At 41.2% G+C, this 72,089-nt stretch overlaps 1 protein-coding gene and 1 non-coding gene across 2 annotated transcripts; both read left to right on the forward strand.

The window, feature by feature from the left end:
- Positions 1-13,457: 13,457 nt before the first annotated feature.
- Positions 13,458-55,537, forward strand: HSD17B3 (hydroxysteroid 17-beta dehydrogenase 3). The gene is made up of 11 exons (XM_057723735.1): positions 13,458-13,655; positions 17,943-17,989; positions 34,298-34,373; positions 36,121-36,228; positions 37,248-37,315; positions 38,593-38,628; positions 41,506-41,540; positions 42,635-42,716; positions 43,355-43,420; positions 46,443-46,592; positions 54,775-55,537. The coding sequence occupies exons 1-11, from the start codon at positions 13,502-13,504 to the stop codon at positions 54,883-54,885; spliced, it is 933 nt and encodes a 310-aa protein (XP_057579718.1). The 5' UTR covers positions 13,458-13,501; the 3' UTR covers positions 54,886-55,537.
- On the forward strand, positions 33,274-33,376 carry LOC130847308 (U6 spliceosomal RNA). Its single transcript, XR_009052080.1, has one exon. It is a non-coding gene; the product is annotated as a U6 spliceosomal RNA (small nuclear RNA).
- Positions 55,538-72,089: the final 16,552 nt, after the last annotated feature.

A 72,089-nucleotide genomic window follows, 5' to 3' on the forward strand; every position in this document is an offset into this window, starting at 1 on the left:
ATAGAGAATGGACTTGAGGACACCAGAGGGAGGGCAAGCTGGGACATAGTGAGAGAGTAGCATTGACATATACACACTACCAAATGTAAAATAGATGGCTAGTGGGAAGCTACTACAGAGCACAGGGAGATCAGCTTGATGCTTTGGGAAGACCTAAAGGAGTGGGATAGAGAGGCTGGGAGGGAGGCTCAAGAGGGAGGGGATGCAGGGATATATGTATACATATAGCTGATTCACTGTGTTGTACAGCAGAAACTAACACAATACTCTAAAGCAATTGTACTCCAATAAAGATTTTAAAAAAAGAAAAAAAAAGCATTCTGGGTAGAACAAAGACAATTAGTTTAATATCCTTCACATTTGGCTTACTTCTGGCTACTTTACTATTAATAATAGTGACATTTGTTAACTTGGACTTTTTCCTGTTGTTTTAATATTTTTCTATATGTTAAAAACGTAAGTACAAGTATAGGGGCACTGGAGTTTTGTGACAGCTGAGTTTGCCTGAAGAAAAAAACCTCATTTAGAGAAGAGTTATATATTTTATATATTATTATCGTGTATTTATATGTTACATTATTTTTATGTATATATTTATTTTCTGTGCTCTCAGGAAAATGGCGATGGTACATATGTCAATACTTTCCGAGACTTTAGTGACTTTTTTCCCTTTGCGTGATCACTTCAACTTTTCAGTCTTGGTGAATCACGTTTATGACTTGTGAGTAATTTTTGTTTTCTGTGAATGGATATGCGTACTTGTGCATACTTTTCGAGTGCTGGGACTTGCCAAGGGTCAGCGATTTCGCTGACCAGTAGCTGCTACTCTGTGGTAGCTTTGGGAAAGTGATGGTGCCCAGCCACTCAGAATGTCCAAGTTCCCTTTCTGTCATTAGATACTGAAGCACATGGTAAAACAAAGCATGCCCATTTAGGATGAAGCCAGAAACCCCAGGTCTGTCCTGGGGACTCTCAGGGTCAGAGAATACCATCTGTGTGCCTCTGACTCTCACCTCCGCTCCAGGTTGAGGTCTCCCATGATATGCCTCAGAACCTTTTCTCTGCAATGTGTGGTACCTGGACCAGAACGTTAGCATTACCTGGGGCTTGTTAGAAATGCAGAATATCAGGGTGCGCAAGCTAAATAGGAACCTGCATTTTAATGCAGGTGATTTGAGAAGCCCTACCTGAGACTTTTGGCCCAGATCATATTTTTAGTATCAAGGTTTCATAACCTGAGGTTCACAGAGTTTAGAGGGCCAGTGAACTTGGATGGTGAAAGAATACATCTTGATTTTCCCTAACCAAAACTTAGCATTTCTTTTCATTTGAATGAAGGCAAGACCACAGTAATATTGGCTGTACTTGTGACTTTGTTATCAATAGAAGTTGAAATATTTTCATATCACCTTACAGTTTTTGTAGAAAGTCATTTATGCACTGCTCAGTATTCTTTAGTTATCAGTGTCTTCACCAGTTCTCGTTATTTAATATGTTCATAGAGGAGAATATTTTTAGTCCATCGTATTTAGAAAATATTGCAGTAAATTTTTATGCTAATTGCTTTTCTTTATACTTTTATGTATTTTATTTCATGCATTTAAAAACGTTATTTGGAGAAGGAGGCTGTAGCCATCCCTAGACTGCCGTTGCAGTTCATGGCAATGAAAAAAAGTAAGGACCCCTGTCTTAGAGGGAAATTAGATTAATATGTTTCCTCAAGAAAACATTTTTGGCCTTAGTACCAGTGGAGGCTTGCTCCTAGGTGGGTGTAGATGAGCCCAGGGGCAATTTTTACATCTGCTACCTGGTGGGAAGGCATTGTCCTCCAGCCAGTGTGGCCAGCTGTCTGCAGCTGGAGGGAGGGAGAGGGAGAGGGAAATGAAGGGGGGGAGAGGGGAGGGGAAGGGAAGGGGAGGGGAGAAAAAGGGAAAAGAGGGGGAAAGGGAAGAGAAGGGGCAGGAGGGACAACGGGACAGGATAGCTAGGCTTCACTGCCACATCCTCCTCATTCGAAGATCAGAACAGAGATGTGTCTCGTCAATTGTGTCCCAGTACTCGAAACTTATTCTTCAACTTCTGCTTACCTGAAGGGTGATGTGAAGTCTCTGGAAAGATGGGGTGGCAGCATGAGATGCTCCGTGGGCCCACTCTCCAGTGAGACAGGGGAAAGTAGAGAAAATCATAAAAACCATTTACGGCCTCTGGAAATTGTCCTAAGAGCAATTATGTATTAGAGATGTGTTTTATTTAGTCTATGCAGTGTTAGAATGTTTTTTTGAGTTTGTTACTTTATATTCCAGCTCTGTCATTTAAACAAATTTTAAAAAAAGAATTGGGAAATTTCACATTAGAAACTGGATTTCTAGCATCAGTTGAAAGAAATCACAACTTGCCAGCTGGGCCAGAATTTCCACAGGACAAGAGTCAGCTGGAGCTGAGGTCGAGGGGGCAGTTTTAATTTTGCCATGGTCTCCACCATTCTCCATGTGTCTCCAACGTTGTGGCTCTGTCAGCCTTTCGTCAGTGTGCTTGTAGTGTGGTTTTCCTTAAAACAGAGTTGAGAGGATAGGAGGAAAATAAAAGCTGAATCAAGAGAGCCAAAGTTTCAAGTGTGTATTTGTTGGTGGAAATAAAATTTATACCTACTATGTGCCTGTGTTGAAAGAATACAGATGAAGGTGCTGGCTTACTTCATTAATCTGTATTACGTGTCTGCCTTGACTGCAGGCATTTGAGGTTTTGATTCTAGTTCTAGAGGTCCAAGTCTCAAAGTGTTTTGTTTTTATACCATGTAGAATTGCTCGACATGTATGGCAAGGGAAATTTTTTGTTACTATTTATTGAACTATAAAAACAATATACTTACAGACAACATATTGGTGGTTGCCAAAGGGGTGGGGTGGGGGTAGGTGAAATGGATGAAGGAGGTCAAAAGGTAAAAACAGCTAATTATAAAATAAATAAGTTATGAGGATGTAATGCACAGCATGGTGACTACAGTTAATAATACTGTACTGCCTATTTGAAAGTTGCTAAGAGAGTAGATCTCACCATAAGAACAAGTTTTTAAAAAATTTTGTGACTTATGTATGGTGATGGATGTTAACTAGACTTACTATGGTGATTATTTCACAATGCGTACAAGTGTTGAATCATTATGTCGTATACCTGAAACTAATATAATGTTATATGTCAATTATACCTCAATAAAAAAAAATCAAGCATTTAAAAAATTTGCTGATGTAAGTATACTTGCGATAGCTTTCTAGCTTATACAGTTATTTTTAAAATAAAAAAATGTATATTTTAAAAGACAAAAAAGTATTTAAAAGCTTTACATTGGAGTTAATGCTTATTGCAATAATAACATAACTCAGTTGCATTTCTTCAGTGGGAAGAAAAGAACAGCTAATAAACTGGAAAAAATAACATGTCTCCACATTGAAGAATTTAATTTTCAAATGCACTGAGTAATAAAATACAAATTTATTTTAAATCTTTTCTGAATTCATAGTCAGATATTGATAGGTAATTTCTCAATCTATTAATCAGAGTTGAATACATTTTTTGATGTTGAAAAGTAAAGATAGGGGAATTCCCTGGCAGTCCAGTGGTTAGGACTCTGTGCTTCCATTGCAGGGGGCACCAGTTCGATCCCTGGTCAGGGAACTAAGATCCCGCTCAGCACAGTCAAAACAAAAGGTAAAGGTGGGAACTTTGGTTTAAAAGCAAGCACGCAAGTGAACTGCTACATACGTCCATTTCTGGTAATATGGAAGACTAAGTTACCCACCCTTTAGAAAATAACTGTAGGATAAAATTTGTTTAAAATTGAGGTATAATTTACATTCAATAAATTATACAGACCTTAAGTATACAGTACGTGAGTTTTGATAAAGGCATGCTCACATGAACACACATACTTATCAATATATAGAACATGCTCATCACCGTGGAAAAGTTCCATATGACCCTAACTAGTCAATCACTGCACCTCTGCCAAGAAACCAGTGTTCTGATTTATTTTGCTGAAGATTAGTTTTGCCTCTAAATGGAAACATATAGTCTGTACATGTAGTGGGTAGCTTCTGACATGTATCGCAAGGCCTGCCTCTCTGTATTCACTTCCTTGGGTAATCTCCCCCCTTTGAATGTGGGCTGGACTTAGAATGTGAACTAGCGTCTCATGTATAGGTTACAGCAAAAGGAATGGGTGGGTCCTTCCAAGATTATGTTGCAAAAGAGTGTGGCTTCTCTCTTTGTCTGTCTCTCTGACTCTTCTCATTTGCCAGATCTTGTGGGAAGACATTCTGGAACCTTTTCGAAGCATTGAAAGTGTTGAAGAATGTGGGCCGAGCGATGGGATTCAGAATGTCCTGCTTGAGCAGTGGAGGAGCTGAGGGTGCGGGGCATGGAGACTAATATCACCCTGTTTGGTCCTGAGGGATGGCTGGTTAGCCAAAGACGGGTAAGATTCCTCAGAGGAGGAACAACCTAAGACAGGCACAGCCGCAGAGGGGCCAACAGGGGTGGTGCATAGAACCTTCCTTATATCACCGTGTTTGGCCCTAGAGGATGACTGGTTAGCCAGAGACGGGTAAGATTCCTCAAGGGAGGAACAACCTAAGACAGGCACAGTCGCAGAGGGGCCAACACGGGTGGGGCACAGACCCCCAATATCTGAGAGAGGTCTCCTGCCCCCAGGGCTGTTTTGCTCTCCACCCCCAGCTCAGATCCACACCTGCTCAACTCGGACCCAGGAAGTAAACAAAGATAATTGCCTCAGTCATGTGAGGCCTTTGATTGTTTATGAGTGTAACCTGAGAATGTTAGCCCACGAACTCAATAAAAGCAGCCTGGGATGAGTCAGCAGGGCTCTTGATCCGAGAGGTCTTGAGCCCCCCGGTCCCACTTTTCTCTTCAGTCTGTGTCTGTGTCTTCTTCAAGCTTGCGGCACCCGTCACTCGCCTCGAGTCGCCGAGCTGGTCTCGGCAAGATCTGATGAAGCAAGCTACCATTCTGTGAGCTGCTTTATGAAGAGTCAAGCCCACATGTCAAGGCCCACATGTCAAGGAACAGCTCTGTGTGTGTGTGTGTGTGGGGGGGGGGGGGGCGGAATTAATCCTGGCAACAAACACGTGCGTGAGCTTGGAATGCATTTTCCTAGCTAAGCCCCGATTCTGCCAATGGAAAGGTCTGGAAAGTTTTAATGAAAGAATTATCATCTCAGCTGGTCCTTCAAGTTTTGGTGGGTTTTAATTCATATTTATGACTTTTAGTGACAAAAGTAATACACGTTCATTGTGGAAATTTTAAAAATATAGAAGCCACAAAGATACAAGTTTAAAAAAAACAAGCTCATAAATCCCACCACCTCAGTATAAAAACATTGTTCACATTTTGGTGCACATTCTTATAAACTTTTTTCTTCTAATCATCACATCTAAAAGAAAAATTGGGACCGTACTCTTTAGTCATCTGCACTTTTATAAATGTTATTTCGTTTGATCTTCACAATAGCCATACAAAGTAAGAAGTATTATCAATCCCGTTTTATAAGAATAACCTGAGGGACAGAAAGTTTAGCTTGTCCAAGTCACCGGACAAAGCCAACATGCACATCCAGGATGTCTTTCTCCAGAGCCCATGCTCACCTTCCTCCCAGCTGCGCTCCCAGGGGATGGGCAGTGCTTGGAGATGGCAGGGCTTGAAGAGGAAAGGAACCACTCCAAGGGGTTGTTTGTAATGCTGGATTTGTTCTACGGCATAAAGGAAGGGGAGAAATTTTAAAATAAGTAATTTTTCCAACCTGGGTAGCTGGCAGAAGGATGATGCCACAAATGATAGGAATTTCATACTCTGCTCAATAGTACATGTGACTTCTACTAGTCAGTTCAGCCTTGCTTCAAACCCAGACACAGGGCTCTACGCACTGTGTGATGCGGTGAGGTCTTGTCGACTCTGCAATCCAGTCGCTCTGTGCTAAGGAGATCTGGCCCTGGCTGAAAATCTCCTGGCTGATGTGGGAGCCAGCGTGGGAGCTGGAGCACCTTGTTTGTGGAAGCCCGGGCCTACGCACATTGCTTTCCCACGGTGGTGGTGCGGCGTCTCTGCAACCAGAGGGGCCTCTGGAACAGGCACCAGGCTAAAGGGCCGTCAAAGCAGGATGGCCCCTTTCTGCTCCACACTAAGAGTACTTTATATCTGCCCTGGCAGGGATGGAAACAAGTTTTTGCCAAAAGGAAAGAAGAAATCAAAACATAAAATACACTTCTCTGGGTTGCATGTTCCTGGCTTGACTGATGCCACTTACACAACAGTAGTTATTGTTAGAACAGCACAGAGGGTCTTAGGCAAGACCGGAAATGCTAGCCCAGGATTTGGTCCCCCAGGGTTCTGACACCGAAAGAAGAGGAAGGAACAGCCGGTGTGTGGGGTCAGGAACGTCTCTCCTGATTCCAGCCTTCAGCTGCCTGAACCTCCCAAGCTGCACCCTGCCCCACAGACAAGGAAATGTAGCCACATACAACAGTGGAAAAGGGGCTCTGAGACAAAGAAGGAAGAGTGGGCACCCGTTTCCTGGGACTCTCGGGATCCTCGAACTCTTTGAAGGTCTGTCTGACAAGTTCAGCTTTGATGGGGAAAACTGATTCATTGGACAACCATTGGCTGAATACACAGCACCCTGCTCCACGGTGCATAGCCTCCAAGCCCAAGATAACTTATTTTCTTTCTTTATTTCCCTCGGGTTTTCTAAATCTTGCCACTTTCAAGAAATCCACCCTCAGGGAGCTAATTTTTACATAATTGTTAGCTCTGCGTTTCCTTTGCGAAAGCTGCTCTCCAATTCTGGATGACATGTGATGACCCGCATCAGGAGAAAACATTAGTTTTGTTCTCTTTTATGGCAAACTTGACAACAAAGTCGAATTCTCTTCAGGTGTCTCTCGTCTGAAACGTCTTATAACCCTTTCCTCTAACACATACCACAGCTCGCTTACACAGATGCTGCAGGGAGAAGGCCAGGTGTTTACGGACGTCTTAGAGGGAGCCTTCTTCACGCCTTTCCTCCCTCTGAATTTCTCCGGTTTCCCACCCCCTCTGTTCCCTCCTCTGCATCTTACCGCACTGTGTCCAACCATTGTGTCCTCTGTTGTGTGCTAGGACCGATAAACGCCAAACAAACATTCGATAAATGAGGCAATTGTGAAGGAAACCCTTCCCAGCTTTGCTTTTTTCTTTTTCTTTCTTTTTTTTGGGGGGGCATTTCCTCTTCACTAACTCCACATGCTGTGGGCTTCAAATCAAGATCTATCCCCGCTCCCTGAGACTCTGCAACTTGCCTCTTACATGTACCAGTGTCTATCACCTCTTTACCAAAAACTTCTTTAACAGGAGGTTAACTTCATTGCACCTACACCAATGAAGGGTCATTTTCCCTTTTTCATCAAAGAGTGAATATTTATTGACTACTTACTTGTGCTCTAACAAAACAAAGTCCCAACCCAAAGGAGTCTGCATTGTAGTGGTGAGAGACCCAACACAGCAATAAATAAGCCAATAAATAATATGCTCAGAAAAAAAATAAAGCAAAGTCACAGGACAGCATGCTGGGCATTGGCCTGGGCTTTTCCAGTTCTTAGTGAAAGCGGTAATTGTGTTTTTCGTATTTATCAAGGGCCTCAGCCTCTCCTTTGGGGACAGATGTGGATGCGCTGAGATGACTGACCCACGATATCTGCTTTTGCCAACCAGCCCTCAATGGGAAGAGTAATAATTAAACAAGACAGGTAATAATCCTTGTAAAGTGCTTAATGCAGAGTCTGGTACACAAAACATACTAAATAAGGGGCAGTCGGATAAAATGCGAAGGAGCGGGGTGCCACCATTGGCAAAGGCCATCTCATTTGCCCTAATATCAGTTTAATCTCCACATTACTTGTACTTTCTTCAGGCAGCCCATAGCTTTATGAGCAATTGGCCCTTGGAATTGAGAAGCTGCTCCAGATAAAGACCTTAGTTGAAAGTGCCCTAGTAAATAAGTGGCATGGTTTAGAAGGGAATGCAGGCTGAACTTGACAATAGCTGGTATCTCTCACTTTCCTCCCTGGGGCTCCTCTTCACCCACAGGAACTTGCTCATTACCTGACATATGGGCAAACCTGGAACTGAGGGACGTAATACCCCCTGGGGCAACCTTGATCACCAAGCTGGGAGCCGATAGATAAACTACTCTCCTTTTTTACTTAAAGCAGAAGAATCTGAGGTGTATTCCACAGTTTCTCAGAGGCTTTTCCAGCAGATGGAGCTTCAGTCAACTCACAGCAGTGACCAGCTCAGTGATACATTCGTGTCTTTCTGTCTTTTTCTGTTCAATCTCCTGGTCCCAACCCAACTCCTGCTCATGGGAATTAATTCCCAAAATAACTATTTTTACAAGGTCCTCATAGCAGAAAGAACCCAGGCTAAGACAGTCACACTGTGCTTTGGTCTTTCCTTTTAGATTCTAACTCCCAATATTATATATTCCATATATATATGAAATTAGCTATAACCTCTTCTCTTTTTCATAGCTCCTTCAAGTTAGGAAGTTTCATTCATCAGGTAACTCCACAGTTTCTCTACCAAAGATCTCTCAGATTGTTCTTCCAGCATATAGTTGGCTTGGCAAGTTGATCATTACTGTCTCTATATATGCAAACAAAACCCAGGAATCACATCACTTGGTACAGAAATTCTCTTTGACCCACAATGTTTACATTGGCTCCTCTGTAGCTCGTGGAGACAAGATCTTAAATTTTTCCAAGTTGAAAACCTATCATTTGGAGGGTTGCAAACGAACTTCTGTATTTTAGCGAGCAGGCTGTCCTTTAATTTTGGAGGCAATGTTTTAATGACCCTTTTAGTGATGCAAATACACCTATCATATCCCCTCTCCATCATATATTTGAAAATGCTTTAGGCTGAGACAGTACCTATTCTATTTGGGCATACAAATTGAGTATAACCAACAGAATTATTGACCTGCAATATTAGATTTTCCCCCCTAAATTTAGATTAAGTTGTCTTATAACTAAAAGTTTTTATTTGCCCTTGGAAAGAAGCAGAAAGATAGCAATCGGGAAAAGCAGCAAGATGACAAGGGATGCCCAGCAGAAATGGAGCATTGTCCCCGAGCCAGAGACTAGATTTGCTCAGCTGGAATGGGAGGATTTGGGCAGCAGTTTCCTTAATAGTTCCTTAAAATTACATGAGGAGGAAAACCTAATACAATAGTGAACACTTTGACGGCAGCAGAATAGAGACTTAGACTATTGTCATTTGGGCATTAATTATCTCTGCAGACTGGAGAAGTTGAGAACATTTTAATTACCCATGTTTCCCAATACTCCTGTACATATTTCTCCCTAACCCCCTCCCTTTAAAAAAATTCAATCTATTTAAACGAAAAACAAAAAGACAAACACAAACAGTACATCACTTCTCCCACACCAGTCCCCTGCTCCTGGCAACCACCAACCTGTTCTCTGTATCTATGAGCATATTTATAATTACATATCATATAGATTTTTTTTTTTAGATATATTTTTAAGACTCCACATGTAAGAGAGATCACATAGTATTTGTGTTTCTCGTCTGACTTACTTCACTTAGCATAATGCTCTTGAGGTCCATCTTATCCATATAATTATCATTTAAGTACTTCTGACTGCTTCTGTACTACAATGATCAGGGTCTGTATTGCAACACAGACCATATGGCCCACTAAGCCTTAAGTAAAATAAAATCTTTACTATCTGGCCCTTTAAAGTGAAAGTTTGCTGACCCCTGCTCTAGAATGATAGTTTAGAAGAAGTACAGGGGCCCAAGGAACATGTTAAGCAACACCATGGAGATGCAGCCACGAAAATTCACAATGTGGAAAATTCTGTGAGATCAACAACTTAATTTCTTAAACAAATAAATGATAGTAAGCAATTTTTAAAGGGTGGGAGAGACAACCCATAAGACCTATGAGACATAACTTAATTCGATGTGTAGTCCGTTAAGAAAAATAAAAATGACTCAAAAGTCAACTTAAAAATATGTATGTAACAATCAGGGAAATTTGTATACTGACTGGATATTTGATCGAATTACTACTAATTGTTAAACTGTAAGAACAGCATTGTTTTTACGTTAGTCTTTATAGAGTCCTTCCCATTACGGGGGTTTGGGAGTAAGGAAAGTGGGTATATACAAGTAAAATTGGACATGGAATGATAGTTAATTTTGTTATTAACTGTCATTACAGTTACCTATAACCTATGAGTAAGGGAGGGTTCATTAAATTAGTCTCTCTACTTTTACATATTTTTGATGTTTTTCTTATTATACATTTTTGTCAGTGCAAGAATTTTTAAAGAAATCATAAAAGTTATTGAGAGACATTAAGAAGACCTAAAAGGAGAGATATGCCATGTTTATAGGTTGAAAGACTCAATATTGTAAAAATAAATGTCAATTTTTTCCATTTAAGCCCCAGTAGGGCTCACCCCAGGGGGTTCAACAACAAGCACCACCCCCAGCTTTCCAGCAAGTCTTGTCAGCATCCCAGTGGGGATTTCCTGTCCCAGGCAGCAGTTCCCTGCTAACCAGGCTTATCCTCCCAACTGTGAACAGCTCTGTCTCCGGCAACCCAGAGAACTTCATCCCAAAAGATGAAGTTCTGGATGTGAACTGCATCCAGTTGGCTGCAACCACACTCTCTCTGGTGAGGTCTGAATCCCAGCCTTGGCTCCAGGACTTCCCTTCTAAGTTCATTTGTTTCTTAGATACTCTTCTTCGGCCCTTGGGTATTCTTTTTTTTTTTTCTTTAAACTCTTTATTGGAATATATTTGCTTTACATTCTTGTACCAGTTTTTGAGGTACACCAAAGTGAATCAGCTGTATTTATACATATATCCCCATATCCCCTCCCTCCCACGACTCCCGCCCCACTCTCTGTCCTGACCCTCTAAGGCATCTCCCATCATCAAGTTGATCTCCTTTTGTTATACAGCAACTTCCCACCAGTTATCTATTTTACAGTTGGTAGTGTAAATATGTCTATGCTACTCTCTCGCTTCGTCCCAGCTTCCCCTTCGCCCCTCACCCCAGCCCCGTGTCCTCAAGTCCATTCTCTACTTCTGTATCTCCACTCTTGCCTGTCACTGGGTTCATCAGTACCATTTCTTCAGATTCCATATATATGTGTTAGCATACAGTATTTGTTTTTCTCTTTCTGGCTCACTTCACTCTGTATGACAGACTCTAGCTCCATCCACCTCACTATAAATAACTCAATTTCATTCCTTCTTATTGTGCCACATCTTCTTTATCCATTCTTCTGTTGATGGGTATTCTTTTGACTTTTCTTTTTGCCCTTTTAGTAGCTAACTCCCCACTAATTTTTTAATATTGAATAGTCCATGTTCAAATTACTGTGTGGTTTGCCTCCTGAGTGGGACTGACACACTAGTAAAATTGAAGTTGTACATGTATAACATGTGTGACCCTGTACTCATGTGTGTGTATGTGTGTGTGTATGTGTGAGAGAGAGACAGAGAGAGAGAGAAACATGGACACATGGAGACAGAGAGAGAGAGACAGAGAGAGAGAGAGAAACATGGACACATGGAGACAGAGAGAGAGAGAGAGAGAAACATGGACACATGGGAAAGTACAAATACAAGAATTTCCATAGCAATGTTGTTTAGCATAATCTAAAACTGAAAACAATACAATTGTCTGTCAACAGGAGACAGATTGGCTGTGGGATGTGAGAGAAAGAGTGGAGTCAAGGATATCTCCAAGTTTTTTAACCTGAACAACTTGAACATAAGAATTGCCGTGTTCTGGGACAGGGACGTCTACAAGGGGAAGAAGTTTTGACATTCGAAGGTAAGATCAGAAACCAGTACTAGACTTAAGCTTGAGAAGACTATTAGGCATTCAAATGGAAGGGTTAAGTAGGCAGTTGGAAGTGCAAGTCTGGATGAGAAGCCTGGGTTACCACGGAAGTTATACATTTGGGGGTCCTCAGTGCACAGAGTCCTTAAAGTCAAGCCATAGGGTAATGTCACCAAGTGAGTAAGCGTGGACAGTAAAGAGAAGAGGGCCGAAGGCTGAACGTGGGGACACTCTTCTTGGATGACTGTCATAGTCTTCTCACTCCCCCGGCTTCAGTGTCACGACCACTCTCCATCCCCACCTCCAAAGGTCCTCTTCTTTCAGCATCCAGAGTGACTCAGATTGGATAACACCATTGTCTTAGTCTCTGCAGTGGTTTCCTGTTGCTCATAGAGTAAAGTCCAAACTCCTCACCAGGAGTGTCTGGCTCCTCCCCATGCCTCCACCCTACTCTATTCTTTCCTTCCTTTGTTCTCTACAGACCAGTTCCTTTACGTAGTGCTGTTTATTCCTCAGATACATGTATCTTTCTCATTTCAGGTCACTCGTGCCAGCTGTTCCCTCAGCCTGGAGGGGGAAACTTACTTTTACAGGGCTATATCCTTTCCATTCAAATTTCAGCTCAAAATACCACCTCTTCACAGAATTTCTTCCTGTGCTCACTAGTCACTCTAACAAGCCACTCCATAGCACTTTTTCATGGCACTGGTATCTGATATTATCTTATTTGTTTGCATATTGACTGTGAATCTCAGTCCCCCATGGCAGTCACTGGCTGTGTTTACTATTATATATTTGCAACGCCTCAAATAACAATGCCACCTGGTAGGCAGTCAACAAATATTTGCTGAGGGACTTCCTAGGTGGCACAGTGGTTAAGAAACTGCCTGCCAATGCAGGGGACATGGGTTCGATCCCTGCTCCAGGAAGATCCCACACGCCGCAAAGCAACTAAGCCCGTGTACCACAACTACTGAGCCTGCGTTCTAGAGCTTGCAAGCCACAACTACTGAGCCCACGTGCTGCAGCTACTGAAGCCTGCATGCCTAGAGCCTGTGCTCTGCAACAAGAGAAGCCACTGCAATGAGGAGCCCGCACACTAGAGAAAGCCCATGTGCAGCAACGAAGACCAAACGCAGCCAATAAATAAATAAAAAATTTAAAAAACATTTGCTGAATAAGTGAATGAATGACATAGGATTTCGTATACTTTTTAGTATCTTTTTTAGCTTCCAAATTCAGGGAAGGAATGCTGAGCTGCCGCTTTTCTTTGACCAGGCTTTATCTTTACGTCCACCTTTTACTTCTTCATCAACTCCCTTGTGTCACAAAAGCGCAACAGTGCTACAAAGATATTAGAAAGAATATTTTATTCCAAAGCCTGTGAATCAGAGGATTGTGTAAAGGAGTGAAACTAATCTGAATGCCTCGAGACAGTGATGCGTTGGAATGCACCCAGTGACTCTGGAAAGTGACGGATTGACACTCCCCCAGTGCAGCCATGCTCGCCGTGGAGGCTGTGAGCGCACTGACCAGGTCGGACACAGCATCAGCCACAGTGCCATCATGGGGGAGGTTCTGGAACAATTCTTCATTTTTGTAGGGCTGCTGGTGTGCCTGGTCCACCTGGTGAAATGTGTGAGATTCTCCAAATGTATCTTCCTGCACTTCTGGCAAGTTTCACCAAGGCCTTTCTTGACGTCCATGGGACAGTGGGCAGGTAAAGAAAGTTTTCCATCTCTGTTTTTTTTTTTTTGTTCTTGCTTATTATTACTTAGGTCTCAAAAGATATATTACATCTTTTCGTTGTGTGAGCAAAGATGTAATTCCTTTGGGTTATTTTAATTTGTAGGTCTGGAAAGCACAAATGAAATTAGGATTGTCTGAAAAATGAGATGTGGGACATCAGGAAAAGAGTTACACACAGGCAAGAACTGGAACAACGTGACCCAGTTCTTGCCTGTGTGCTTCTCCTCTCATCCTCACTAGTTGGGGTTTCTTATTTTTGGAGTTTCTGATGATACAAATAATAGATGCTACAGAAAATTTTGTATCTTCTTCTCCAGATTTTCAAAAGCTCAAGGTGCTTTTATTTCTTAAAGGGTGTTTCAAAATTCTGAAATCCAATAAATGATTTAAATTCATTTTATTAAAAAAATTTCTCGGAGCCCTTTAATGAAGTGAGGGTAATACAAAATCAAGGCAGTAAAGATCTCTGTGGAGACGTTTTTAAAAGGGTTACATAGGGAATCTAGGCCTGGTTTGTGTCCCAAGTTGATTGATTAATCCCTGCTTCCCAATGGGATTTAGCTCTTGGAACTACCGTGCAGAATTTCAGCCCTATACTGAGTTTGAGGTGAAGGACCTGAGGCTATGGTTTCAGCATCTTCTTGAATGAAGTGCTAAGTTTGCATTTCGAAGTTGGTGTTCTGTGCTGGGGTCAGTCTATCAATAACCAATATTGTGGTTGGGCCAGCTCTCGTGGCTCTTACTGTGATTGCAAGAGGCTTTTCAGCAATAACCACCATCAGGAAACTTTAATAAAAAAGTAAAGGTTTATTACTTACAGGACCTGGAAATTATACAGCACACCTGGTGCCACACAGCAAGGTCATGGGTAGAAAGAGAGAGAGAGAGAGAGTGAACAAGCCTGGAGTTCTGCTTTTATTTTATTCTGGGGTGGGGGCCTGTGGTTTCCCGTGCTTACTCTTTTTTTTTTTTTTTTTTTTGCCCTTGCTTACTCTTTAGCGGTGAATTTAAAACATAAGAGCCGGAATTTAAAGCGCAGGAAGAGAAAAAAAACAAGTGGTCCAAGTGGTCAGTTATTGAAATCAACCAAGATTTTTAAAACAAAGGAGCATCATTTGGGGGAGGTGGCGTGGCTCTTTACATCATCACGTGGCCAGCACGCATTTATTAGAGATCACCATCTTTAAAGTAGATGCCTCTTGGTAGTGGGTGTCTCATCGCCAGTCAAAGCATAAGTCAGGCACTTGCATGACAAAAGAGAAAAACACAGAAACCAAAACCCGGCTGTCAGGTTTTACACTACAGTTGGGCACTAAGAAGTCCAACGATTAAAAAAGAAGAAAGAAAAAGAATTTAAGTGGCTTTAGAAATACAATGCCAGGCTGAATAGGAGACATTGTAAACAACCTCATAGGGCTGCCAGATAAAATACAGGATACTAAGTCATATTTGAATTTCAGATAAATAAGGAATAATTTTTTAGTATATGACACCCCAAATATGATGTGGGATGTTCTTATACTAAAAAATTATTCGTTGTTTACCTGAAATTCAAATTTAACTAGGCATCCTGTATCCTTATTGCCAAAGCTGGCAATCTTATACCCTCAGCATTGGAAATAAAAAAAATTACTATATGAAAATTGTTTGGCATGAAGAAAATGCATTTTTTATTGTTGCTCGTTACATCTGGAGAGAGAGAGAAAGAGAGAGGGAATACGTGTGTGTGAGCACTCCTTCCTCTCAGGGCAGTATGATGTCTCCAGTGAACTTGAGTATTCTGGATCCAAATACCCTGCTCCACACAGACTCAAATGCCCGTGCTCTGAGGGGCTTAGAGCTCCGCCCATCAGTGTACCGCAAAGCCCTTCTGAGAACACACATTCCAAAGGAAGTTCATATGAGGCCCTCTGTGGTTGATCCCTAATTTTGTCACTGGTATTCTTTATAGATTTGTGGCTCCAATGGCAGAGCCTGGGTTCAAATTCTGCAGTCACCCTTTTTAGCAGTGTTCCCTTGATTGGGTTAAGAACTTTCCCTTGTTGCAATGAAAATAAAAGTGATTGTTCTTTTTCCTCCTGAGAGCAAGGAACACAGAGAACAGCAAACAGGCTAGAGGAGAAAGATAACCTGGCTGGAAATAATTATACAATCTTGGTCATTCTTTAGCTGTTACTGCTAACAAACACTTGACCTTCACAAAGCTGGTTACTCTCTGACTCCATACAAATTACACTTTGCACCTGGCATTTCTTCCCCCACTACACTCCTTTGCAGCACTCTTCATTTCAGAAAGAAGGTTATGGGCTGATAAGTTCAGGGACACCAGACCCGGTGGCTGCGCTGTCTGATGCCAGCTTTGGCCATAAATTTGCAGAAGAAAACAATGCAAGATCCTCACCACCTGGACACCTATCATTTACCCAGACTTCAAGCCCCACTTATAAAATCTTCCCCAATTCCTGAGGAGGGGGGCACAGTTCTTGAGGTGCTAGCCTGCTGTGTCTTCCCTTCTGCCTGGCAGAAAAATAAAGCTCTTCCTCCAAAATCTCTGTCTCCGAATTTCTATTCGACCTCAGTGCACAGAGTGGCCGTTATTACAGTAACACTCTCCCTTAGCTCCCTTCTCCCATCTATAAACTAAGGAAAACGATATTCCCTGCATTATAGGCCTGTTTTGAATGTTAAATGAGATGGTGGCTGTGGGACTGCCCATCCACATGCTCTTTCTGTGTTACTGCGAGCCTGACAAGGAAGAGCTTTATTTGACCTACGATGCCTATTCCACCCTCTCCCTGAATTCCAACAGCCTCATCTGTCGCCCTCACCTAGGCAAACTGATGCCTTCACGCTCACCCCCACCGCTGTGAAGAAGCTGCTGGTGGGAACCCTGGTGGCTCTGGGGTGTGTCAGAGCCAGAACCAAATTTGCACCTGTGTTCCGAGGCCTGTTCTGGGAACTGGGGCAGAGGCAGCACTGAAGACTTTGCTGTGCACGAGAGGAGGAGGTGGAGGTGGCGCCACGAGCCTCAGGAGCCAGCTTCCTCCCCTCTTCTATCCCTCCTGTCCATTTCATGCTGTATAAAGCTGCTGTGCAATTTAACGTGAAAACAATAAGGTCCACATGAATAAAAAACAAAACCCCAAAATACAGTGCCTGGCAGAAGGTAAGCACTCGATAGACACCACCCACTGATTGACGTTATCTTGACTACAGTTCAGGCCTTGTCCTGGGTGATTGTGAGGATGCCTGTGATGGAGGGAAGGTGACGTGGAAGCTAACAACCCTGAGCATAGCACCTCTACCGGGTAAGACAGGTCATATGCATGGATTCATTTTAAAGTACCCAAGTAAACAAATGAAATCATTAGTAACTATTTAAATGAGGGTGCTTCTGCCAGTGTTGCCTGAGGCTTGTTCAGCTTGGTCTGCGCTCCCTTTCAAGTAAACTAAATGTACACATAGCTTTTGCACACACTTCTGGAAAGCATATCCTTCGATTGTTGGTGCAAGGGTAAACGACGGATACAAATGTACTGAATTGTAGTGTATTTTGAACTTGTGACATTCGCACGAATGAGATTTACCCTAGAGCTCCATCATTAAACGTGTGTGCGCTGCTGGCTATAAAAGCACTAGAAGGCCGGTCTGGTTGTTGTCTATGAATCGACAGATCCAGGGAGCACAAATTCTTTAGCTTCCTTCATGTCGTCGCACCCTCTTTTTGTATTTCTGTGTTTTCCTCTCTGTTAAGTTCTCTATCTTCCATGGGCGTTGACTGCTGCTCTCCTGTGAGGGCGAGGAGAACTCGACGTTTAGTAGGAACCTGGAAATGTCTTTACAGTGACAATTAGGTGTGTGGGTAGGGAGATCATAGTGTACACAGCTTGTCCTTGATGAATTCAGGCTTAGAAAGGTCTAAACTCTGATGGGGCCTGAATAACATGCCCCTGGCGGATGCTTTTTGTTTCATTTTGGAGTGTGTTTTTCATAGTCTTACCAACTCTCCCTCCCCATCCCCACCGCCTCCCCCCCCCCCACCCCCCAAAAAAAAGAAAAAAGAAAAAGCATTATTTTGAATGTTTAGTGAAGGGAGTCAAGGCTGGAACTTCACAGTTGAGAGGAGTAGGGCTGGAAAGCAGAAGGGCGCAGCTTTGAAATGTGTCCTAGAGAGTAGGCCTGCAAGAGAATGTGGCCAGCAAGAAACAGGATCTTGAAGATTAACTCAATCCTTTAAAACCATTTCTGTTTTTTGCAGTGATCACTGGAGCAGGAGATGGGATTGGGAAAGCTTACTCATTTGAGGTAAGTTGTGTCCTTGAAAACTTTCTCCTCCCCTTGTATTAAAAACGTCATAGTTACATGACACCCACCCCAAACACTAGTTTTCTGATTATAAAAGCAATAGACATTCCTTAAGAAGGAAACTATTTTCTATAAAACAGGAAATTTAAAAATCATATTCTCACTCCCTGGCTTCCTTTTAAAAAGATAAAATGATATTCAAAGGTGGCAGTATCTCCCCTTAGGAGTTGTTTTAGGAATTTACGGGGGCACTGTTATTTTCTAGGGTAATTCTACCATAAGCATTTACATACTCAAAACAATAAAAAAATTATAAACTACTTTCCTTTTATTTACCTTTTACATTATAGCTAGGGCATATGTTGATTTAAATACCATTTGCATAGGTAGGATATATATATAAAACTTTCATTTCAAGAGGATTAATGGGCATTAAAGATATAATGTAAACAGAGAATCTGATAGGGCTGAGAGTCACTGCAGTATGATTAGTGACTTTAAGTATTTCCTTCCAAGATTTTGTTTCTCTGTAGATAGGTAGATGGATAGATAGATAGATAGATAGATAGATAGATAGATAGATAGATAGATGGTAGGTAGTTAGGCTTTTCTAAAAATGCATTTACAGTATATGTAGTTTTGTATATTATTATTATAAGTTCCACATTTTCACTAATGAAGATTGTTTCCTAGAATTCCTATATATTTTCTTCCTTCCTTGTGCCTGTTATACTAACCTCTAGAACCATGTAAAATACAATAGAAGAAATAGAAAGAATCCTACAAATTATGAGGATGGCTATTGAAAATCAACACCTTAAAAACATAATGAAATGAGCTTCAGTTAAGAAAACTACATTCAACAATAGTGCAGTACTCATATGTTTTCTTGTTCCTAAAGGCCTGTGTTATGACAGAGGCCAAATCATCTTCTGTGAAATGGACATTGCAAGGTATATTGGAGGTACCTGATAGAAATTTTGGTTTTCTTTTTAGTTAACAAACCCAAACCAAACCACTTAAAACTCCTAGTGCTGGTTTTTCAGGTCTACTCCCCACCCTCCATGCTCTGAAGAAAATTTCTTTGGTGCTGACATTCTGCTTCAACTGTGTTCTTGCTTTTCTTTTTTTCTTTCTTTCTTTCTTTCTTTCTTTCTTTCTTTCTTTCTTTCTTTCTTTCTTTCTTTCTTTCTTTCTTTCTTTCTTTCTTTCTTTCTCTCTCTCTCTCTCTCTCTCTCTCTCTCTCTCTCTTTCTTTCTTTCTTTCTTTCTTTCTTTCTTTCTTTTCTTTCCTTCTTTCTTTTCTTTCCTTCTTTCTTTCCTTCTTCCTTTCCTTCTTCCCTTCCTTCTTCCCTTCCTTCTTCCCTTCCTTCTTCCCTTCCTTCTTTCTTTCTTTCTTCCCTTCCTTCCTTCCTTCCTTCCTTCCTTCCTTTCTTTCTTGGTGCGTTGGGTCTTCATTACTGCTGGCAGGCTTTCTCTAGCTGCAGTGAGCGGGGGCTACTCTTTGTTGCGTTCCACAGGCTTCTCATAGTGATGGCTTCTCTTGCTGTGGAGCACAGGCTTTAGGCGCGTGGGTTTCAGTACTTGTGGTGCATGGGCTCAGTAGTTGCGGCTCGCAGGCTCTAGAGCGCAGGCTCAGTAGCTGTGGCACACGGGCTTAGTTGCTCCGAGGCCTGTGGGATCTTCCCCAGCCAGGGCTCGAACCTGTATCCCCTGCACTGACAAAGTGGATTCTTAACCTCTGCACCACCAGGGAAGCCTAGGTTTTTTCTTTACAATTTTCCAGATTCTTTCCTCAAATTCATGGTGAACTGATATACCTGTGGCCCCCTTGGTATCTTAAGACTCAGACATTTTTCTTTCTTCTCAGAGGAGACCTATGTGGGGATTCTCCTTAGCAATTCATTTCCTTACTGTTTCCAAAAGCAATGGCCTGGGGGTCAGGAGCTGTGGGTTCCAGCCCTCACTCAGACACTAACTGTCTGCAGAGTTTGGACAAGTGACACATCTTTTCTGGGCTTCCAGGTCTTTACCAGAAAAAAAGATATCTCCCAAGAACCTTCAAATTCTAAATTCTGTTTCTGTTCTAGACTAACTCTTGCTCTGCTCTTCTTGTAGAATCTTATTCTTTGTTTCCTTTTGTTCTTTTGTAAGGCGGTGTTAAACAATTTTCTGGGATCCCTACCTCTTTTTCATGCAGGATTTTCTCTCTTCCAGAGAGCTGTTCTTGTCTCCCTGCTAATTGCTGCTTCAAGGAAAGCAGTTTCGAGTCTGGAATGCTGTGGTTTGTAATGGTTACGAATTCAAGGTTGGGAATTGATCAGAAGTCTCTCTGTTCAAACTCTGCATCCAATATGCTCACTGCAAAATTTCCACGTCAATAAGCTGGAGGTGATGATCATTTCCTCTGGGCTTTTGTAAAAGTTAAAGGGGATGAGGCGGGCAAAATGCTTTGCATAGAGTAAGCTCTCCAAGTTTAGCCACTATTATTATTGAATGTTTAAACTGTTTTCTTTCCCATATGTTGGTTTTCTTTTTTTTAATTTTTGAGAAAGAAAATGTGTTGTACTTACCCATACTTTTACTCCTTCTATTGTTCTTTCTTCTTCCCTGATGTTCCAAGATTTTTTTCTTTTGTTATTTCCTGTCTGTTTAGAGAAGTTCCTTTAGCTGTTCTTTTACAGTAGCTCTGTGGGTGACAAATTCTGTTTTCCTTCATCAAAGAATGTCTCCATTTCCTCTTCATTCCTGGGGGATAATTTTGCTGAATACAGGATTTATAGTTGACAATCCTTTCCTTTCAGCACTTGAAAAATGTTATGTCATTTCCTTCTGGCTTCTGTGATTTCTGATGAGTCTGATGTCATTCAAATCATGTTTCCCCTGTAGGTAAGATGTTGTCTTTCATCGCTTTCAAGATTTTTTTTCTTTGTGTTCAGTTTTCAGGAGTTTAGTTATGTTTCTTCGTGTGGGTTTCTTTGGGTTTATCTTGTTCCAGATTCACTCAGCCTCTTGAATCTGTAGGTTTATACCTTTTCACAAATTTGGAAATTTTTCATTCATTCTTTCTGCCTAGCCCACTTTTCTTCTTCTGGGACTCTGATGACACAAATGTGAGACATTTCTTACAGTCCAGTGGGTCTCTGAGATGCTGTTCATTTTTTTCAGTGTATTTTTTCTCTGTTTAGATCGGGTAATTCCTGTTGTTCACGGATTCTTTCCTTGGTCTCTCCATTCTGCTATTGAGCCCATCCGTTGAGTTTTTAATTTCACATTCTGAATTTTTCAGTTCTAAAATTTCCATTTGATTTTTCTTGATATCTTCTGTTTCTTTGCTGAAACGTTCTATTTTTCATTTGTTTTAATTGTGTTTGTGATTGCTCTCTGAAGCAGTTACAATAGCTGCTTTAAAAAAAATTCTAGTCAGATAATTCTAACATCTGTGTCATCTTGATGTTGGCATTTGTGGATTGTTTTTATCTTACTCAAACTGAGATCTTCCTGGTTTTTGGTGTGATCAGTTTTTTTTTTTTAATTGAATCTTGGACATTTTTGGTTTTATATTATGAGACTCTGGATCATATTGAAATCTTCTGGTTTAGGTCTGTACTGACATTGCTTCAGCAGGGGGAGGAGGGGGTGCTTTTTCCTACCAGGTGAGCTAGAAGCCCAGGTTTTCCACTTGGCCTCCATTGGGGGGGTGCTGTTACTGCTGGATGGGGTAGGAGTTCTGGCTTCTCATAAGTCACTCTGGATTTTCAGGGCAAGAGTGCATCCTTACTGCTCCCCACAAGCAGTACTTGGAGGAGGAGGTCTCACTATCATTGCAGTAGGGTATAAGTCCTGACTCTTCACTAGGCTCCCTCTATCATCCATCATCCTGGGGAAGGAGGAGGGGAGAGTGTGGAAGGGGTGCTCTGGCACTGTCAGGTGGAAGTGGAAGTTCAGGTCTCTGCTGATATGGGGGGTGGGGTGGCTGGGATGAAAGTCCCAGCTCCTTGCTCAGTGTTCTTCAGTGTCAACCTGGCAGGGGGCTGGAGTCATTGTTAGAGCAGCCTCACCAGGGTGAAAGAGTCAGCTCCCCACTCAGACTTTGGAGGCAGGGGTGGCAATAGGACCATAGATTTTTTTGTTTTTTCTGAATTGTTTGCCTGGAGTAAAGCCATTATTATCTAAAGTTTTCTGTCTTGCTAGGTTGCCCCTTTTCTGGTCCTTTAGTTAGAGAGCAGGCTTTGTTAGGACTTTTTATGTCCTCACCCATTGGTGTTTCTGAATATCCAGCTTTTCCAGCAATAAGTCTGGGATATATGGGGCAAAAAGAAAACCCACGAAACTCGCCACTGGTTTCCTCAGGTCTCAAGGCCCAAAGCTGATCTTCTCACTATCTTTTGGAGTCTTCTTATATTTATTTTATGTATTATGTCCAGATTGCATATTTTAGTTGCATTTCAGGGAAAAGTACTTTCACACCATTTTTCTGGAAGCCTATTCTATATTGCATTTTAACCTAATTTGTATTTATATTTAAAGTGGCAAGAAAGACTTTGCCTCCTTTTAAAGGAATTTCAAGCATTACTGGAAGCAGGTGAAAAAAATTGTGACAAGGGATGGGCAGGAGGAGGAAGGACAAGAACGGGCCTGCTCTTCATACCTCCGAAGCCTCTGTTTCACCCTGTCTTTCACACCATTTCCATTCCTTTGGCACCTGAATTCAAGCGCTTTCTTTTCTTTACTGCCACTCAGAAGAAGCCCTGTCTTCCCTGGCATTCCCAGCACCTGTTATAGATTAGCGGCGACAAGCACCTTCCTCGACCTCGGCCCTAACACACAGCAGAAGGCAAACGGCCTCTTCACAGCAGCAGCCATTCTTCTTTAGCACAGTGCCTGGCAGAGAAGCTGGGAGAGGCTTCACTGCTGGGGCTTCACTCCCTGAAAGGGGGCGGTGGCAAAACCCATGTATGGAGCCTGTCGGCCTGGACATTCTAGAAATAAGATTGAGCCCTGCTCAAATGCACAAAGGGAACAATGCTGGCCCAGACAACCAAGCATTCTCTGTGCCCACCTCCTGGCTCAGACCACTTCACACGGAACTTCAAGTCTATGACTCTTGAGAGAAGTGGCACAGTTCAGGAGAGGCTGGAAGCCCGCTAGGCAGGGAGCAACCTTTGTGCTGAAAATGCAAATTGTTTTCCATTTAATGGACAATCTCCCCTTCAGGGGGCTGATGAAGTGAATTGTGAGACGAAGGTGCTTAATTCTTTAGCCATCCTTTGATAGATTCCCAGACTGCAAATGAGGGCTGGAGGTGGGGGTGGGGAATTTCCCATTAGAGAAAGAGAAGACTCCACAATATCACTGACCTCAAAATGGGACAGTTCTTATTTTTTTAAATTTTTAATCCTTTACTTTTCTACTTATTTTTGAAGTTTTAAAACAGACTTTATTTTTTCTTAGAGCAATTTTAGATTGACCACAAAATCTTGCAGAAGGTACAGCGTGTTCCCATATACCCCCTGTGCCCCACCCATACCCCAGAGTGGGAAGTTTGCTATCATCAGTGAACACACGGGAGTGGCGTCATCACCCAGAGTCCATAGTTTACCTTGGGGTTCACTCTTCTTGGTGGTTTGTTTTTCAGAGGAAAAGTGTGATACAGGCACAGCTGAAGGTGTGTTTCTCTTAGGGATCCTGCTTCTCCCCTTCTTCTCCTTTGCTCAGTCTTGTCTAAATGAAGCTTTCTTTATCTAGGGTCAGTCAAAATTGACACAAAAGTCTTTGAGAGATTTCCTGTGGCTTATTTCCTTTCCCCAGCCAAACCATCAGTGAATAAACTTCTTTGTACATCGTTTGAAAATATACAAGGAAATCAACTATTTAGAGGAACGACAGATGCAGAGTATCACTGCTAATTAATTGTATATATGTCTAGATATTGACTGACTGTCTTTTTACAAAGTGAAACCTCATTATATAATTCCAGGCCAGGGGTGGAACTTGTCCTAATACTTTATGGCTGAAGATCAGCTGTTAGACTGAATGTAAAGTATTTAAAATACTTCAGCATGCATCACATGATACGCATGTGAGTCAGTTTTTTAAACAGCTTCTTGAGATATAATTTATGTACCATAAAATTCACCTGTTTTAAATGCATGGTACGGTGATTTTTAGTAAATTAACCAAGGTGTTCACTATCATCACCGTCCAGTTTTAGCACATTTCCATCATCCTAGTAAGATCCTAATGAGATCACTCACAACCGGTCATAGTTAATCCCCCATTCCCATCCCTAGTCCTAGGCTGCCACTAATCTTTTTTGAACACTTCATACAAATGCCACCATGCAATATGTAGTCTTTTGTGTCTGACATCATTTAGCACAGTATTTTTGAGGTTCGTCCATGTCGTAGCATGTCAGTGGTTCTTTCATTTTTATTGCAGAATAATAGTCCCTCGTATGGATATACCACAATTTGTTTGTTCATTTACTAGCTGATGAATGTTTGAGTTGTTCCCATTTTTTGGCTATATAATATGCTGCTCTGAACATTCTTATGTGCTTTTTAGCATGGACATATGTTTCCATTCCTCTTGGGTAGCTTACCTAGGAATGGAATCACTGGGTCGTATGATAAACTTACATTTAAGGTTGGTGAGTCTCAGTCCACATTTCTGCAGTGGTTGGTTAACAGTAGAAGTTAACATCCAAAGGTGGTGTGTGCTGCATTTCCTCTACTTGCCCCTTGGGATTCACCCTCTGCCCTTCTTCACCCTGCTCTCTGCCCCAGGAGGCTGACCTGCACCAAGGGCCTCAGTTGGCTTCTGGTTTCATCCGGGTTTAGTGAGGGTTGCAGGACACTGGCAACAGGTAAGAGGGAGAGAAGAATGTGATGTTGGGTTCCTTTCTGCTCTTTCCCTGTGGGTCACAGCTCTGTCGGGCAGCCCTCTCCTCCCTCTAGTTCTGGTAACCATTCATCCCCCAACCCTTTCAGTTTCACAGGTGACAACAGCTCTGCCGTTATTAGCTCCAAAATATTGTGGGTTCTCTACACACTGCTCACACTTGGTAAATCATCCTTTTATTAAATTGTCTTCTAGTTACCCAATTTGAGTGTGCTGTTTTTGCCAAGACCTTGGCTAAATCCAGGTTTTAGTTAATTTTTAAGGATGCCAAATCAGAGTTCATCAACATCTGTGCTTTAGCTAACTTGATATTCATTTAGAGGGTTTACCCCTTAGCATAAGAGATGTTATAAATAATTTTCCTGAGGAAGTGCCTTCCAAGATATGTAGATTAGCTAGAAATATTGTACAGGCACTTCTGCCCTCCTATGAACCGGTGTAATATCTGTGAGCATGGTAGAATGGTGTTCTTGGCCTTGAATTGATTTGGCCCCATGTCCTGCCAATAGTGGAGGATTCTGTCACCTGACCCTGTTAGAAGTCTGATTGCCCCCTGCCCCCAGAACATTATCATATCTACCTGGGAGGAGCCTTCACAGAGTGCCTAAGAGACAGAGAGCTGGGACTCCACTGAGCTACAGGTTCATGACTGTCTTGATGCCAGCTTACTAATAAATGTTTCTGTTGGTAGGATTTGGTCTGAGGCTTGTTTGCATTTTGTAACACACCATCTGCTGGCTGGTTGTTGGGAAGGAGATCTATAGCCAGAATCTACTTCTAATTACTGGAGACAACAAGGAAATCCAATGATCATGAACAACCAAATAGGCTTAGGTCAGAGAAAGACATCATATTTAATGCCTCCCAGTGTTCCATCCATCCAGGGTTCTGGTCAGCTCTGCCTAGTCCTTAGGGAGCATGTGCAGCTGCTCTGGTCTGTACAAACAGCAACCCAACTGGCCCCAAGCAGCGCCAGCCCCTCTGGCCTCCCAGCTTGCCTCAGCCCCAGCTAAGCCCCCTACAGCATTTACTCACTCCACATACATCCCCAATTCTCTTTTAAAGCACTGTTACCTAATTTTCCTGTATTTATTTAGCTTCCTTTAACTTTTTAAAAAAATTAAACTTTTAATTTTGAGATAATTATAGATTCATACGCAGTTGTAAGAAAGAATGCAGAGAAATCCCATGTACCCTTTACCCAATCTTACAGAGCTATTGTACAACATCACACCCAGGATATCGACATGGATGCAGTCAAGATAGAGAACATTTCCATCACCACAAGGATCCTTTGTGTAGCCATTTGATAAACACCTCCACCGCCTCCTACCTTTCTGTTTTTCTTCCTTTCTCCTTCCTTCCCTCCCTTCCTTCCTTCTTTCTTTCATTTTTGCTTCTTTGAAGTATAGTTGTTTTACAGTGTTGTGTTAATTTCTGCCCTACAGCATAACATTTCAGTTATATATATATATATATATATATATATATATATAATTTTTATATTCTTTTGCATTGTGGTTTACACGATACTGAATATAGTTCCCTGTGCTATACAGTAAGACCTTATTTTTAACCATTCTATATATAATAGTTTGCTTCTGCTAACCACAAATGCCCAGTCCTTTCCTCCTCCACCTCCTCTCCCCCTTGGCAACCACAAATCTGTTCTCTATGTCTCTTACTTCCTTTTTAACCCCTGGCAGACACTAATCTGGTCCCTATTCTATAACATGGTCATGTTAATCATGTTATACAAATAGAATCATGCATTTTGTAAACTTTTTGGATTGATTTTTTTTCCCACCCAGCACAATTCTCTGGAGATCCATCCAAGGTGTGTGAATACCTTGTTCCTTTTCAGTGCTGAGTAGAAGTCCATGGTATGCAGGTTCCATAGTCTGTTTAACTATTCATCCATTGAAGGACATCTAGGTTGTTTTCAGTTTTTGGCCATACAAATAAAGCTTCTATAAACATTTGTATGTAAGTTTTGTGTGAATGTAAGACTCTATTTTTTCTGGAATAAAAGCTCAGCGGTGCATTTGTTGGCTGGTATGGTAGCTGCATGTTTAGTTTTTTAAGAAACTGATAAACTGTTTCCCAGATAGGTTGTACCATTCTCACCAACACTGTATGTGTGGTCAGTTTTCTCCGCATCCTCACTAGTATTTGGTGTTGCTATAACTTATTTTAGCCATCCTGAGAGCTGTGTAGTAATATCTCGTGATTTTAATTTGCACTTCCCTGATGGCCAATGATGTTTATGTATACATTTTTAATTCAAAGAAGTGTAAGGAAGAAAACAACAAAAAGGCCATCCTCTCTTGGCCCAGATAATTCCTGTTAAAGATAAAATAATACGGGCATGAAATTAGAAAACCCAAGCAGCACAGAAAGGCATACAAAGAGACATAAGGCCTCTCCTCACCCCTGCCCTTCCCTGGCCCTTCTCTGTAAAGGTCACCAGTGTTCACAATGCTTTGAGATTCCTTTTCAAAAAGGTGAAAGGAAAACCATGGCTATAGCCATGCTTACACGTTGACAGGTGGATGTTGATAGCACAGAGGAACTTCCGCATAACAATCCAGACACTTTCCTGACTGGCAGGTGGCTCTGTCCAGTTCCTTCTGTCTTGCTTCCTGTCTATCCTGTAAGCCTTTGAGCTACTCTTCGAGGTTGGAGTGGGGTCATAAGCATGCCTGTGTCCTGCAGCCCACTGACAGCACTCAGTCCTGTGGCCAGACTTAGGGCAAGAAAGGCCAGGGGTGTCATCTAGTCACATGCCCAGGGAGAAGGAGGGGGTGAGCGTTCCTGGCTCACTAGCAGTCTCCTAGCAGAATGCACACCTGTATGTTTAGTGTTTGCCCACAGGAGCACAAGTGGGATCCTGCTTCCCACAACCATAAGCCCTCTTCTAAATGTTGCTGTGTTCGTTTAATAATGTAGTATGGACTCTTGCCACAGCAAAGGCATGCAGATGGCCTTCATTTTTTTTAATGGTTTCAGGGTTATCCTATCCCGCGGGTGTACTACATCTCTTTTATTGGCCTCTGAGGGATGGGCATTAGGGTTGCTGTTTTGCTTTTGTATTTACAAATAATGTTTCAAGACACACCCTTGAAGATAAACTTACACATATGCAAGTATACAACCCTATCAGTAAGATTGCTGGCTCGATGGGGATGTGCATTTAAGTACTGGATACCGTTGCCAGATTGTCCTCTGTATGACTGAACCAATTTTAACCCACCTTATATTACTATAAATCTTAATATTTATATACGTGTGATATATTTAATATATATTTAAACATGATAAAATTTGCTTTTCCTCACTCTAATGTATATAAACATGCATTCTTGGCTATTAATGCCCACAGAATGCTAGAAGCAAAATATATGACTAAAGATTAGTTTAATTTCTCCATATCTGGGCAGTTGTAGTGGTACCCCCCAACATCTGGGCTGTGCAGATTCTACAGGCTTCAGTGTGGCAGACGAAGCAGTCAGGATGCATCTAAGACAGGGCTCCTGACACTCACAGCTAATGGCACGGGGTGCTCCTTGGATTAAAATCCCTTGGCTCAGCCCAACCCAAGAAAGACAACTGCTTTACTCCATTCTTGAATATTATCACACATTTACTGTCAATATATGATGGTGTCTTATGCCATTGCATCAAGGAAATTCTTCTTCCTGATGTCTAAAGTACTGTAGTCTAAATTACTCCAGATGCAGTCTAAGCTTATTCTCTTTCATCTTGCCTTAAATGAAAGCAGCAGCTTTTAATTATTTTTATGTTTCCTTGGATCCATTGCTTTGTTCCTGTGTGGCTTGTCTTCAACCCTATGATTTCTGATCCAGGCTTTGAATATCCTAAATTCATTGTAGTATGTCATGGCTCTCTGTGTGTGTGTGTGTGTGTGTGTGTGTTCCTGTGTGTGTGTGTGTGACACACAGAGAGAGAGAGAGAGAGAGAGAGAGGTATACCAAACAAGAGTGTATGTAATGTCTAAGTGTGGTTACAAAAAAAATTTAAAATGAGTACAATGTCCCTTAACACCAAACTTAAGAAATAGAGCATCACCAGTTTCCTTGAAGTTTGTCATATAGGCACATATGTCATGCCTTTGTGTTTCCCCTCCCTCACACCCATAGATGTAAGCACTATCATGAATGTTGTATTAATAATTTCCTTACTTTAAAAAAATTTCTGTTACACATGCATGTATCCCTCAACAATAGTTGGTTGCATCACTTGTTTTGAATTTAATGTAAATTGATTCATCTGTCTCCTGCAATCTGCTTCTTATTGATCAATATTGTGCCTTTGAAATTCATCCATGCTAATGTGTGTAGAACATGGTTCATTCATTTTCAGTATTGTATAGTATTCCATTATATAAATTGACCCAATTTAGTTATCTATAGTAATGTAATTCACAATGGCAACAGATAAATGTAGGATATTTGTGGCAGGAACAGCTAAGTGTCCCCCTGAATCTCTATTCTTCCATTGTATAAAGCTGTAGCTGGTAAGTGGCTATCCAGCCAGGGAATTTCCCAGACTCCCTTACTTCTAGCTGGGGCTCTGTGACATTTTTCCAATGAAATCAAGCAGAAATGATGTGTGTCATTTCTTGGTCTAGGTGGTTAAAGGAGGCAGTATGTCTTCTCCACCCTCTTTCCATCCTTGCACTGGCTGGATGTCAACAGCCAGGGCAGTCTTAGAAACCTAGTGTTGAAGGTGGCAATGCCTTTCTCAGCTGTGTATCCTGAAAGATGATGTGGAAAAGGATCTGTTATACAAGACAAAAACCAAACTTCATTGTGTGAAGCTGCTGAAATTTTGGAGTTATTTGTTATGGCAGCTTAAGTTATCCTAACTAATGCAAACTAACAAGACATGTCCAAGATTTATATGAAGAAATTTCTAAAAGTTTTAGAAGAATTGCATAAGATCTGAATAAATAGATAGCATATTATGGATGAGGTAACTGATTGCTGCAAAGATGTAACTTTCCCCTTAAATATCTCTAATTTAATGTAATACGTTAAAAATACAATTTTATCATTTACTTGGAAAATTAGACTAAGAAGATAACACAAGAACATTTTGAAAGAAAATAATAAATGGTAGGGACTTCCTCTATGAGACACCAGATATCAAAGCCTATTATAAGATTATCAGAAGTGGCACTGACACAGAAGTTAGCAAATAGGCCAGTGGAACAGAACAGATAGATCAGAGACAGACCCACGTACATGTAAGAATTTGGCACGTGACTAAGCATTTCAAATCAGAAAAAATGCACAAATAAAAAAATGTTGCCAAGACAATTAGCCACCTATTTTGAAAAAAACAATGCTAGATGATTTTAACCTCACACTGTTCTCGAAAATAAAAAACAACAAAAATAAACTGCAAAGGTTACAGGGAAAATGTGTTTATATCCTTGAAGTTAGGGAAAATCACAAAGGAAATTCTAAAAAAAATAAGAAAAATATTCACAAACTTGATAACATTAAATTAATATTATATAATGTATGGAAAGGGCACCATAAACAAAGGAGAAAATAGTTACTGCATATATAGTAGGCAAATAATTAATATCAAAAGTATATAAAAATAAAACTCCTTCAAATTTATAAGAAAATGACAACCGAACAGAATGGGCAACAGGTATATTCTGGTTATGTCCAGTCAAAACTGTAATTCAAAAAGATGCATGCATCCCTACATTCACAGAAGCATTATTCACAATAGCCAAGATATGGAAACAACCTAAATGTCCATCGACAGGTAAGTGGATAAAGAAGGTGTGGTACATGTATACAATGGACTACTACACCACAATCAAAAAAGAATGAAATAATGCCATTTGCAGCAACATGGATGCGACTAGAGTTGCAACATACTAAGTGAAGTAAGTCAGAAAAGACAAATATCATGCAATATCACTTGGATGTGGAACCTAAAATATGACACAATGAACCTATCTATGAAACAGAAACAGAATCACGGACATGGGGAACAGACTGGTAGTTGCCAAGGTGGAGGGGGTTAGGAGAGGGATGGATTGGGAGGTTGTGGTTAGCAGATGTAAGCTTTTATATACATAATGGACAAACAACAAAGTCCTACTGTATAGTACAGAGAACTACATTCAATCTTCTATGATATGTACCACGTCTTCTTTATCCATTCCTCTGTCGATGGGCATATATACAATGGAATATCACTCAACCATAAAAAGGAATGAAATAATGCCATTTGCAGCAATGTGGGTGGAACTAGAGATTGTCATACTGAGTGAAGTAAGTCAGACAGAGAAAGACAAATATCATATGATATTGCTTATACGTGGAATCTAAAAAAGAATGGTGCAGATGAACTTATTTACCAAAAGAAATAGAGTCATAGATTTAGAAAACAAGCTTACCCGGGAGGAAAGGAGGGTGGTGAGGGATAAATTGGGAGATGGGGATTGCCATATGCACGCTACTATGTTTAAAGTAGATAACTAATAAGGACTTAACTATAGCACAGGGAACTCTAGTCAGTACTCTGTAATGACCTATATGGGAAAAGAATCTAAAAAAGAGTGGATATATGTATATGTTTAACTGATTCACTTTGCTATACAGCAGAAACTAACACAACATTGTAAATCAACTATACTCCAATAAAAATTAAAAAAAATAAACATACTGGGAAAATTAAAAAATGAAGATGCACTTAAAGGTTCATTGATGATGGATGAATAAACAAAATGTGGTATAGGTATACAATGTGGTATTATTCAGCCTTGAAAAGGAAGGAAATTCTGACACATGCCACAATGTGGATGAACCTTGAGGACATTATGCTTAGTAAAATAAACTAGTCACAAAAAGAGAAAAACAAAAAATAAACAAAATATTCTATGCTAAACCATAACGGAAAAGAATATAAAAATAGAATGTATATATATATGTATAACTGAATCACTTTGCTGTTCAGCAGAAATTCACACAACATTGTAAATCAACTATACTTCAATACAAAAATTGATAAAAAGGGTATATGCGTGTGATTTACATATAAACATACAAAAAATATTCAGTCCCACTGATAGTTGGAAAAGTGCAAAGCAGAACAGTAAAGGGATGTAATTTCTTCGCTTTTAGGTTGGAAAATTTGCTAATATAAAATATGGGCCAGAGTGTGGAGAAATAGCAACTATATTTTTGATGGTACATTTTTAAGGGAGGGCATTTTGGCAATACTGGGAAAAGCATGTACCTTTTATTTATTTATTTTTAAAAATAAATTTATTTACTTATTTATTTATTGGCTGAGTTGGGTCTTCATTGCTGCACGCAGGCTTTCTCTAGTTGTGGAGGGCGGGGGCTACACTTTGTTGCGGTGTGAAGGGGACTCTCATTGCGGTGGCTTCTCTTGTTGTGGAGAACAGTCTTTAGGAGCATGGGCTTCAGTAGTTGCAGCACACGGGCTCAGTAGTTGTGGCATGCAGGCTCAGTAGTGGTGGCTCGCAGCTCTAGAGTGCAGGATCAGTAGTTGTGCTGCACTGGCTTAGTTGCTCTGTGGCATATGGGATCTTCCCAGACCAGGGCTCGAACCTGTGTCTCCTGCATTTGCAGGCGGATTCTTAACCACTGTGCCACCAGGAAAGTCTAACACGTAACTTTTAACACAGCATTTCCACTTCTCCTTGGCTATCTACTCTAGGAATTAACTCACTTGTATTGAAGGGTTTACACTGTAGCAATGTCGGTAATAAGAAAACTTCCAAACAACTTAAATGCTCACCCAAAAGTGAGCTATAGAGCACTATGAAGCAATAAAAAAGTCAAGTGGCTCAACATGGACTAAAGTAGAAATAGATACAATACTTAGAGATGACACATCAAGTTAAAAAGACAAGCTTATAATGCCATTTATAAAGTATGGAAAGAAAGAAATCCCACAAAACAAACTTCTATTTCTGTATGTACTTATAGATGCATGTAGATGCAGAGAAAAAGTTGGAAAGGATGATCGATACCAAATTACAGACAGCGGGAGCCGAGTGGTGGTGGGGAAATGGAACTGTGGGGGTGGTGGGGACATCTTGTACAGTGAGAATGTACTTGTGTATTTAATAGTATAATTTAATAACTCAAAATAGAAAAAGACGTAAATGCTGAGGCTTCAACTCCAGAGATTCTTCACTGGATGATTTTGGTGGGAATTGGTGTTTATTTTTGACGTCTTCCTGGATGATTCTGAGACCACAGTCTTGAATATTGGCTATTGGAGACCACGTAGTAAAGTCTTCAGTTCAGCTTCTTATGTGTTTTCTATAATATAACTCCCTGTTAAAATCTGGCATAGCGCTTGTTTTGGCAACAGATACGCTAAAACTGAAACGATACAGAGAAAATGAGCACCGGCCCTGTGCAAGGTTATCACACAAATTTGTGAAACATTCCATATAGTTGTTAAGATGGTAAATTTTATGCCATGTGTATTTTACCACAATTTAAAAATATAACAGTTTCATTTAATTAAAACCGTAGAGAAGGATTTCAATTAACTGGGCCCTTTGTCTCTAACTCAAATGTTGTCTGTCTCTGTTTAAATGAACGTTGGTTTTTCCATTCGTCTTCAGGCAAAGCTCTATCTTTTCTCACCGGTAGCATTTTTAGGTGTGAGGCATCTGGGCCTGTCCACGACCACCCAGCACACTGTGTCTCCGTGTCCCCTGTGCCATATTAAAGCACACGTCTTCTGCACACTGCTGCTCAGCCCCCGTGAGTCAAAGCAGTGTCCAATCTGAAGAGAGTTCCTTTTGATCTCAGGGAAGCATCCATCTACCCTCCAGTTCCCTAGCCTATTTTCTGTCCTGTTGGGAGCCAGAGAACAGAAAGAAAGGGCTCAGGTCCATGGCTGTGTCCGAGTGAAGAGACCACAGGAAGAATGTCCTTGTGAATAGGAGGCAGCTCACAAGATGCCGCAGCAGTATTGTTTTTGATTATAAGGTGCTGCCTGGACCCTGTTATGTAAATTATAGTATAAAATCCTCCAAATTCTGAATTCCAACACACGTGTGACCATAGGTGCTTCAGATAGGAGGGCATTCAGATTCTGAATCTGTACAAAAAAGCACTTAGAATACTAGTTCCTGGAATATAATAAACACATGCAAAAAAACTACTGTTATATTACATTTAGCCTGTCCCAGGGTGGCTGTTTTACTCATAACCCAGAAACCTTTGTTGTTTTCTGTGCATTTAAACTCAGGAGAAGCAAGCACATCACCCTGTGACCAAATGGGCGATGCCCCCACTCACCTTTAATGTAACAAGCCTTCCCTGTCTACTTATCATCTCTTTTTTGGTTTTCCCATCCCTACCATCAGTTAGCAAGACAGGGACTCAATGTCGTACTTATCAGCCGGACACTGGAAAAACTACAGGCCATTGCTGCGGAGATTGGTGAGTGACCCCAAGAAATAAGGGAGATGTTTGTGGAGCCTGCCAGCCAAGTCTGCTCCTGTCCTGCCTGTAGAGGCATCTGTCAGCATCCCTATGTCTGCTTTCTGGAGCCTGGGGTACCAGCCTCCTTTGGGGAGCCCAGTTTACAAAGTTAAATGCAGGATGTAAGTGGCTTTAGTTCGCTTTAGTTTAGTTCACCAGTGATTCTTCAGGCTGCATGAAGCAGGAGCAGACTCACCCCACAAATGGGTCCACTCTCTTCTTTGGTCTGGTGTCTTCATATCTAGAGTCAGACCCCTTCATCCAGAGGCCTCAGCTGTCTGATTGTTTCTGCTACTCCCTTCAAAACAGGATCTGTGTTTGGGACTTCATTTCCCTATGTCTATGCTGCGCTCCTTGCAGTAGGATGAGGGACAATGCTTACTGCTAGTTGTTAGATTAAAAAAAAAAAGATTTGATTCAGGGCTGCCATGTATGGTTGTGAAGGTTGTATACTATACAACCCTAAGAGACAGCATTTATATTATAATATTTTATTATTATGAGCCACTCTGAGGTATTCTTAGTTAATAATGATCATCATATCCCTTTCTGGGCCTTTGAATTTTAATAGTTAATTATTAATTTAGTAATTAATAAGCTCCTTAACTCAAAGGAATAAGTCTTCAACTATGAAGACTTGTGAAGACCATGGCAGGCTGTCTGGAGGGGACAGCCTTATTTCCCAGAGGGAAATTTGGAATAAGAGAAGGCCGTGGGAGGTATGGGGCTGAGCAGTCACAACGAGGAGGGTCAGTGCCCTGAATCAGTGAATTCTGCTTTTGTTTTCTGTCCGGATATCAGAAATAACTTCCACCAGGACTAGGACATTCTTGCCTGTTTCCCTCACAGTGCTACAGTGTGCTTTTTATCGTCCTTTTGAAAAGCAAGTAGTGTCTCTGAACGGCCCCCAAACTATGCCTTAAGATCACTTGCTCTAGAAATATTGGGTCTAACGCCAAAGCTGAGCAGGCAGCAGCTGGTGAAATCTGCCTGTCGCTTTTATATCTAAGAGAAAAGCTCCCACACAAGGCAAGTTCACATAGAATAGTGGAAAGAGGATTGAACTCGGAGGGAGCAGAGTGTGGGTGCCCTTGTTCAAGCTAGTAAGCTTCTCTGAGCCTTAATTTTCTCCTCTAGAAGATGGAGATAATACCTACTTTACAAGGTTGCTGAGAGAATTAAAAAAATATATTCTGCATGTAAATGTGTTATACATGCTGAAGTGTTTGATACAAAAGGTTTATGAGTGTTTGTGGAGAGGACCTGACACTCACTGATCAGAGGCATCATGCTTTGCTCTTACAGCCCTAAGTCCAGGGGTCTGAAACTTGAGCATGTACCACGGTCACCCCAAGCACATGTGAAAACAGCTTACCAGAGTTTCCTGGTTCAGTTGGTCTGGGGTGGAGCCTTCTAACAAATTCCCAGTGATGTGATTCCCTTGCTTTGAGAACCACCGCATTAAATCTGTTAGAATGCCTTTACTTGTCACTATAGTGACTCTTAGAATCACACAGAAACCATCATTCACAAATCTTTTAACACATCTCAGCATTTATCCGAGGCTATTTCTTGTTTCTAGTTAAGGCGATGGGCTGGTACTCTTAAGTGTCTGTTCAGATAGTATAGGAGCATTGGGAGAACATGGGCAAGAGGTGGATTTGGACCCCTGTTCATTAAAAAATATCTGTTGTCTCTAATGCAGAGCAGAAAATAGGAAGCAGTGTGAAGATTATACAAGCAGATTTTACCAAAGATGACATCTATGAGTATATTCAAGAAAAACTTAAAGGCTTAGAAATTGGAATTTTAGGTAAGTAAACTGCAAAATTCAAAGCTTGTTGTAATAAATCAGTGAAACAATTATCTTAGTGATACTTGATTATTCACTAGTAGCTTAAATTTAACCCATGACTGTAAGCTGTAGCATTAAACCAAATATTAAAGTTCAGTTCTTCAAGAGAAATTACTGGAGTAACAAATTTGTACATGACTTTGGAATGTAGCAAATCTACATATTTCAATCTTCCCGACCACATTTCCTAGTATTAAAATATTTTTCTTTCACTGAACTGATATTGACATTTGGCAGAAAGAGGGAAACTTTGGCTTAAGGAGTTATTTTAGCAAACAAACATTGCTGCGATTGATCCATGAAATAGTGAGTAGTGTGTTTATTTGAGGATTAACTTTCTCATTCAGGAAATGAGATACAATTTTTTTTTCTGTGATTATTTATAGACAATCTGTTTTGTAACCACATACACAGCACAGTGTATTATATATAGAAGGAAGATTTTGATTTCTTAAATAATTACATTTTTACTAATAAAAGTGTAAAATATATTGCAAGAAAACTGGAAAGAACAGATGAGCACATAAAAGAACTATGAATTTCTTAAAATCCTGATAGCCTGAGATAGCATCTTGGTACCTATCCTTCCAGATACATACATGCATATTTTCAAAATCAGGATTAAACTTACATACTGTTTTACAACGTTTTAAAAAAATCATACATCCCAAATGTTCTCCCCAGTTTTTAAAACTCTGAGCAGTCATAGTTTTGAATGACTGCTTTGCATCCCACCACCGTGATTCACTTTGTGCGCATTTTATTATAGGACTACAATTTTTTTCCCTCCCATTTCCTCACTGTTATCAAATCATGCCGCAATGAACAACCTTGTATATAAATCTTTTTGTACATGTTTCCCTGGAAAACTTCCTAAGAGAAGAAATCCTGGGTTGTATATGACAATTTTTAAGGCTTTCAATAGACATTTGCCACAGGCCCTTCTGACATCTTTTTGTTTTGCCTCTTTTGGTCAGTCAACAATGTTGGAATGCTTCCAAACCTTCTCCCAAGCCATTTCCTTAATACGCCGGATGACATCCAGGTAGGCCTATACTCTTCTTTGGATGTTTTTCTCACACCCGGTCCTGGGCCCCCTGGCTGGGTAATCACTAGGGCCAGGAAGGGATAATGGGAGTGCGGCCAAAATTCTGTATTCCAGGTGGATGACTGGAGGTCTCCCTTTCTTTTCACCCGAGTACTTGATACACAGTCAAGGGTACTGCTGTTCATGACTATCTCTAGGATAAGGACATCTTCCCTCTTCTCCACACATCAAAATTTACCTGTCCCAGTGTTTTGGGGCTCTGCACTTTGCTTTATAAGGGGGTAATTCTGCCTAACAAATTCATTGCTCTGAATTCAGTGGGTGAAGGGCAGCTCTTTGGCTTTCTTTGTCTTCCCAGGTAATAAGATTCGTTCAACTTTCAGTGTGAGGGAAATCCATAATACACACTCTGTGGTTGGGTGGTTGTAAGTTCAGCAAGCTTGACTCAGACCCATGACTGCTTTTGTTGGTTATGAGTAAATTCATGATGCATTTAACAGTCTTTGAAGGCACTGTATTTTGAGTCTTCCCCAGGCCCTGGGCTTTGAAGTCATGGGGTTGTACCAATTCTGAACAGGCCATCATGCCTCTCTTCCCCGATCCTCAAGTATTCCTAAGGTTCTATGTAAGCCCCAAGTCTACTGCACAGACAAATACTGCCAGACTGCTCAGACACTGCTGAACATCCTCACCAAACCTCTTCTGGCCACACATCTAACTGCATGGTCCCTGTTTCTGGCACAAGTCTGTGTCTCTCTGTTAAGCAGGTTCCTTTCTTGCTTCTCTTTATTTGTGTCTGCATTTGTACTTGTGTATGTGTCTGTCCCTCTTTCCCTCTCTGTCTTGGGTGATTCTAGCAGTTTCTTTATCTGGCCTCTGTAGCCCAGAACCTCTACCTTGTATCATACAACATTTCACCTTGCTAATCTCTATGCCGCTGTCTTCTAGACCCACATATACTAACCTCCCTTCCTTCAGCTGGAAATTAACCAGCTCCCTTTGAAAAACTGTATCTGTATTCCTCCCTAAATTTTCAAGGAAACTCTTAATTGACTTCTTTCAGGATCACATAGAATCATAGTGTGGATGTCAGATGTTTCTCAGTTCTAGTGCATTCTTGCTGAATATCAGTTAGGAGCCCAATTGGCAGCCTAAGTGGGGCAACCGCTCAGACACACACTTTTGCCCACTTCATGGTTCTTTAGCACTGTATACTTCTCAAGAAAACTTCTCAAATGATCCAGCTGATTTGTGATTGTGATTATTTATTACAGAGCCTCATCCACTGTAACATCACCTCAGTAGTGAAGGTATGTGATCAATGTGTGTGTTCAATGCATTAAAATGTAGTAGCTGTTGGAATTTGGCAAGTTAGGAGAATTGGCCCCTTCCTTGTAGATGCAGAATTCTTTAAAATTGAACTGTGCTTGATTGAGAGACCATGTAGTAGCCTTTTAATTGTCTTACCTGTTTTCACCAAGAAAATACAGTGGATTCACTCTCCCTAGCATCTGAATCCTATTTCTGCATTCATTTTTGTCATATGTCAGAACATATTAGGCCTGATGATGAGGAAACTTATTCAGGATTCCAAAGGAACTTAAAAAAATTAGTATCTTCCTCTGATTTTAGTCTTTGCAAATAGAGGAAAGCTCACCCTGTTTGGAAAAAGGGCAGAGGATATGGTTTGGATTTTATAGACTCTTGTTGTTCAAAAAATATTTGTTGAATTGAAGTTCAAGTTCATATGTACTCTGATCCCAGATCAGTTACTAGTTAATTGGACAGCATTGGGCATCCTGTTTAGCTCCTTTGAACTTCAGATTCTTCATCTGCTACTAAAAGAGTATTGAACTAAGTGATGTATCAGGTGCCATTCAGCCCTCAATTCCTTTTATTAGAATCAACTGCACAAGCAGTTATAGGCATGACTACCACAAAGCTATCCTATGCTGTGTCTTTGTGTGAATAAGAAAAAGGCAGACAAATTGTCTGGGCAGACAGTTTGGAGAAAGGTGCTGCTTAAGAGTGGACATAGCCCCACGCTTGGCGAGTAGATGATGCTTTTGTGTGAGCACAATGTTTCCTTTCCCTCTAAATGATGAGAACCCTCTACACGGCTTGTGAGTGAACACTGGGCTTTCAGCCCACACTCACACCTGCAGCTGGGCACCTTACTTGGTACGCAAAATTCAAAGCTGTGCAAGGCAGCCCTCGTAACCACTCTGGATGGTCCAGTGGAACTTCAGCAGTGAATCAGGTATGACTGATTTCATGGGACTGGGACCCTTGTTGGGGAGCAGTGGGAGGCTGTCTTGTCCTCACAACATGGACTGGCAGGGAAGAACTGGTTCCCTGGAGGAAAATAGGTTGCTATCAACATAAAAAGGGGGGATGAATGCTGAGCAGACCAAAAAGAAATTATTTTCAGGTGGATGAAGTTGAGCTGACAAAAACTATTTTCACCATTTGTTGTTTTTTCCTAAGTATATTGGTATTTTATAGTCTCCTGCTCAGTTTTTATTGGTACACACATTCTTTTTATGCTGAGCAATCAATGTTTTTTTAAAAACTCCGGTTGATGTAATTGAAGGTTTTATATGTCCCACTGTGGTCTGCAGCCTTACCAGTAAAATCTTTCACGTTAATTAATGTCTACATTGATCTTTCAGTCTTGGTCCTTTGGTCACAGGATTTCCCAAATGTATTTGACAACCCTCTGACTCTTTTAGCAGAGAAATGCTTTGATTTTCAAAAACATTATTTTATATATTGGTAGACACTAACTTCCTTAAGTAACAAAGAAAACAAATTGAAGTTTAGCTTCCAAGTACGCCATGCCCAAGCTGGCCATGCTGGTTGGAAGCATGACTAGTATCACTTAATTATTCCAAAGGAACCATCTGGAAACACTAGAGTTCTCTATCAAGGGCAGAGATGGAAGAATGAGTTTGAGGGCAAAGAGAAATTGGAGTAAGGGACTGAATACTGGAACCTTTGAGACAGGGACCCACAAAGTCCAGTGTTGTCTCTCTAATTGGGATCATTCACCCAATCAGGCTTTTGGGAGATTTTGAGACATGCTGTCCAACAATGCTCCAATTACATCCTTAATGAAGTTGGGAGAAGCAAGGAAAGGGTGCTGACATGATCCAGTCCTCATCCTTCTCTCACTTCCCTCAAAATCCAGGGTTTCAAAAGGCAGTCCAGTCTAGGAAGCCCCCTCCGCTCCCACGCCTGCCACTTCTCCAGAGGAGAGAAAACATTATCTGGAGGCTCCCAGGAATGGGCTTAGGAGCCTGTCTAGGAAATACAGGGCCCCAGACAGCATGAAAATATAGGCGAAACTTGTCTTCTGGTCCCCAGTGTCCTCTATTTCTCTGCCCCTCCACATTCATTTGGATCCTCTCTGTCTGAAACCTGCTCTCAAGATAGGGCCTGATTCCACTCAATTGCACTTTCAAGAATATTTCAGTCCACGGGTTTGCTCTTTTTTAATTCTTAAAGTGGGTGCCTTACAATTATGACATGAAAAGCTCTTTTAATGAAATGTTTAAGCTCCAGAACTGGCAGGGAAGACCTCTTCCAGGGACAGTAGGTTGGGGGTGGGGAAGGGATTTTTCGACGCTGCTGTAATTCCAGCAGACCAGCAGGCATGTTGTGTCTAGGGAGCTATTTCTCAGACCACCTGCAGGCTGCTAAGAAGGCTGCTGCTGAATTGATGTCCTTCTCCATCTCATACCTTGTATGTGAGATGCTCGTGGACACTTTTTAGTTTCCTGACAGTCCCCTAATTCTAACTCCTCTGTGAGTTTTATAATGGCCAAACTACTTTTGCCCCTCTCCCAGAACGAAGGGTATCTGGGGAGCCTCAGTGCTGGTCCCACAGCCATAAGCCAATTTCCATAGTTTTACACTCCCTTCATTTTCCAGGAAGGCTTCAGTTTCACGAAGAAGAAACCAGAGGCCTCTGAACTGTTTACTGTTTGTCTAGGTTGCCTCCTATGGGTTCCAACCAGACTCTAGTGTTGTCAGACTTACCTCCCATGAGTGTCAGCAGATTTTCAAGGCCAACTGAGAAGATGAAGCTCTTTCTCCAGTTTCCTCCAGCACCTACTTCCAAAGTCCCCACTACCCACTGCTACTTAGTTCCTTTGTCAGGGCTTAACTTTGGCCTTCTCTTATAGATGACACAACTGATTCTGAAACACATGGAATCAAGGTAAGGTCTTTCCTTGAGAAAGCGTGGAGAGCATGATCTGCCTGGCCTGGCAATCAGCTGACTTGGGGACCAAGGGGATAGGGTTCATCTGCTGCTGCTTAAACAAATAATTAAACTATGATGAAAGGACATGGAGATTATGGTTGAAAGCCTAACATTCTGGACCAGGCCAGCTCTGCAAACAGATAAGCATATTTGAAGGTCAAATGTAGCATATACCGGAGGGAGGAAGAGAACAGCAGTTTCAGCAGACATTGTATTAAAAGAAATTAACTCACAATGAGCGAAAAAGAAACTTCAGAAGTTGGCCTGAGAGCAAGACCATCTCTTTGTTATTATGCATTTCAGCTCTTGTCAGAATGAATACTACGATTTAGGGGTAAAAATCACCACCCCATCAGTGTCTCTATGTAGTTCATGTTTTAAATCACTCTATTACAATGCCCATTTGGGAGCTGGTTTTTCTCAGGTGGTATTCATTAAAAGCAAATGGTTGATAGTTTTATCTTCCCTAGAGAAAGAAGGGGTTTGGCCTCGTATTCCAATTTGCAGTTTCTTGGTTTTTCTGGATTGAATCCATCTATTTGGGAAGGATTAAGGAATTTGAATTTCAAAAGAGTAAGAACCGCAGGGACTTGTGTAGGGGTGCCTGTGTGAACAGATGATGGACCGTCAAATTCTACCCAAGACAGGATTCTACATATGACATCTGTCCTGTTGTGGGTCATCTTTATGAGTCAGAAGGGACCTTGAGCTCATGTGGTCACATTTGAGAGACAAATATCCTTTCCCCCTTGAGTCCTGTCTGAGCTGAGTTGGATCTCTGCATTTTGGTGGGGCATCTTTGTTGTAGCAGAGGCCCTGTTTCCAGTCATAAGCCCTTGAAGTCAACTGACCTCCGAGTGACATCACTGTGTGGTGTTGTAGGTCGTGATGGAGGTGAAGGTGCACCCACAGTTCTTGGAAGCAGAACCCTGAGCACACATGGAAATCCAGAGAGGATGGAAGTTTCCCAGCGTTCCCCTTTACTTTCTTCCTTCTCAACGTGTAATCAGGCAGCAAAGCAATCAAAACTTTGTTTCTTTGCCTTTTAGGCGGAAAGGTCTCATCTTGAATCTATCCTCCGGGTCAGCCCTCTTTCCCTGGCCTCTGTACTCCACATATTCGGCTTCCAAGGTGAGTGACAGATGTAGTTCAAGTCTCCTTCTCCTTCTCCCTCTTGTTTTTCCCATTTGGCATTTTCCTTTGGATCATCGGGCAAGGTGATGGATAGATTTGCCTAGAGGCACTCTTCTAGGTACAGGGAGGAGCTAGTCAGCCAGTATCTGGGTGCAAATTTGAAAAAGATGCTGGCCCTGGGCTGATGAAGCCTTGCAGCAGCGCAGCCGGGCAAGCGCAAGCCCCCTTGGAATTCCAGCTCCCACTCACCTCCTTGCCTGGGAGTCCTGCACTCCTCCTGCCAGCAAGTAACACTGTAGTTTCCTTCCATCCCAGAGACCTGGTGGGGTGTCCTCTTGCCCTAGTCATAAAACAAAGCTTTGGAAGAGCGGGTGCTCTGGATGAGGCAGAGCTTCCCCTGGGTAGGGTATCCATATGCAGTAGCCCTAGGTTTGTATTTATTACAAAATGTTTGTTCGTGCTCATTGAGGGAGCTCTTTCCAGACCAAGAAATGAAGTTCTAACTAACTCCCCTCAAGGCAAACTGCTGCATTTTAAGGTGAAGCAGATAAGCTCCCTGTGGTGTCTTTTGAAATCCGAGCGAGTTGGCTCTGACAGAGAATCAAGTCCTTATGTGTTTCTCCTTCTTGCTCCAGGCTTTTGTGTGCACATTTTCCAAGGCACTGCAAGCCGAATATAAAGAGAAAGGAATCATTATCCAGGTGAGGTCCACAGTTCTGAGTCCTTGGGAATGGGAACTCTAGATCTCCATGGAGCTTGGGCCACTGCTTCCTGCAGGACAGGCTGTGCATATGTGACCAGGAGAGAGGGTCTGGATGACACCATGTGAGTTCCAATGACCATTGAGGTGGCAGTGAGGCCACCATGGTGATTTTGCCTGCTGCTGCCCTCACCATGCTGTGGGTGCTGGAGAAGGACATGGGGTGGGATGAGTGAGTGCTCAGAAATGCTTGCTACCTGATGCTGCGTCAGGACAGAAATTAGGGTCTTGTCTAACCATCCTTTACTCTCTGACCTAGATATGGGGGACAGGCTCATGTGGGAGGAATGGTGGAGAGGGAACAAAAGAAAACTGCCCACTTGGTCAATGTTGGAAGAGGGAAGAGGGTGTTTCACTTGGGGGCTGTTCATCTGTGATGGGGCACAGAGGTCCCCACAGTTCTTGAGCAGTTGGGGAAGAGCTGCTCTGCTCTCCCTTTCCTCTATGATGACAGAGCAGTCATGGAGTTGACCTTGTCCTAACTGTAAACAGAGCTGGCTTGTCACTGCTGTCTGTAGGCTGAGCAATGTGACATGTGCTTCCTTCAGCAACACAGTTTACTCTGAGTGGTTTCTGGAACGTGGAATAAACAGTTTACTGAGGTTTTTTGTTAATTGTTTGGGAAGAAGTTTGATGACATACTATTAGAAATGAAAAAGGCACACTCGGTTATATTTTTAAAATTACTGCTGTACATACTGATTTTCAATTAAAATACCCAGGTAAGAGTATCTCAGGTGGCTGATCCTATAAATTAACCAGCTATAGGATGAAGCTTATTTGATAGGCAGATATGAATTAATAGTAGGAGCTTTGTAAATAATATCTTCCCATAGTGAGTGATTATAACAGTGCTGTCACTAGACTATAGTCCCATTCTCTGCCCTGCTGAACTATAAAGTCTCACCTATCAGAGGTTTTTCCCTTCTATCCGTTCTCCAGCTCCCAGCTGAGGATGGATTCCTTTTGCAACAGCTCTACCCTATATAGGCTAAGTTTGCTGCAGTAAAAAATAATCCCTAAAATCTCACTGGCTTAAAACCACAAAGATTTATTTCTCATTCATGCTACACATTCACTGTGAACTGTCAGAGGGGATTAGCTCTTTGTAGTGACACAGGGACCCAGGCTGATGGAGCAGCTGCCATCTTGGATATTGTCAGTTGACATGTCAAAGAAAAAGTGGTAGGAGTTCAAGAGACTTGCTTTGATAATTACGGGCTCTGGCTCAGAAAAGTCACATGTCACTTTTGCTCATACTCATTGGTCAGATCTGATCACATGGCCCCACCCAACCACAGGGACCCAGGAAGTGCAATTCTATCCTGTGTCTGGAAGAAAGAAGAACTAGACATGTTTGGTGAACAACACTAATGATTACCATAGCCACTTGCTTCCTAGCCATGTGACACTTTTAGCATCATCTCCATCTTGATAATTGTGGGCCAGAGATGCTGCAGCTGCTAAGTTAGTTCTGTGGTTCTATGGGGCAGAAGGTGTGGGAGGAGGTGGAAAAGGGGAAGGGAGCCCCTTTCACCATGCAGAAGCCTCAGAGCTTCTCCCAGTCCTGGAAAAGATGCTGTGACGTTTTGAAAACCAACTGGTCTCTCCAAACACACGTGTAATTGGTGATCAACAAATATTTGTAAAATTCCTGAGGAAGCATGTACTATAGACTTGGGTTTGATTTTCAAATCCCAGCACTGTCATTTATCACCTGACTGATTTTGGACAGCCTGCTTAAACTCTGTGAGCTTGTTTTCCCATCTGTTAAAAGGGGATTATAGTAGTTGCTTACTTCTCTGGGTTAATGTGAAGAAGATCCAATGAATAAATAAGTATGCAAATTTAACCAATATCTATTGAACTCTTGTTTTGTACATAAAGGTATTTTGTCAACCAAAAGTCACTGTAGGAATGGAAACACTTTTTATTATTTCCCTATCTGAAAACTGGGTTTGAAAATGCAAGCTTCTTATATTTTTCTAAGGAAACACTTTGAGATCTTTGGAAGAAAAGTGTTATACAATATAATAACTGCATTAATTTCCATGAGAATCAAATGAGTTGAATTGACTGATGTGCATTCTATTCAATTATGAAACAATGCAATTTCAAGTGTGTTGAGAAAAAAAGGGATGTGACAAAAATTTCAAAGGTGATGTGAAGAGAAAGAAAACAAAACAGGCATGGATCTTTTTTGTTTGTTTGTTTGTTTGTTTTTCCTAACAATGCCAAAGTCTCTGTGTCTGGGAATAAAGTAAGAAACCCCATTATGAAACCTCCTGCCAGACCACAAGGTGGTGAGACCACCAGTGGAAACACGGTATTGGGTTTTCAGGGTGGAGTGTGCAGTTTATTTTCCATGACAAGAAAGATTATGAGGTATGTGCCACTCCTGGCTCCTAACTGAAGCGTGAAAGTGGGAATCTAAAGTACTTGGAAGTGCTGCAGTTTGGGTATATGTGTTAGAAATAAACTTCTGTGATAGGGTTGCCAGATAAAACATGGGACATCCAGTTATATTTGAATTTCAGATAACAATCTTTTTAGAATAAGCATATTCCATGCAATACTTAGGGTATAATTAAACTGAAAAATTTTCCATTGTTTGTCTAGACTTCAAATATAATTGGAAGTCCTGCATTTTCCCTTTCCAAGTTGGGGAACTGTGTTCTAAGACAGAGCTCATGTCCTCATTCACCCTGTGTGCATTTGAACCACCTGGTGTTGTGTGGCTAAGGCCTCATCTTGAGTTAGTTGCCAAGTTACGCTGAAACCAGCCTTTCTGATTCCCGGCTCTGTGCTAATTCTACATCTTTAACTGTCCTCTTATCATATAGTATGCTGAGATTTTTTAAGGGGAGAACAGAGTCAGAACATGAAGGCATAGTAAAATGGGTGTTAATTTCTCAGGGCTGGGCAGATTGCTCCTGTGTTATGGTCTCTCTTTGCCCTTGTAGGTGCTGACCCCATATGCTGTTTCAACCCCAATGACAAAGTATCTAAATACCAACGTGATAATCAAGACTGCTGATGAGTTTGTTAAAGAATCCCTGAATTATGTCACGATTGGAGACCAGACCTGTGGCTGCCTCGCCCATGAAATCTTGGTAATTGCTAACTTCTCCTTTCTTCAAGCAACGGAGGACAGACATGCAGGTGGCCCTAGCAGGGCTTAGCCAGCTCTTGCTTGCTGTTGGAGCTTTCAGCCGTTCGCTGTCACGCATAGATAGTGATGCGAGAGCTATGCTGCTGAGGGTTATCCGGCCTGTGAAGAGGAGCATTTAGCAGGGGGAAGGAGAAGCTGGAGGGCTGGCTGCCCAGCCTATAGATTACTCCGAAGCTGGCAAATCTCACCCTTGGCTGCCTCAGAAAGTAAGGCGGCTCCCAGAGCTTTGTGAAGGTCAGACCAAAACACAGGGTGCTTCCTTGTAGCGGCTGTCAATGTCCTTGGCCCTCTGTGCCAGTAAATGTTTAACTATCCAGAAAAAAACAAACAAACAAAAAGGAAACAAAATACCTTGATTTGTAGCATTTGCTGATTTCCATGACTGATGTTAAGCTCCCAGTGTGTTGTCACTGCGTGTGAATTCAGGAAAAGAGCTCACACTTAACTCTCATGAGCAAGTACAAGCTGGTTCCTGTGCACCACAGACTCCATCAAGTATGGAAATAAAGTCTGAAGTATATGGCGTGAGGAGTTCTCACTATCCCTGGGCTGCTTCCAGGAAAAAAACACACAAGAAACAGGTAGACTTGAATTTTACACTAATACTGAAAACAAATAAACAGTGTCAGGGTAGTTCTGTTTCCAGTATCACCAAAGGATTTTAGACAGATCTTTACCTTCCCTTCGTATGTCAGCTGTCTCCTCTGCCTCATATACTTTTCTATTGTGGGAATTAGGCTTCTCTATTTCTCTCTTTCTCTCTCTGGTGCATGGGTCAATGCACTAAATCCTCCAAAAGCTTTCAGCTATCTCCTGGGACTCAGTACTGGGACTCCTGCAAGAGACACTGAATTGTCTTAAATGAATACTTGCTACTTTTACTGTAGCATCTCAGCAATGTGCAGAATCACTACTTGAACACACACTGCAAAGTGGACAAGCAGGAAGAATATAAATTCTTTATTTTGTGTGTTGCTAATCTGGTTTTTCTTCAGACCACTACTTGCTGCATGGCACGAAAACAAACTAGTGGAATGTCTAATGAGTTTAAACTTAGTTTGATCTGATAATCTAAACTGTCCATTGAGGAAATATACTTTCCATTATTTAGAGAAAAATGTCCAGTCTTGCCAGAGTGTCCCGTCTTCCTGCCTCTCTCACTAAGATGACGCTGGGGAACGAGTCCCTACGATCTTCTGCTGGTCCTTAAGTGTGTGTGGCTGGTGTCCCTCATCTATCTGGTGCTTGCTCACCTTGCTGGTTTATGTCTGGGGGTGGGGGGCGGTGAGGGGAATGACTCTTTCTGTCCTTTTGGCTAGGCCACTGTACTCCCCAGTACTGATGGCTACAGATCCCTGAATCTCTGCTACCTCCCTCATCCAGCCAGAGGCCAGCTGTCCATCTCTAGCTTTGGTTCACAGAGGCCCTCTGCCTCTCTACTTTGCATCAGTACCAATTTGAGTCTGAGGGATGCTGGAAAACCAAATCTTAGCACCTACCTCACCACGCTGAGGTACTGTTCTGTGGCTGCACTCCAGAAGAGTGGAGGCAATAAACTCTCCTTTGCCACCTTTACTTATTTATCACACTTCCTTATCCTTCACTCCAGGCCCCCAGACCTCCAGCCTAAGCCCAGAGGACACATGTATCAGAGGACACACATCTGGCTATGTCTCCCTCTTTTTCTCTTCTACTTCCCACCATCTCCAGGGCAGAAAAAGTGCAGGCTTTTTGTATGCTTTCCCAGAATCACATCCTGTCCATCTCAGAGGGATTTAGCTAGCTCCAGTGGATAAGACATCCTCTCCACCCCTTAGAGAACTCTGTACTTTTAGTCCTCCAGGATATTGATGTTTTAAATGGAATCCATTAGCATTTAGAAAATGTTTTCTTGAGACAATAGCATGGTTTGCAGAATTATTGTCTTGCTACATACTGTAATCCAATTTTAGATGTCAGCAGTTGAATTTTTCTTTTTTAGTTTTCTCTTTGATTTCTTTTGTAATGAATTCTAATCTCTACTCATAAACAGATGCCAAAAACAGTAGGAAAAAGCCTTTGTGCCTGGTGAAGCAAAAGAGAAAACAAAGGAAAACACATACATCATTAAAACCATTAAAACTAATTTTGAATTTGCTAGGGTTTAGAAAGATCATTGAACCTAAAGTTATGGGTAATCAAGTAGAATCAATCAGTAAACAAGCAAGCCTTCCATTTCAAAGAGGTGAGGCAAAGACAGGATGCTCTCTACCCCCAGGAGTTTGGGGGCAGCAACTGAGGTGGGACTGGAGCCTCTACCTAAGAATCTGTGTGGAACTTGGGGCTTCATAGTTACCTCACTTAATCCTTCTAAACATCTCATGAGACAGGACATTTGGCTCCCCTTTTATAACTGAGGAAACCAAAGTTCAGAGCTGGATCAGATCAAATGAAGCTCAGATGGATTAGATGATCCCAAGACCACCTGGCTGGTAATGATGAAGCAAGTGTTTAAGTCCACTTTTGTCTGATGCCAAACCTTTCCTGGTTCCTTCTACATGGTTCCTCCAGATTGGGAGAAGGTAGTTAAAGATGGGGATAGGAGAGGGGGCCTTTTAGAACATTTTCTGGGGACCTGGGATGTCAATTTATTTCATTTATGGCTGACTTCAGTAAGCCAAACATTTAGTTAAAGACAAAGCTAATGGAAGGTCTTGATTTTGCTGTGAAATATAAAAAGCTCTGGCTGGGAGGAAAATGAAGTTCTTGAAGAAGTTGCATTGATTCATAGAAGTGGCCAGTGGAAGAAGAGTTCTACTTTGGTTCCCAGAAACCATCTTTAGTTTCCTGCTTTGGGATAACTCAGAGGAGTGCAAAAACCTGAAGGTTGAAGAATAGGAATACTCCCTACAAGGCTCAAGTTTTCCTCTAGTTGAACTACTGTTTTCCAGAGTGGCTGCACCAATTTACATTCTTACCTATAGTGTAGGAGGGTTCCTTTTCTCCACACCCTCTCCAGCATTTATTATTTGTAGACTTTTTAATGTTAGCCATTCTGATTTGTGTGAGGTGATACCTCACTGTAGTTTTGATTTGCATTTCTCTAATAATTAGTGATGCTGAGCATCTTTTCATGTGCCCATTGACCATCTGTATATCTTCTTTGGAGAAATGTCTATTTAGGTCTTCTGCCCATTTTTTGATTGGGTTTTTTTGTTTTGTTTTGATTTTAGTTGTTGTTATTGAGTTGTGTGAATTGTTTGTGTATTTTGGAAAGTAAGCCCTATTGGTTGCATTGTTTGCAAATATTTTCTCCCAGTTCATAGATTATCTTTTTGTTTTGTTTATGGTTTCCTTTGCTGTGCAAAAGCTTATAAATTAGATTAGGTCCAATTTAAATGTTTTTGCTTTCCTTTCTATTGCCTTGGGAGATGTTGGGAGTTTTTTGATTACAGATTCAACTTCATCGCTGGTTATTGATCTGTTCATATTTTCTATTTTTTCCTGTTTCTGTCTTGGGAGATTGCATATTTCTAGTTATTTGTCCAATTTTTCTTGCTTGTTGATTTTATTGGCATATAATTGTTTGTGGTAATATTTTATGATCCTTTGTATTTCTGAGGTATTGGTTGTAACTTCTGCTTTTTCATTTCTGATTTTATTGATTTGGGTTCTCTCTCTTTTTTTCTTGATGAGTCTGGCTTGAGGTTTACCAATTTTGTTTATCTTTCGAAAGAAATAGATCTTAGTTTCATAGATCTTTTCTATTGTTTTTTAGTCTCTATTTCATTTATTTCTGTTCTGACCTTTATTATTTCTTTTCTCATACTAACTTTGGGTTTTGGTTGTTCTCTTTTTTTAGTTCCTTTAGGTGTAAAGTTAGATTGTTTATTTGGGATTTTTTTTGTTTCCTGAGGTAGGCTTATAACACTATAAACTTCCCCCTTAGAACTGCTTTTGTTATGTCCCATAGATTCTGCATCATTCTGTTTTTGTTTTCATTTGTTGCCAGTTTTTTAGTTCTTCAGTGACCTACTGGTTGTTTAGTGGCATATTGTTTAGCCTCCATGTGTTTGTGTTTTTTGCAGTTTTTTCTTGTTGATTTCTAGTCTCATAGTGTTGTGGTCGGAAAATATGCTTGATATGACTTCAGTCTTCTTAAATTTCCTGAGACTATTTTGTGACCTAGAATGTAATCTATCCTGAAGAACTTCCTTGTGCACTTGAAAAGAATGTGTATTTTGCTGCTTTGGGAGGAAATGTTCTATAAGTTCATCTGTCCTAATGTGTCATTTAAGGCCTGTGTTTCCTTATTGATTTTCTGTCTGGCTGGCCTGTCCATTGCTGTAAATGGGTTGTTAAGTTCCCCTACTATTATTGTGTTACTGTCAGTTTCTCCCTTTATGTCTGTTAATGTTTGCTTATGTATTTATGTGCTCCTATGTAGGTTGCACATGTATTTACAATAGTTATATCTTTTCCTTGGATTGATCCCTTGATTGTTATGTAATGTCCTACTTTTCCTCTTATTAAAGTCTTTGTTTTAATGTGTATTTTTCCTGATATATTTATTGTACCCAGACTTTCTTTTGATTTCCATTTGCATGGAATACCTTTTCCCATTCCTTCACTTTTGGTCTGTTTGTGTCTTTAATTAATTAATTAATTTGGCTGCACTCTGTGGCTTGTGGCATCTTAGTTCCCCAACCAGGGATCAACCCTCGGCCTGTGGCAGTGAAAGTGCTGAGTCCTAATCACTGGACCACCAGGGAATTCCCTGTATGTGTTGTTAGATCTGAGGTGAGTGTCTTGTAGGCACCATATATACTGGTCTTGTTTTTATATCCATTCAGCCACTTTATGTCTTTTGATTGGAGCATTTAATCCATTTACATTTAAAGTAATTATTGATATGTATGTTCTTTTTGCATTTTGTTAATTGTAATTGAGTTATTTTTGTAGTTCTTTTTTGTTCTTTTCTACTTCTTTTTTTGCTTTCCTTGTGACTTGATGACTATCTTTAGTGTTATATTTTGATTCCTTTTTCTTTAGTGTGTGCATATCTATTATAGCTTTTTGGTTTGTGGTTACCATGAACTTTCTATATAGCAATCTCTATATATACATGATTGTTTTAAGTTAATGATCTCTTAAATGTGAACACATTTTAACAACCCTGCATTTTTGACTCCCCGCCCTCCATATTTACTGTTTTTGACATTATAATTTGCATCTTTTGTTTATCCCTTAACTACTTATTATGTATATAGATGATTTTATTACTTCTTTTTTTAACCTTCCCCTCCTAGCTTTACATGTTGATTTACTACCTTTACTGTATGTTTGACTTTACTGATAAGATTTTTTTCCTTTTATATATTTCGTATTTCTACTTGTGGCCTTTTCTTTTCTGCCTAGGGAAGAAATCCCTTTAACATTTTTTATAAAGCTGGTTTCATGGTGCTGAACTCTAGCTTTTGCTTGTCTGTAAAACCTTCATTCTCACCTTCAAATCTGAATGTAAACCTTGCCAGGTGGAGTATTCATTGTGGGGTTTTCCCTTCATCACTTTTAATACACTGTGCCACTCTCTTCTAGCCTGCAGAGCTTCTGCTGAAAAGTCAGCTGATAGTCTTTTGGGAGTTCCCTTCTATGTAACTTGTTGCATTTCCTTTGCTGCTTTTAATAGTCTCTCTTTATCTTAATTTTTACTATTTTAATTACAATGTGTCTTGGTGTGGTCATCTTTGTGTTGATCATGTTTGGGACTCTCTGTGCTTCCTGGACCTGGATATCTGTTTCCTTTCCCAGGTTAGGGGAGTTTTCAGCTCTTATATCTTCAGATATCTTCTCTGTTCCCTTCTCTTTCTCTTCTGCTGTGAACCTTGTGATGCTAATGTCAGTATTCTTGATGTTGTCACAGAGGTCTCTTAAACTGTTCTTATTTTTTAAAATTCTTTTTTCTTTTTTTCTGTTCAGCTTCAGTAATTTCCACTACTATGTCATCTGGTTTGCCGATACATTTTTCTGTATCCTCTAATCGATTGATTCCTTCCTGTGTTTTTTTATTACAGTCGTATCCTTCAGCGCTGTTTGGTTCTTTATATTTTCTAACTCTTTTTAAAAAAACTTCTAACTTCTCACTCTGTTCATCTTTCACCATTCTTCTCCTGAGTTCTTTGAGCATCATTACCTTGAACTCTTTACCAGGTAGATTGCTTATCTCCACTTCATTTAGTTCTTTTTCTGGGGGTTTATCTTTTTCTTTCATTTGGAACATACTCCTCTGTTGCCTTATTTTGCCTAACTTACTGTTTTTATTTCTATGTATGTGGTAGGTTGGTTACATTTCCCAATCTTGGAGAAGTGGCCTTTTGTAGGAGATGTCCTATGTATCCCAGAAGTATGCTACCCTCTGGTCAAAACAGAGCTATATGCTCCAGGAGTGCCCCCATGTGGGCTGTGCAGGCTCTTCTGTTGTGGTGGGCTGATTACTGTGGGTGGTCTGGTAGGCTTGGCTGGCCTCCTGTTCTGTCCTTTGTGGAGACTGCTGGCCACTGGTGGGTGGGACTGGGTCATTAGGTGGCTGGCTTTGGAGCCCCAGGGGGTCCTGGGCTAGTACTGGCTTACTGGTGTATGAGTCAGACTTCAGGGTGGCTGGTTGCAGGGCTTGGGGGTACCGAATCTAGTGTTGGCCTACCAGTGCCTGGAGCTGGTTCCTCACATGGCTGGCTGCTGAGGCTGTGGTGTCCCAAAGCTGGTGTCAGCCCTCTGGTAAGTGGGGCCTGATCCCAGAACAGCTGTGAATCCCAAGGTGTCTCAGAGCTGGTGTTAGTCTGTTGATGGATGGGCTAGGTCCTGACATGTCAGGCTGTGAGACTTTTGTGTTCTTGGAACTGGTGTCTATGTGCTGGTAGGTAAGACTGGGTTTCAGGGCTAGTGACAGCCCACTTGTGGGCAGAACCAGGTCTTTGGGTCTCTGGCTTCAGGGCCTGTGGGTTCTGGAACTTGGCCTGCTGGTGTTCAAGGCTGGGGCCCAGGGTGTCCTGGAGCTAGTGACGGACCACTGGTGAGGCAACCTGGGTCCCAGGGTTTCTGGCTGCAAGGCCCTGGGGGTCCTTTGAGTTGGTGTTGGCCTGCTGGTGGGTGGGTTTGGGCCTGACAGTTGGCTGTGGGTCCTTGGAGGTCCTGGAGCCAAGGCTGGTGCACTGGTGTTTGGGCTTCTGCCCTGGTCCCCAGAGTGTGCGAGATTTGGTGTGTGCCCCTTAAAAGTGGAGTCTCTATTTCCTAACACCCTCTGGCTCTACTGAAAATAAGCCTACTGACCTTCAAAGCCAAACATCCTGGGACCTCATCTTCCTGGTGCCGGACCCTCTGGCTGAGGAGCTCATTGTGGGGCTCAGATTCCTTGCTCCTTGGGAAGAACCTCTGCAATTGTAATCATCTTCCCATCTGTGGGCCTCCTACCTGGGGGAATGGGTCTTGACCATACCACATTCCACCCCTCTTACTCATCTTTTTGTGGTTCCTTCTTTATACCTTTAGTTGTAGGAGATCTTTTCTGCTAGACTCCAGGTCTCTCTCATCAGTAGTTGCTCTGTAAATAGTTGTGATTTTGGTGTGCCTGCAAGAGGAGGGGAGCTCAGGATCTTCCTACTCCAACATCTTGGCCACCCTCCCATTCATTCACTCTTTTACACATTCAGGTATTTTCTTAGTGCCTACTATACCTCAGGCATTGTGCCAAGTGATGGAAAGCATTTCTGATTCTTTCCTGGCATCTCGTTTTAGTAGAACCTTGATAGAAAGAAAATGAAGTCACTGGGAGATGAAGCACTGGAAAGAGAAAGTGCTCACTAGGAGAAAGAAGAAAGGGAGGGTGTTACTATGGACAGAATGCTCTTAATTTAGAAATATCTCACAGCTGTTCTGACCAGTGACTGCTTTGGTTTCTGAGAAAACCGTGTTTTCTGAGAAAGTGTCATAGACATTTAAACTTTAACAACTACTTAAGAGATCTGGGACTTAATTTCAGCCATCAGACATACATTTTAAAAGATGATGAGTATAAACTGAGACGTTTTGCTGCCACTTCCTCGCTCTTCTTTTCTCCCAGACACTCACCGTGTTTTCGTCTATTAAAGGCAAGCATTCTGAACTTGATCCCATCGTGGGCCTTCTACAGCAGTGTGTTTCAGAAGATGTTCCTGACCTGCTACATGGACTTCCTCAAACAGAATGCCAACATCAGATAGTCCTGGTGGGCTGATGTGCCGTCCAGCTTTGCTTTCTTCACCAAGTTCTGCGCTGGCCACAGAGGACCCAGGAACACACCAATACCTGTCACCTCCCTGAAGCTGGAGGGCCCACGTCACAGATCCAGTATCTAAAATTCAACTTTTCTTTTCTTTTTTTCTTTTTCTTTTTTTGCAATTTTACTCAAGTCTGGAGATCTTTGGGAGAGTTGCGATGTAAAAACATGTGTTGTGCGATGGGCTTTTAATAGTTAGAGAAGGTGAGGGTGCTATAGGTAAAAGTGGAACATTTTCTGTATGGGATTATAATATAATGTGGTGAGAAGAAAGCCTCTGATTCTTTGGATATTGAGAACAATTGTATCTAGTAATCTACTTTTATAGCTATATTAAAGAATGTCTGAAATTACTAAACTTTATCAAGACTGCCTGTAGTCCTAGAGCACTCACTGGTTCTCAAACTATCCTCTTCAGAGACCCAGGAAACTGTCTAGGAGAAAGGGTGGGGGCAACAGCTGCATCAGGACAGTTTCTGGGGACCCCTCATTTCAACTAATGCAACACCAGATTTATCTATTTCAGTTTTATTTGGGGTTCTATATAAGACTGTGTTTACAAAAATAAAAACAGAAAATATGCTGTTAAAAGTAGTCTAAAAACCATTGCTCAAATGCAGTTGATATCTGTAGAAATGAGGTTTTTACAGATCTCCAGCTCTTGGGGCGCTGGACTGAAGGCTTTAATTGTCAATATATATGGGGTGGTGTGTTGGGGAACTATTATCCTTCAACTCTTGAGGGAGTTGGGGGAGGAACTTGCCAGCTGGTGACCCTGTGTTGTCTGACATCGATCAAGAGTGCTTCCCCAAGACATCATCATGCTCTAGACACTGCCAATGATCAGTGGCACTTATCTTTTCTGAGAATGTCATTTGCATTTATGGTGTGAGCAAAGATTGTGTGCTGCTTCTCCAGTTATAAACGGAGTCTGGGAGATTTGGTTGGACTTTATGGGACATTTTGATGTTTTGGAGCAAAGCAGAAGATAGAATATTTAAAACCTTGGTAAGCTCAGAAAGTGGACTGTAATATCATAGGTCTTATTAAACCTGCTCCAAGGAAAAGACTGGGAAAATTTATTTATTCTTAAGTATAGATATCTACTTATATTTTCTTAGTTATGGGTAATAATAATAACTATACTGCAGAACATTTTTATGTCCTGATTATTAACCTGGTGCCTTTCAGTCCTCAGCTCCAACTTTTATACTCTGATCTATGGTGATGGTCTGGGGAAGCTTCAAACTCGAGTCCTAAGACACTCACACCAGCTGGCTTTGTGTTAGATTCTGCCTAGGGGAGGCAAATTTGGGAGAGTAAAAGGAGGTAGAAGGGGCTAGGGAAACTTCTTCCCATCTGCACTTTTGTTGTCATCACTCTGCAGAGAGAACAGCTTTAGCCAGACTCAGCACTAACCAAGAGGCAGCCTATAATGACCTGAGCACCAGCTGCCACAAAGCGGTCTTTAAGGATCTGAGCATTAACCATGCAGGGGTCCGCCTCTGAGCATCAGGTTCCCAGAAACACCACCTCTTCCTTTTGGTTCCACCAGCCCTGCAGTTCCTGATATCTGAGTTACTTAGTATCCTCTTTCTGCTCTTTCAGCCTTTCAACTTTGGGACTGCCAATTCCCTCTTTTAAATTCCCTCCATTTGAAATAGTGTGTGTTTGTTTGTTTTTGTTGTTTTTTGTGACTGGACGTAACTGAGATTGGACCTGACCTAATCTGTCACGTTGATTATCTTGCTCGATCTATGAAGCAGGCTGGATGGGTGGAATCTCTTTTTTACAATAAAGAATCAGAAACACCTTGTCAGTATCCCAAGAGGAAACAGAAGGCATGATTGAGCAATTTGAGGAATGAATTACAAATGTGTGGGAAGGATGTAGGTAAGTCACCAGAGCTAGTAATAGAGGCGTGCTTTTACTACCCCAAGGCCTGAAGGGGCTGGGAAAGGAACAAATACTGGGGAGGGTGGGGAGAGAGAGAACTGTTTAAGAAGCACTACCTCAGAGCAGCTGCAACCTTCAGCTGAGAGATGCTGCCAGGCGATGGCCACCCCACAGAGAGGGAGAGGGCAATTGCGATATTGTGGTTCACAATAAGAAATACATATTTCATTTTCATTCCCATTCTTTGGAATTTCCTAAGTGATAAGAGCAATAAACATGTCACTTGTTACTCATAATGAGTCCCTTTCAACTGCACTTGAGTTTAAGTTAATGAGGTGGCTTTTAGAAAGCCCCTTAAGATGACAGTTGGTTGCCAGGGGAACGAACCATGTGATAAAAGTTGGAAATTTTAGCCCCATTCTTCAACCTTTGGGGAGGGAAGAGGGGTGGAGATTGAGTTCAGTCACCAATGGCCAATGATTTAATCAATCCTGTCTATGTAATAAAGCCTCCATGAAGTATAAACTGTAACTATGGGGGGTTTGGAGACCTTCCGGGTTGGTGAACATGTAGGGGTGCTGGGAAGGTGTCGTGCCCACAGAGGGCATGGAAGCTCCACACCCCTTCCCACATACTTTGACCTATGAGTCTCTTTCATCTGGCTGTTCCTGAGTTATATTCCTTTATGCATAATCTAGTAAGTAAACTGTTTTCCTCAGTTCTGTAAGCCATTCTAGAAAATGATCAAACCTGTAGAGGAGGTTTGGGGAACTTCTGATTTACAGCCAGTTGGTCAGAAGCCCAGATAACAGCATGGACTGCAGCTGACATATGAAGTGGGAGCAGTCCTGAGGGACTGAGCCCTTAACCTGTGGGATCTGATGCTATCATCAGGTAGATAGTGTCAGAGTTGAGTTGAATTGTAGGACATCCAGTGGGTGTCCAAGAATTGCTTGCTGTGGGAAAATCTCTCCACACAGTTGGTCATCAGAATTACTTGAGAGTAGAGAAAGGGTTCAGGAAAAAACAGGAGTGTTTTACCTTTATTGGAATGATACCAGAACTTCATTCTCCTTCTGTCTTCTGGGTCTCCTGCTGGTGCCTCCCACTGGTCACATCCAACTGGAAGGACATTGATGTAAATCATAAAGTCAATCTCCTGAGATACCAAGTTGGAGGTGGGGAGGGAGAAGGTTAGAGGCTGAATCTGGAGGAAAGGGATGCAACATAAGCCCCACATATTAAGTGATTTGCCTAAAGTCATACCATTAATAGTTGGTAGCACCTGGACTGAGACATTGGGCTTCTTTCTTACTACTCTTCATTCTGTGTTTCAGAAAGGGTAAAACTTTAAGCCAAAAGAATAAGTATCTCACTGTGGAATTTATTTATTTATTGGCTGCGTTGGGTCTTCATTGCTGCACGTGGGCTTTCTCTAGTTGTGGCGAGTGGGGGCTACTGTTCGTTGTGGTGCATGGGCTTCTCATTGTGGTGCTTCTGTGGTTGTGGAGCATAGGCTCTAGGCGCATGGGCTTCAGTAGTTGTGGCATGTGGGCTCAGTAGTTGTGGCTCACGGGCTCTAGAGCACAGGTTCAGTAGCTGTGGTGCACAGGCTTAGTTGCTCTGCGGCATGTGGGATCTTCCCAGACTAGGGATGGAACCTGTGTCCCCTGCATTGGCAGGCGGATTCTTAACCACTGGGCCACCGGGGAAGTCCCTCATTGTGAAATTTATGATATCAGCAAAGTGGGAGGTATTTTACAGACATTAAATGCTAAGCTACTTAAATGTGAGACAATCATGCGTGTTGGCTGTGCCAGTTATGACTGCTGTGTAATAAGTAATGCCCCAATATAGTGGCATAAAATGACAGCCATTTTCTTGTGCTTGCAGATTTTGTGGGTCAGAAAGGGCATAGTGGGAAGGTTTGTTTTGCTCCGTGATGTCTGGGGGGCTCAGCTGGGAAGACTCAATGACTGGAAATGATTCAGCTTCTGGAGCCGGAATCATCTGAAGGGTTGCTTAATTACATGTCTGGCAATTGATGGGAGTTGTTGCCTGGGACCCCAGATTGGGCTGAGGGATGGAAACCTACACATGGCTTCTCTGAGTGCTGCTTGGTCTTCCTCACAGTGTGATGGCTGGGTTCCAAGAATGAGCATCCCAAAGAAAACTAGGAGGAAGCCATACTGTTTTATATGACTGAACCTTGGAAGTCACATGGCATCATTTGAAAGCCCTCCCAGATTCAATGGGAAGGAACACAAACCCCACCTCTTGATGGGAGAAGTACCACATGTAATAGGAAATATTTGTGGGACCATCTAAGGAAACGCAAAGAGCCACATTCATTAATCTTACGATAAGTGTTTGTCCTGGCCTATGTCAATTATGCCGAATTACCTGGCATTTCAACTACTGATGGAGCAACTTATAAAAGTGTAGACATCGTGTTTCTAAACCTTTACTTCAATCCCTGGTAAATTTGCCTTTGGGGAAGAACTTCTACAACCAGCAGCTTAGGTGAGAAAAGGAATGCAGTTCAGCTAATAAAACCTGGGGTAGATTTTAGAGATAATTTTTAGTTGTGTGATATAGGGGTTTTTCCAATGTATTAATCCTGGGTTGATTTGAGTGATTGATTATCTAACAAGCTTTTTGAGGGTCTTTAAGAGAGAATTTCCTCGTAGGAAAGGCCCTAAGGTATCCAACTGGATGAAATGAAGGTAGAAAAATTCTGTATTTTAAGATCTTTATTCCCATTACCACTAGCACTAGATAATAACTAACAGTTGTTGAGTACTAATAATGTGTCAAGGATTATGTAAATCCTTCCTATAAGATAACTTAGGAAGTAGCTAGGAAATCATATTATTATTACCTCATTTTACAGATGAGGAAACTGAGGCACAGAAGAGTTGAGTAACTTGTGCAGATTCACCTCAGTGACAGAGCTGGGATTTGAACGTGGGTCCTCGTCTAGCATCTGTTGGCTAAAGCACTGCAGTGTAGCCCTACCTATCTGGATAAGGTTCTTTGATTGGGATTAATGGCAAGGGTGAACACTATTACCCCCAACTCTGTATTTTTCACTTTCACATGTTGTGGAGAGAAGGGAGGAAATTGGCTTTGCAACCAGGCCCACGTGTCTCAATTTCAACACTGACCATTTTCCAAATTTACCATTGGCTGGGAATCATTTGGAAACAGGGAGGCTTGCCAAATTTCACGGAACTTTTGTTTCCGCTGAGGAGTCCTGGGCTCTTGTTTCTTGCCTGATTCTCTCCTTTTTGTTTGGAGGGCTTGGGACCCTGAGGAACAGCATCAACAGCTGGTCATTCTTCCAGCCTTCCATCTGTATTACCTCCCTGGATGCCAAAGGCGGAAGAATCCCTCTGACAGCACTTGGAGCAGGAAAATGAGGTGATTATGGGCTGCTGCTCTGAAAAAGTTGGGAGCTGTTGCTGGGGCAGTTCCCTGAGGCATCATCCATTTCTTGTTCTTGTGGGATGGGAACCAGAGCGCCCCACTTCAAAAAGACGTTTTTAGCCCACGCTTGCCAGAGAAAGCTGAAGACGGTCATCCCAAGGTCAGCATGATTTTAACCATGTTTGTCTGCTTCCGATGCCAAAAAAAAGATGATGATTCTCATTGCAGTTTATCCACTGCGTTTGGGGCTTAGTCCGTTTTAACTTGTGACTGCCCTCTAATGGTCTAGGGCGGAGACTGTTGGATTTTTCTTTATAATCCTGTAGGAGTTTTAGAACAGAATCCAAAGTGGGGAAAGAAATCTCTCAAATTCTTTTCCTTTCTTTCTTCTTGTTTTAATTGAGGTATAATCGACATATAACATTATGTTAGTTTCAAGTGTACAAAATAATTCGATACGTGTATACATTGCAAAAGGATCACCACAGTGAGTTTAGTTAACAGCCATCGTCATAGATGGTTACGAAATTTTTTTCTTGTGATGAGAACTTTTAAAATCTACTCTCTTAACCCCTTTCAATGTATAACACGGTATTGTTACCTTTAGTTACCATGATGCACTTTATATCCCCAGGACTTGCTTATTTCATAACCTTTTGACCACCCTCCCCCACCCCTCTCCCCACCCCATCCTGCTTGTGCTAACCATCAATCTGCTCTCTGTATCTATGAATTTGGGTTTTCAAAAAAGATTCCACATATAAATGAGATCATACGGTATTTGTTTTTTCTGCATGACTTGTCTTAGCATGATGCTCTCAAGGTCCAGCCTTCAATTTTTTTTTTTTTTTGAGCTGCTTTTGTGAGTGCATGTGTTCATGTATATGTGCAGGGTGTCATCAAGAGAAAAAGAGGAGAGAAGAGGAGAGGAACTGTTTCATTTTCACACACTCTGACAAGATGGGCCAAGACACTTAGCCTCTTCAGTAAAATTACCTCAACAGTAAAATTAGAAGATTTTATCACATGATCTATAATTTTCTTTCTTTCTTTTAAAAGTATTTATTTATTGGGTTGCCCTGGGTTTTAGTTGTGGCAGGTCGGCTCCTTAGTTGCGGTATGCAAACTCTTAGTTGCGGCATGCTTGTGGGATTTAGTTCCCTGACTAGGAATTGAACCTGGAGCATGGAGTCTTAACCACTGCGCCACCAAGGAAGTCCCACATGATCTATAATTTTCAGTTCGGCTCTTATAGTCTATGCATCTCAGGTAAGTTTTGCAAATAAACTTTCTCAATCTTTAAAAAATAATTTTCCTGATTATAAAATACAAGCAGTGTAGGGAATATAGAAACTATAAAAGAAAGAGAAGAAAATAAAAACCACCATTTACCCCACCACCCAATATTAACCATTCTTCATTGATCATGGATTTTCTTTTATAAATTTTCTCTGTGTGTGTCTAAGTGCAGATTTTACATTCTTCCTTTCCCCTTAAGATCATAGCATGAGATTTCCTTGTGTTAACCAGTATCCAAAAGATGATTTACAATGGTTACTTAATATGACTTAACATAGTTTATTTTACCATGTTATTTTTGCTTTGCATTTAGGTATTTTCTGATTTTTAAAATCTTATAACAATATACATCCTTTATATTCATCTTTTTTTACAGTTGTTGATGTTGATGTTTTGAATATTTTTATGATGGCTTTATTAATTCACATGCTATAGAATTCACCCATTTAAAGGGTACGCTTTGACCATTTTTAGTTTATTCACAAAGTTGTGCAGCCATGGGCACAATTAATTTTAGAACAATTTTAGAATATTTCATCACCCCACATAGGAACACCGTACCCATTAGTAGTCATTCCCCATTCCACATGACCCCGCCCCGGCCCCAGGCAACCACTAATCTACTTTCTGTCTCTATGGATTTGCCTCTTTTGGACTTTTTGTATAACTGGAGTCATGTTATATGTGTTTTTTTTCCCCCACCCCCTCCTCCGTGATTTTTTTTTAATTGGCTTCTTTCATTTAGCATAATGTTTTCAAGGTTTATCCATGTTGTAGCAGATAGCAGTACTTCATTCCTTTATAATGCTGAATAACATTCTATTGTATGTATAATATCACATTTTTTTGGTCAGTTCATCAGTTGATGGACATTTAGGTTATTTCTACTTTTTAGATATTATAAATAATGCTACTATGAAATTTTTGTGTGGACATATGTTGTTGCTTCTCTTGGGTATATACCCTAGAAGTGGATTGCTGGGTGATATGGTAACTCTATGTTTGACCTTTTCAGGAACTGTCAGACTATTTTCCAAAGTGATGGTACAGTTTTTGCATTACCACCAGCAGTGTATGAGGGTTCTAATTCCTCCACATCCTCACCAGCACTTGTTATTGTCTATTTTTTAAATTATAGCCATCCTAGTGGCTATGAAGTGATATCTCACTGTGGTTTTGATTTTCATTTCTTTGGTGGCTAGGCTAATGATGTCAAGCATCTAAGTGCTTATTGGCCATTTCTATGGTTTCTTTGGAGAAATGTATACTCAGATTGTGTGCCCATTTTTAAATGAGGTTGTCTTTTTTATTCATGTGTCTATAACTTTACATTACTGATTATTTTTTTGAAGTAGGATTTCTGGAGGAAAAGGTCTAAACATTAAAAAAAACTACTAATTCTTATTACCAAATTGTTTCTATTTAGAAGAGTTGTATGAATTTTTACCTCGATGTTTAGCAGTGGTTCTCAACTGTGGGTGTGATTTTCTCCCCCCAGGGGACACCTGGTAATATTTGGAGACATTTTTGATTGTCTGAACTCAGGGAAGGGGGATACCACTGGTATTTCTAATGAGTAGAAGCCAGGGGTGCTTCTAAGCGTCCTACAATGCATAGTATAGACCCTTCTCTCCACCCAAGACAGAAATTATCTGGCCCCAAATGTCAACAGTGCTGATGTTGAGAAACTTTGATCTTTGATTTATGAGGGTGTCTATCTCAATGTACTCAGGTTCCTGCCAGCTTATTACAACTCTGTTCCTAGTGTGTCCAAGATGGTGGCTGAATCTCTAGCCATCACGTCCACACTTAGGTAGCAAAATGGAAGAAAGGGGTAGCAAAATGGAAGAAAGGGATAACAAAAAAGGAACAACAAGTGCATGCCAGGTTTGTTTTAAGGAAGATTCTAGAAGCTGTCACATGATATGTTCTTTTCTTTCTCATGGACAGACCTTAGTTTCAAAACCTCACTTATCTGCAAGAAAGGCTGTCATACTGTGATACTATATGCAAACCTCAAGACTTCTACTACTATGAAAAAGATGGGTAACAGAAGTGGGGAGACAACAGCAGTCTGTGCACAGCTTTTGCCCTCTTTTTACAGATAAGGACATGGAAGCTCAGAGACATACATAAATGCCAGACCTGAGATTTGGCCCTAGCTCTGATAAGAAAATTCATGTTTTTTTTTTCCTGTTATAACACACCACCTTTCACTCAAAGTTTTAATGAGGTACCAAGACATGAATCAATTATAAAACAAGGCAGATATTTTTGAAGTGTTAGAATATGTGTCAGAGAGCAGTAGGCCCCCAGTTCTGGCTGTGGTTTTAAAAACTCCCATGTGCCAACCTCATGCCAGAGCTGCGACCCAGCCTTTGGAGAGAGCATGAAGGAATCTGCATGGCAGAGGCCCCTGTCTGGGGCAGGGAGTTGCACAGCTCATCAAAAAAGTTGGTTAAAACTGGGAATCATGGAAGATAACTTATACCTTAAACATTTTAACTTAAAAATTATTATGGAAAATTCCAAATACACACAAAAGCAATCACAGTAGTTTAAGGCACTCTCATTATACTTTTCAACAATTATCAACATTTTGCTATGCTTGCCTCATCTATAACTTCATCTTCTTCCCATCCCCCACTTGAGTTTTAAAATTCCATTTTCTTTAGGTTAAATTTACATAATTAAAATACACAAATCTTAACTGTACAATTTTGAAAATGACAGGTGTGTGACCCACAATCTTATCAAGATATCAAACATTTTCATTACCCCAGACTGTTTTCTGAATTCCATCAGATTAGGTTCACCGGTGCTAGAATTTTATATAAGTGAAATCATGCTGTCTGTGTTCTTTTGTGTCTGGCTTCTCTAACTCAGTATCATGTCTGTGAGATTCACCCATGTTGTTTCATTCATTCCTTTTGTGTATTATTTCATGTAGGAACATATCACAATTTGTTAATCCACTCTTCTCTTGGTGGACATTTGGTTTTCTACTTTGGGTTATCATGAAAACTGCTGCTATGAACATCTTTGCCTAAGTATTTTTGTGAACACATGTTTTCATTTTTCTTAGGTTTATATCCAAGAGTGAATTTATTGGGTCAAAGGGTTGGTGTATTAAACATTTTGTTTTAACTTAAAATATATAAAAGTGTATTTCTTTGCCAATCGTTTGATGTAGGGCCAGGTCCTTTCTTTTAAACATGGGTCCACTGATTGGAATTGCAATTTTTCTTTTTTACATAAATCACACCATATAATGCATCAATTACAGCATGTAGATTTTATTTATTTAAAGGGGAATCAAAACTTGACATTTAAAAGCAATCTGAATGCAGAATCCTTTTGGAGTTTCAAAATCCCCACAACAATATTTTGCAGTTATCTTGTCCACATCTAATTCTACTATAATAATTTTTATTGGTTTCTCCTTATTGAGTCTTTCCAAAGCATTAACCTTAGTTTTCACAATAATAATAATTCTCTTCCCCACATACCAAGATTTTGTTGGTTTATATAATTTTTAATTCAATTGCATAATTATAATAATAAATACAGTTGACATAAACAGGTTTGGGAGCAACACAATCCCTCTTCATAAGTACCAAACTCAATTTGTAGGAAGAAATGAAAGTGTACATAACAGAGAGGAGCTTCATACTTGACAGTAAATGTTTAGTAAGCTAACTCACTGATGTTCAGTCAGTATGTTTTTCAGAGAGAACTAAGAGTACCCATTTGCTGTGGTTACTATTGCTGTGTAATGAATACCCCAAAACTTAGCAGCTTAAAAAAACTATTATGCTCGTGGATTTTGCAGGTTTTGAATTCAGACAGTGGAAAAGGCTTGTATCTTCTTCAAGATGCATGAAGCCTCCCCTGGAAGGTTTTATGGATGGAAGTGACAATGTCTATAATGAGCTATTGGCTGGGATCTCAGCTGGGGCTGTCAGTTGAAGCCTCCCCATGTGGCTTGAGCTTCCTCATAGCACAGAGATCTTGCCTGGCAACTTAGGGTTTCAACAGAGAGTGTCCCAGTGAATTTGTAGAAAATGCATTGTTTTTTGTTTTTTTGTTTTTGATCTAGTGTAGAGTTACTTCTGTTCATTACAAAGAGATGATATTGAACATCTTTTTATGGACTTTTTTTTGCCATCTATATACCTTCTTTGGTGAAGTGTCTGTTCCAGTCTTTTACTCATTTTCTAACTGGATTTTTTTCTTATTATAGAATCTAGAGAGTTTTCTATGTATTCTGCATACAAGTCTGATTTCTGCAGCTGTGACTTGCAACCCCCTTCCTCAAGTCTGTGGCTTGTCTTTTAATCCTCTTAACAAGGTCTTTTGCAGAGCAAGTATTTTTAATTTTGGTGAAGTCCAATTGATCAAAACTTTCTTTTGTGAATTGTGCCTTTGATGTCATATCTAAAAATTTTATGTCCAATCCTAAGTTACAAACATTTTATCCTATTTTCCTCTAGAAGTTTTATAGTTTTACATTTCAATTTATGATCTATTTTTGGTTAATTTTTGTATGATGTGTGAAGTTTAGGTTGAAATTTATGTTTTTGCCTATAAATGTCCAATTGTTCAAATACCATTTGTTGAAAAGACCCTTTTCCATTGAGTTGCTATTGCATCTTTGTCAAAAATCAGTTTGCCATCCTTGTGTGGGTCTATTTCTGAAACTTCTATTCTGTTTCATTGATTTATGTGTCTATGCCTCTTCCAATACCACATTATTTTTGTTGCTGTAGCCATAGTAAGTCTTAAAATCAGATAATACTTTAAAAAAATCATTTTAGTGATTTAGTGACTTTGTCTTTTCATATAAATTTTGGATTTAAGTTGTCTGTATCTACAAAGACTCCTGCTAGGAATTTTTGATAGGAATTGCGTTGAACTTGTAGATCAGTTTAAGAATTAACATCTTTACTGCGTTGAGTCTTAATAATCCATGTACATGTTATATCTTTTCAATTATTTAGATCCTCTTTGATTTCTTTCATTACAGTTTTGCAGTTTTCAGCATATAGATCTCGTACTTTTTTTTTTTTAGATTTATACCTAACTCTTTCTCTCTCTTTCTCTTTTCCCCCTAGCAGTTATAAATGGTATTGTGTTTTAATTTGTTTCCAATCATCCATTGCTAGTATACAGAAATACAATTAATTTTTGTGTGCTGATCTTGTATCCTGTGGTTTTGCTAAAGCCACTTATTGGTACTAATAATGTTATTGTAGATTCTTTGGGATTTTCTACATAGACAGTCATGTCATCTGGAAATAAGAACAGTTTTAATTCTTCTTTTCCAATCTGTATCTGACTTTATTTCTTTTTCTTGCATTACTGTGCTATCTAGGACTTTCGATACTATATTGAATAGGAGTGATTAAAGCAGACATCCTTGCCCGGTTCCTGATCTTAGGTGGAAACATTCAATCTCTATCATTAAGTAAAATGTTAGCTATAGTAAATAACATTTCTTTTAATGGCTGCATAATATTCTGGTAAATTTAGCCAATGCTTCTTTTGGCAGTTAGCTTGTTTTTATTTTTTGCTATTACAAACAATGTTTCAATAAATATTCTTACAGCAAAAGCTTTATGCATTTCATACTTGCATGCCTCTAAATGTCCACACTCTCTGTTTTCCTCCTTTTCCTACGGAAGAAAGGGCCCTGCTCTTATCCAAGACCACTGGTCCTCTGGTTTCCATCCCATCTTGCCTGTAATTATTTCCACTCCTTTCTTTCCCGTCAGTTTATCTTCCACTCCTGGATCATTCTCATCGGTATACAAACAAGCTAGTGTGTGCCATTAAAAAATGCTTCTTCCTCGTCGCTATGTCATCCCTCAGCTGCTGCCTCCTCTCTCCGTCCCCTTTCATGGAGCTTCTCGAAAGAGTTTTCCTTTGTCACTATCTCCACATCCTCACCTCACATTTTCCCTTTGACCCATTCCAATCAGCCTTTGTTCTCACCTCTCCACTGAGGCTATGCTTGTCAGGGACAGTATTGACCCTTATATTGCTAATCCAGTGGTCACCTTCTGGTTCTTATTGTGATTGTCACCTATTGACCCTTCTTGGAACACTTTCTTCATCCAACTTCATGACACTACACCCTAGTTTTCTTTTACCTCACTGGCTGCTCCAGAACGTGTCTGCTGAGTAACTCTCCCACCAGCCGTGGCATCAGGGTTGTTTTAATTTAGTAAAATGAACTTGGAAGTTTTTCATTTGTTTTTACCCTACATCACAGTTTAAAAAGCAAAGGCATTTTCCATTCCTGGAAGGTCTGAAAGACCTTGCATCTGAAACTGTGTGGGCCAGTGTATTTTTTTTGGAGATGATTCTTAGCTAATACACTCAGCTTGTACTATAGCTATTGACTCATCAGCATTTTTCTCTTTTTCTTTTGCTCGATTCTTCCCTTCTAGTGACTTAAAGCCTGGACTACTAGATTAGAAGATTTTATTTATTTATTTTTTACATTTAATAGGCCCTATTCTTTTAATTCTAATTTATTTTACTTCAGCTAGGTCTAGAGGATGCTGTTGTACAAGGAGAATGAGGACGTCTGCAACATTATGAATTGTCCCACACAGACTGTAGAATTAAGGGAAATAAGACAGTCGAAGCCTCTCCGTGGTCGTTCATTCTCCTCTTCCACATGGCACAAGTTGCAGAATTGTTCAAAGTGACCTCAGGACTCTGCTCTGCTTTGCCTGGGCAATGAGCTCTCTGGGATCTCTCCTCTCCTGGCAAGAGGTGCTGCATCAAGCTCAAGTCTCCCACAGGATCCTTAGCCTCCTCCCCTCTACTAGTTGGAATGGCTACAATTTCCCAAGGTCCCTAGGTGTTGGGCGTTGGCTTTCCCAGATAACTCTGGCACCCACATGCAGACGGGGGCCCAAGTGGTTTGTACGTCCCTTCATTGACCTTGCTCCTCTTGTGCTTTCCCTGTAACAGAGGGCAGTGGGGGCTGGAGACATTCCCCTAGAAGGCAAACCCACACGACGTCTCCAGCAGAGAGCCCTGTCCCTGGAACTCACCTCATGGGAACAATGCTACTCTTTCCTACTGAGTTTCCCCAGTGGTATGGGCTCAGTTGTGTCTCTCACATGTCATATGTGGAAATCTTAATTCCTAGGAACTCAGAAGGTGACTGGAGATAAAATCTTTAAAGAAGTGATTAAATTAAAATGAGGCCATTATGGTAGGTCTTAATCCAGTCTGACGGCTATCCTTATAAAAAGAGGAAATTTGGACACACAGAGACCCCAGGGGTCCTCACAAAGAGGGAATGACTATGGGAGGATACAGGGAGAAGGTGGCCATTTTCAAGCCAAGGAGAGAGGCCTCAGAAGAAAACAAACCTGGTAACACCTTGATGTTGGACTTCTAGCCTCCAGAACTATGAGAAATAAATTTCTGTTGTTTAGTTGCCCAGTAGGTGGCATTTTGTTATGGCAGCTGAGCAGACTAAGACATCCAGTAAAGCCCGTTCCTTAGCCCACAGTGTAGAGTGTGTGGAATTTATTCTAAGCCTAGTGCTTGACAGGTAGGTAGTGTCTGAAATGGGCCAGATTTGCAACACCTGAACCTAAACTTCTGCCCACTCCCACAGTAATGAAGCAAAACCACTCATGCATACCAAGAGATGTCAATAGAAGATGTCAATATTGTGAAGGTAGGAGATGCAGCTGAGGGAGAGGGAGCTGCCACACTAATAGCATCAGCACTTCAGGGCAGCCAGCCCCAAAGGTCTCATATTAAATTTGTAGATAAGAAAACTGAAGCTACGGAAGTTAAGCAGACTGCCGACGTTCTACCCTAAGTGTTAGAACCAAGCCTGGGACCACTACAACATGGTCTTGAACATGAAGGTGCTTTACTGACCACCCCAGTAAGATCACGTGTGCATGCCAGGAAGTTTACTACAGCTGGGAAGGATCTGAGCGATCTAGCCGTTCTTCCCCCTGCTGGCCAATGGGTGCATGTTCAACAAGACTAAGAGAATGTGGGTGGGGTCCCAACATGAACAAGATGGGGAAGGATGTTTTCTTTCCCAGATTTATGGTCATGAACCACAGTGCAGTGACTATTGGTAGGAGTGTCCATCATTGGCCAAGGCCTGAGTTGATTCCTGAAGAGGAGAAAGGACTTGGTGGCTGAGAATTTCTGTTACGAGAGAGGCACTGGTTGCACCATTCTACTTGGATCGTATGTCCCTGAGGTGGTTCAGGATGTGCAGAGATGGTGTTTTTGAAAGGCTCACTTTCCCCAACTGTCTTCTAGTGTTTCCCCGTTTGGTGTTGCTTGCCAGGGTGTGCGACTGTTGACTGTCCCCAAGCATTTCTGAAAATTCCTGGGTGTGGAGAACGGTGCTGGGTCTCAGCTTTGGGCTGCTGCCCTCTCCTCTTTGGGCTGCCTAAATCATTTGTTTCCAAACCTGACTCTGCACTAGAGTCATTAGGATAAGTTGGAAAATTGAGATTTGCAGGCTCTACTCCTGACTGCCCGAATTAGCCTGCCTCTAAGGTACCGTCCAGGGATGTGATGTTTGGTGCTGTTTTTTAAAATAGCTTTATTGAGTTAAAATTGGTGTACAATAAACTTGTACATATTAAAAGTGTGTAATCTGAAACTATCACCGTAATCAACCACAATCACAATGCTGATTGCCAACCTGTTAAACTTGTTCAGGCCTCCCAGTCTGTGGTACTTTGTCATGGCCACTCTAGCAAACCATGCCCCTCAAAATTCCTCGTGCCCTTTGGAATCTGCCCCTCCTGCCCCATCCGACCCCAGGAAACCACTGATCTGCCTTCTGTCACTATAGATGAATTTGCATTCCTAGAAACTTGTACAGGTGGAATCATATAGTATGTTCTCTTTTTTGGTCTGGCTTCTTCCACTCAGCATAACTATTGTGAAATCATCCATGTTGCTGTGTGTATAGATCCTTCCCTTTTACTGCTGAGTAGTATCCCCTGGATTGACTGTACAAAAATTTATTTATTCATTCACCTGTTGATGGGCATTTGAGTTGTTTCCAGTCTGGAGCCACAAATGTAGCTGTTATGAACATTTATGTTCAAGTCTCTGTATGGACATATATTTTCATTTCTTTTGGGTAAAGGCTTAAGAGTAGAGGGGCTGGGTCTATACATTAGGTATATGTTTAATTTTTTAAGAAATTGCCACACTGTTTTGCAAAGTGGCTACACCATTTTATATTCCCACCAACAATGTGTGAAAGCCCAGCCACGTCACATTCTTGCAGGATCTAAGATTTTTTTTAAATTTTATTTATTTATGTATTTATTGGCTGCCTGGGTCTTCATTTCTGCACGTGGGCTTTCTCTAGTTGTGGTGAGTAGGGGCCACTATTTGTTGTGCACGGGCTTCTTATTGCAGGGGCTTCTCTTGTTGCAGAGCACAGGCTCTAGGTGCTCAGGCTTCAGTAGTTGCAGCACATGGGCTGAGTAGTTGTGGCTCACAGGCTTTAGAGGGCAGACTCAGTAGTGGTTCATGGACTTAGCTGCCCTGAGGCAGGATCTGAGTTTTTAACTAACCCTCTTCCCCCCAGCAATTATGAAGCAGCAGGCCCTCTATCATCTGAGAATGTCCTTTGACCACCTCAGATCCAGGCAGTGCTTCCAGAGATCCCATCAGCTGGGAGAAGGCAGGAAGGTTTGGGCGCAGAGTGAAGTGCCTCAGGCTGAGACACGATGAAACATCACATACACACAAGCTGTGAGCTACTCTAAGACCTTGCTATTTTCTCCTCGGACATCCCTAATATCTATGTCAGTCGAAATCCTAACATCAAAGCCTTATCTCGAATTCTCTCTTCTCACTCAGAACCTTCTTATCACTTGACACCTCTTCTATATGATGCCACAAAAAGAATATAAGGTTTAGAGGTAGGTACATGTGAATATTAAATATTATTTAATTTCTCATACTTATCTGCAAAACAAAGATAAGTGGATGTGGCAGTTGGTTGTTATGAAATAATGCAGCCAGGTGAAGCCTTGGTCCATCACAGGCAGCCAACAAATGCCGTCTCTTTCCTCTTGTCTTTCTACTCTGGACATTTATGCCCCTGGCTTTTTTGTCCTCAAGGGCAGAAACTGAGTCCATTGACTTTATTACATACAGAAGACTTTGTGTTCCATAGCATGTGCTCAATACATATGAGCTGGGTGGAGGAATATGTCTGAGGAAACTGCCTGCTCTTTCTCTTGGCAAGGACATTTTGGGTCGCATTCATCTGAGGGCCACTGGAGTCACTGAATCGGATCTGACCTCTTGGGAATCCCAGTGTGGTGACTCTGACCCTACTCCAGAGGCTTTGTCATCTTGCTGACTTTTTCTTTTCTTTTTTTCATTCAATCAAGAAGTATTTATTGTGTCTAATATATACCTGGCAGTAAGCAAGGCGCTGGAGATCCTGTGTAAGCTGTCCTGGAGCTAATGATCCAGCAGGGGAGACAGACAACC

This window comes from Hippopotamus amphibius, chromosome 2 (assembly GCF_030028045.1).
Source record: "Hippopotamus amphibius kiboko isolate mHipAmp2 chromosome 2, mHipAmp2.hap2, whole genome shotgun sequence".
NCBI lineage: Eukaryota > Metazoa > Chordata > Mammalia > Artiodactyla > Hippopotamidae > Hippopotamus > Hippopotamus amphibius.

Excerpts from the sequence above, each read along its gene's own strand:
- HSD17B3 (XM_057723735.1), top strand. The coding sequence starts at position 13,502 with ATGGGGGAGGTTCTGGAACAATTCTTCATTTTTGTAGGGCTGCTGGTG. Across the intron at positions 17,990-34,297 it reads GGAAAGCTTACTCATTTGAG|TTAGCAAGACAGGGACTCAA; the intron begins GTAAGTTGTGTC and ends CCCTACCATCAG. Across the intron at positions 37,316-38,592 it reads ATACGCCGGATGACATCCAG|AGCCTCATCCACTGTAACAT; the intron begins GTAGGCCTATAC and ends TATTTATTACAG.